This window comes from Rhinoraja longicauda, chromosome 14, assembly GCF_053455715.1.
Source record: "Rhinoraja longicauda isolate Sanriku21f chromosome 14, sRhiLon1.1, whole genome shotgun sequence".
Classification (NCBI taxonomy): domain Eukaryota; kingdom Metazoa; phylum Chordata; class Chondrichthyes; order Rajiformes; family Arhynchobatidae; genus Rhinoraja; species Rhinoraja longicauda.
The window spans coordinates 42,930,745-42,991,692 of record NC_135966.1 but is presented as its reverse complement, the minus strand read 5'-3'; the positions used below and the strand labels follow the sequence as shown (position 1 = coordinate 42,991,692).

The 60,948-nt window shown below is 47.5% G+C and overlaps 1 protein-coding gene across 1 annotated transcript; it reads left to right on the top strand.

The window, feature by feature from the left end:
* Positions 1–2,137: 2,137 nt before the first annotated feature.
* On the top strand, positions 2,138–38,194 carry LOC144599944 (E3 ubiquitin-protein ligase TRIM21-like). The gene is made up of 6 exons (XM_078411216.1): positions 2,138–2,403; positions 9,597–9,686; positions 18,162–18,392; positions 20,486–20,508; positions 34,387–34,487; positions 36,904–38,194. Exons 1-6 carry the CDS (start codon positions 2,248–2,250, stop codon positions 37,422–37,424), a joined length of 1,122 nt encoding a protein of 373 aa, XP_078267342.1. The 5' UTR covers positions 2,138–2,247; the 3' UTR covers positions 37,425–38,194.
* Positions 38,195–60,948: the final 22,754 nt, after the last annotated feature.

The window sequence follows — 60,948 nt, the reverse complement described above, 5'->3', positions numbered from 1 at the left end:
TGCAAAACCTTCCTCGGAGAGAGGAGAAGAACTTCAAAGTAGACGTACCTTGGGGAGATTTTGCAGGGGAGCAGACAAGATGTGTAGGAAGGAACTGCAGATGCTGGTTTAAACCGAAGGTAGGCACAAAAAGCTGGAGTAACTCAGCGGGTCAGAACCAGAGATCTCTTTTTTAGTTTAGTTTGGAGATACAGCGCGGAAATAAGCCCTTTGGCCCACCGAGTCTATGCTGACCAGTAATCCCCGCACACTAGCATTATCCTGCACACTAGGGACTATTTACAAACCTATACGTTTTTGGAATGTCGGAGGAAACCTGAGAACCCAGCGAAAGCCCAGGCAGAACGTACAAAGTTCGTAGACAGATAGGATCGAACCCGGGTTCCTAGCGCTATAAGGCAGCAACTCTACCGCTGCACCACCATGCCACCCTTGTAGAAACAAGGGCAGGTAGAAACAACGCCCTGTAGAGAAACAAAATTAAAATTGCCAGATCTAGAAGCTCCTATTTTCCAGTTCACTGGGGAAAATATCCAAGATGCTTCACGTGGAGCAGGCAGCGCGGGTCTTAAATGAAGAGGTTATTCAGCCTTTTGTCCCTGTTTCATCACTCAATGATTGCAAGGACTGGCGTGTGACCTCATTCTATAACCCTGCATCTGTCTCATCCTTTAATCCTGTCAATATCAATTTTAGTTGTTTATATTCATTAATAGGTTTTGCAAAATCACAAGGCTTAAGGTCATCTGACAGAAAGGATTGAATGGTACAGAGGTCAAAAAACAGTTTCCAAACGAAGGCCGACACGTATAAAATTGGCATAAATATAAAATGAATGTATTACGAATTCAGGAAGAGTATCAAGAATATAAAACTGGCTGTCACAAGGAATAGAAGAGGTGTTTGAAACAGGTAAAAGGAAAAGATGTGTAAGGGGGAAGGAACAGAAGGATGTGCAGACCGAGTTTGATACAGACAATGAATTTTGAGTGGAGCATTAATTCAACATTAACATGTTGGCCCAAATGTCTGATTTGCGTGCTGTAAATATTAATATTCTATCCTGCAGCGACGGACTCATTTTATACGTTTCAGTGCTTTGGCCAAAGGTCTTTTCATTTCATTTTCAGTCCTGGCAACAACCTCGTAAAGCCACAAAGGGTGATGGGTATCTGGAATGAGCTGCCAGAGGAGGTAGTTGAGGCAGCTACAACATTTAAAAGACATTTAAACTGGTACATGGATAGGAAAGGTTTAGAGGGATATGGGCCAAACGCAGGCAAGTAGGACTAGTGTCGATAGGGTACCTTGGTTGGCAGGCTGGGCTGAAGGGCCTATTTCTGTGCTGTATGACTCAATGACTACTTATTAAATCTTTCTCCTCTCACATTAAACGTACATCCTAAATGCAGGCAGGTAGGACGAGTGTAGATGGGGCATTTTGATCAGCATGAGCAAGTAGGGTAGAAGGGCTTGTTTCCATGCTGTATGAATATTCCGTCGATATTATAAAATTGCAAACTTGGTTTTCCTCTTTTTGTCTGAGAGTTGTCACCTGGCCTCAGCCCGGTAGAGGTCAGCGCGCCAGACGACCACGGCACCTCCCTTGTCGGTGGGTTTGATTATAATGTCAGGGTTGCTGCAGAGTGAGCGGAGGGGTGTACGTTCAGAGGGGGTGAGGTTCGAGTAGGTAAGGGGAGTGGAAAAGTTTACAGGGGAGATTTGTCAGGTAGATACAGGTAACTCCCGTAGACATAAACAAGGATCAAAGATTACAAAGAAAAGTGGTTTGTGATGAATTATTGTGAAAATGTAGAATCCACCTATAACTATTGTAACACAAGTATTATAAGATGCTGGAGGAACTTAGGGTCAGAGCAGTATCTTTGAGGCCTCTCTTGAAGTGCTTCCCAGATTGTACTCCAACAAGCCCTGATTAAACCAATTTGTTCGAGGCTCACGACTGAGATGTTTCTTGTATTCTCTCCCGTTCCAAGCAGAAAGAGGTGAACTGCTAAGGCATGCCAAGAGCTGCTTGACCGAGTTATAAAGTGGTGACAACATTGCCACGCACTCTGTTAAATATTTATAAGAATTGGACTTCCTACTTCCTGTGTAGTGCTGTGTGATCGTCGTCTCAAGAATATAATCCGAACTGCGAGGACATGTCTGAAATGTGAAACAGCTGTTTGTTCCCGGAACGTAAAACAAAACCTAATTGGAGAAGTTTACGACGATCACACCCTAATGGAATCTCTGACAGAAAGGCATTGCCTTGAGCATAAGAGACCCCTACTGTTCTACTGTAAAAACGATGCCGAGTGTGTGTGTGACTCCTGCAAAACAGAGAAACATAAATCCCACACACTTCTGAGTCTGGATCAGGCGCAAGCGACAATTAAGGTAAGTGACAAATACACTGAGGGAGCATTTTACAGTTAGATATCACCATTAATTTGAGAGTTTAGTTTAGAGATAAAGCGCGTTCGAGTCCGCACCGACCAGCAACCCCCACACACTGGGAACAATTTACATTATCCTGGAGCCAATTAATTTGCTAGGAGAACTTCCTCTGGGAGAAAGCCCACGCAGGTCACGGGTAGAACGTCCAAACTCCATGGAGACAGTACCCGTGGTCGGGATCGAACCGGTAACCCAGATCCCTGGCGCTGTGAGGCAGCAACTCTACTGCTGCGCCACGGAATAGTCGCCCTAATACCGTGCCGAGTCAAAGCAAATAGTGCAGATTAAACTTTGTCGCCCGCCCTGTTCTGTGTTTGTAGCTATGTGCTTTGCGTTATTTAGATTTGTTCACTATTAGACTCATAGAGTCATACAACATGGAAATAAGGCTTTCGGCCCAACTTGATCATGCTGACCAAGTTGACATTCTGGACTAGTCAAATCTACCTGCACTGAGCCCACATCTCTCTGAAACTGTGCTATCCATGCATCTGTCCAAAAATCTTAAAAACGCCAGATGCTTCCTGACGTTGAGTGTTTCCAACATTTTCTGTTTGTCTTTAGCATTTTTTTTAACCCTGTTTGGAACTTAAAGCTCTGCCCTCTGACGGCAGCCCCAGCACTGGAAGTGGAGGGAGGGATGCCCCCAGTGGGAGACAGAAAAGTGAAAGATCACTTTTGAATGCATCCATATCCCTCCATACCTATACCATATGCCCATCCAAAGTCCTTTTAAATGCCACCATTTCTGCAACACCTACCAGGTTAAAATAAATGCTTTACAAATCACCCCCATATACTTTGGCCCTTTCAGCTTGTAGCTTGTGGCCCTCTCGGCTTTGACATTTCGACCCTGGGGATAAAAGATCTGTCTATACTCTAAAAGGTTTCTGATTAGCTACTCTTACAGGATATACCTTTATAGAACTATAGGTAGAATCTTAATTGTTGGAGGGAATTTGTGTTTGACCTGCATCCTGGATCTGGTTTTCACATTGGGTGCAGTCACCTCTTTCTGCTTGGAACGGGAGAGAATACAAGAAACATCTCAGTTGTGAGTCTCGAACAAATTGGTTTAATCAGGGCTTGTTGGAGTGCAATCTGGGAAGCACTTCAAGAGAGGCCTCAAAGATACTCCTCTGATCCAAAGTTCCTCCAGCATCTTATAATACTTGTGTTACAATAGTTATAGGTGGATTCTACATTTTCACAATGATTCTTCACAAACCACATTTCTTTGTAATCTTTGATCCTTGTTTATGTTACGGGAGTTACCTGTATCTACCTCACAAATCTCCTCTGTAAACTTTTCCACTCCCCTTACCTACTCCAACCTCACCCCCTCTGAACGTACAGCCCTCCGCTCACTCTGCAGCAACCCTGACATTATAATCAAACCCACCGACAAGGGAGGTGCTGTGGTCGTCTGGCGCGCTGACCTCTATCGGGCTGAGGCCAGGTGACAACTCTCAGACACCTCCTCCTACTTATCCTTGGACCATGATCCCACAGATGAGCATCAGGTCATAATCTCAAAAACCATTACTCATTTCATCACTTCTGGCTGTCTGCCTTCCACAGCCTCCAACCTTATTGTTTCCCAGCCCCACACAGCCTGTTTTTACCTTCACCCCAAAATCCCCAAACACAACTGCCCTGGCAGACCCGTTGTTTCAGCCTGCTCCTGTCCCATGGAAATGATTTCCACGTACCTCGATTCCATCCTATCCCCCCTGGTCCAATCTCTCCCGACCTATATCCAAGATACCTCACATGCCCTTTGTCTCTTTAATGACTTCCGCTTTCCAAGCCCCCTCTCCCTATTCTTTACCATTGATTGTTCAGTCACTCTACTCCTCCATCCCCCACCAGGAAGGCCTTTAAAGCCCTCCTTTTCTTCCTCGACTGCAGAACCATCCAATTTCCCTCTACTAACACTCTACTCTGCCTAGCGGAGATGGTCCTCACCCTCAACAACTTCTCCTTTGACTCCTCCCACTTCCTCCAAGTCCATGGCATAGCTATGGGCACCCACATGGGCTCCAGCTATGCCTGCCTCTTTGTAGGGTTCGTTGAACAATCCCTGTACCAGGCGTCATTGGCCCTGTCCCCAAACTCAATCTCCATTACATTGATGACTGCATTGGTGCTACCTCCTGCACCCATGCAGAAATCGTGGACTTCATCAACTTCACCGCCAATTTTCATCCTGCACTCAAATTTACCTGGACCATCTCCGGCACCTCCTTCCCCTTTCTTGATCTCACAGTCTCCATCACAGGAAATAGACTATTGACTGATGTCTATTACAAACCCACTGACTCCCACAAATATCCCGACTACCCTTCTTTCCACCCTGCTTCCTGCTTCTCCTACTCCCAATTCCTCCATCTACTCTGCATCTGCGCCCAAGATGAGGTGTTCCATACTAGGACATCCGAGATGACATTCTTCCCCTCACTCGTATCTCCTCAGACCCACGCAGCTCCACTCTTGCTCCCGCTCCCCCTAGTCGCAACAGAGACAGAGTCCCCCTAGTCCTTATCTTCCACCCCATCAGCCATCGCATACAACATATAATCCTCCGAAATTTCGGCCACCTCCAATGGGATCCCACCTTTAGCCACATTTTCCCATCTCCACCCCTGCAGAGACTGTTCCCCTCGCAACTCTCTGGTTAACTCATCCCTTCCCACCCAAACCACCCCCTCCCAGGCATCTTCCCCTACAACTGCAGAAGATGCAACACCTGTTGCTATACCTCCACCTTCGACTCTGTCCAGGGACCCCAATAGTCCTTTCAGGTTAGGCAGAACTTCACTTGCACCTCCTCCAATCTCATCGACTGTATCCATTGTTTAAGTTGTGGACTCTTATACATCGTCAAGACCAAACGCAGACTGGGCAATCGTTTCACGGAACACCTTCGCTCAGCCCGCCTGAACCAACCTGATCTCCCAGTTGCTGGACACTTTAATTCTCCTTCCCATTCCGACACAAACCTTTCTGTGTAAGAAGGAACTGCAGATGCTGGTTTAAACTGAAGATAGACACAAAAAGCTGGAGTAACTCAGTGGGACAAGCAGCATCTCTGGAGAGAAGGAATGGGTGACGTTTCGGGTCAAGACCCTTCTTGGTCTCCTCCATTGTCAGAGTGAGGCTAAACGCAAATTGGAGGAACAGCATCTCATATTTCGCTTGGGCAGCTTCTCATTTTCACCCTACAAACAGCTTACAATGGCTTGTTTCCTTTATCATCGTTACTTTTTTGCATATCTTTCAATCACATCACCGTCTATATCTCTCGTTTCCCTTACCCCTAACCAGTCTGAAGAAGGGTCTTGACTCGAAACATCACCCATTTCTTCCCTCTAGACATGCTGCCTGTCCCGTTGAGTTACTCCAGCTTTTGTGTCTGTTTTCGGTTTAAACTAGCATCTGCAATTCCTTCTTACACAAATCTCCTCTGTGAATTAATTATGGCCTTTTGTGCGTCATGATTCCTCTTGTCTTAAGACCAATGCTCTTGGACTCAGCCTGGTTTACAAACACGCTATGTTTATCTTTGCTCGGGCAATTGTTGATATTGCAAGGCGTGGCTCAAGAGGCTAAGTGCTCTGTTTTGAGGGAAAGTGTTGAGGTTTTGACTCGGGGTTTCAGTGAAGAGGCTGAGCACAACAAGATAAGGTAAGATAGAGACAAAATGCTGGAGCAACTCAGTGGGACAGGTAAGCATCTCTGGAGAGAAGGAATGGGTGATGTTTCGGGTCAAGACCCTTCTTCAGACTTTCTTCTTCAGTCTATCTTTGGTGTAAACCAGCATCTGCAATTCCTTCCTATACAAGATAAGGTAAGGTCTTGCTATTATGACTTTCTTCTTGAGTGTAAGTGTAATTGGGATGGCAGTTGGGCCTGTGTTATGGTCCTCCTGCAGAAAATGGTAAGTCAGGGAAATCTCCAGTGTCCAGAGGACTCCATCTGTGAAAAGTGCATCCAGCCGCTGCTCCTGGATGATCTCGTGAGGGAACTGGAACTGCAGCTGGTCAACGTCAGGGTCGCCTGGGAGACAAAGTGCTTCGTAGACAGGAGTTAAAGTGAATTAATCACACCTAGGTTGCAGACAGAAAGTAGATGGGTAACCACCAGGAAGGATAAAGGAAGTAGGCGGAAGTGCCGGAATCCCCTCAAACAAGTATACCCTTTTGAATACAATCAGGAGGGATGACTGTACAGGTGAAAGCAGTCCTGTCTGTGGTTACACATCTGGCTCTGAGGCACAGCAGGTAGAGTTAGGTTGGACAAGGCTATCATGATTGGTATCTCATTAGTATAGGACAGGCAGGAGGTTCTGTGGCCACAATCGGGACCCTAGATCGATGCACTGCCTCCCTGGTGCCATGGTCCAGGCTGTCTTGGAGCGGCTGCAAAACTTTCTCAATGAGGCGGTGCAGCTAGAGGTTGCTGTGCACATACGTTCCATTGACATAGGTAGTACAAGGGATATGGTCCTGAGGTGTGAATACAGGGAGCTAGGTAAGACGTTAATTAACAGGACGCTAGCGATGTTAATCTCTGGATAACTCACAATGCCTCGTGCTAGTGAGGGCATTAATAGAATGATAGGCCAGTGGCTGTGGTGTCAGTGCTGGGATAAGCATTCACCGTCTCCTGTTCCCATCCACCTATATCCCCACCTCTAGCTTCACATTTTGTGCCTCTTTTCTCCATATGTCACAGCCTTTTGTCATCATTTGGTCTTTTGTCCCATCTCAGGCCGAGCGAGGTCCACCCATCTGCCAACCAAAATCCTCCCCTCCTTTTTTAGTTTAGTTCAGTTTAGAGATACAGTGCGGAAACAGGCTCCGGCCCAGCGATCCCCGCACATTCATGCTATCCTACACACAGTAGGGACAATTTACACTTGTGCCAACCAATTAACCTACAAACCTGTATGTCTTTGGAGTGTGGGAGGAAGCCGAAGATCTCGGAGAAAACCCGCGCAGGTCATGGGGGAACGTACAAACTCCGTACCTGTAACTACCTGTCAGTTGCCTGGCTTTGTGTTCCTCCCCCCCCCCCCCCCCCCTCTCTCTCTTCCAGCTTTCTCCCTCCTGCTCCCTCCTCAGTTAGAAGAAGGTTGATCTGGAAGATTAAGAATTCAGGGTAACTTGGTTGTGTGGATTCAGAAATGGCTTATTCATAAAACTCAGAGGGTTGTGGTGGAAGGTGAACATTCTGGCTGGAGATCTGTGACCAGTGGCTTTCTGCAGGGATCTGTGCTGGGACCCCTGCTGTTTGTGATATATATAAATGACTTGCACGTAAATGTAGATGGGTCGGTAAGCAAGTTTACCGCCCACACCAAAGTTGGAAGAATTACTGAGTGAGGAAGGCTGTCAGGAGATAAAAAGGGATATGGATCAGCTGCAGAAATGGACTGAGAAATGGCAGATGACACAGGTGGAAGCACAAGTAGTTAGGGCGGTAAACAAGGTGGTAAACAAGTAGATAGGGTGGTAAGCAAACTCTTATACATCGGCAAGACCAAACGTAGACTGGACGATTGTTTCGCTGAATACCTTCGCTCTGACTGCCTGGACCCACCTGATCTCTCCATTGCTAAACACTTTAATTCTCCTTCCCATTCCTACACTGACCTTTCTGGCCTAAACCACCTCCATTGTCAGAGTGAGGCCAAACGCCAATTGGAGGAACAGCATCTCATATTTCGCTTGGGCAGCTTTGATATGAATATTGATTTCTCTAACTTCAAGTGATCCCTCCCCCACCCAAGTCACACCAGCTTCAATGTCATCTTGTTGAGTCTCATTGTCCGTACTTGTTCTCACCTGGGCCACAGCAAACAATGGCCTGATTCCTTTATTATCGTTACTTTTTGTGCATATCTTTCATTCATTTGTTCTATATCTCTCCACATCACCGTCTATATCTCCCGTTTCCCTTTCCCCTGACTCCGTCTGAAGAGGGGTCTCGACCCAAAACGTCAACTATTCCTTTTCTCCAGAGATGCTGTCTGACACACTGAGTTACTCCAGCTTTCTGTGTCTTTATCTTCGGTTTAAACCAGCATCGGCAGTTCCTACACAGGGCATGTGGTATACTTCTTCATTGCTCGGGGCATTGAGTATAAGACTTAGGTAGGCCGTGTTTGGAGTATGGCATGCAGTTCTGGTGGCCCCATTACAGGAAGGATGTGGAGACTTTGGAAGGGTGCAGAGGTGGTTTACCAGAATGCTGCCTGGATTAGAGCATTTCAGCTGCAAGGAGAGGGTGGATAAACTTGGATTGTTTTCTCTGGAACGTCGGAGATTGAGGAAAGACTTGGTAGAAGTAAATAAAATGAAGATAGCCATAGATAGGGTAGATGGTCAGAATCTTATTCCTGGGGTGGAAATGTCCAACACTTGAGGATTTAGTTATATGATGAGAGGGGAAATGTTTAATGGAGATAGGTGGGGCAGGATTTTTACACAAAGAGTGGTGAGGGCCTGGAAGGATAAGCATATCGAAGCACATGGTGAAGCACATGTACCAATTCCCCCTGTAAGTGGATCGATTGTAATCATGTATTGTCTTTCCACTAACTGGTTGGCATGCAACAAAAGATTTTCACTGTATCTCGGTACACGTGACAATAAACTGAACTGAGTTTAGAGATAAGTTGTTGAGAGAAAAAGGCATGTTGTCTCCACCTTTGATCAGGTGTTATCTTCTAAATCGATCTGACGAAATACACAGCTGCAGAGTCCTATGACTTTGCATGATGTTAAGCATCCTATATAGATACATGTAACTATTTTAAATGCTTCTTCTTTATTTTATTTTTTTTAAATATTTTTATTTTTGAAAAGCATATGTACAAATAGAAATAAAAGACAAATTTGTTACAAAGTTCTTACATAGCTTCAATTTTTACATTTTTAAAGAGAGAAAATAAAAAATAAAGCAGAAAGAAAAAAAAAAACTATAAACTATTAGAAAGAGAGAATAAGAAAATTTTAAAAAAGGTATAACTATAAAAATTAATGGGGGTAGATCTGGGAGACAATAACCACAGTTGTACATCCAACCCTAAACTCAAGTTTCAACTTTTTTCTTCTTTATTTTTATAGGAAGATTTGAAGACAGATATTGAAAGACTTCAGGAAGAGATCTGCTCCATCAAACAGGATGATTTGCAAAGATCAGAAGCTGATTTAAAGGTGGAGTAAAATAGAATAGTATTCAGAAAGGGGTTCTCTCCCTGCTGAGTCATACCTTCAGCAACGTGATGTGTAGTGTGATCTGAATCACACTAGCGGTTCCCATGTGACTGATGGGGCAGCTTAGATCTAATTATAACCACCATTTGAAACACTCACAGCCAGAGACAATGGATTTACTTATATGCCTGTATCATGTGAGCATAGGAAGGAAAAGGAGGGACTTTAGCCCCACAGAACATAGAAGAGTACAGCTCAAGAACAGGCCCTTCGGCCCATAGTGTCTGTGCTGAATATGATGGCAAGACCATCTCGTATCTACCTACACATAATCCAAATCCCTAAATTCCCTGCATATCCATATGCCTATCCAAAAGCCTCTTAAATGCCACTAATGTGTCTACCTCATTTACCACCCCCGGCAGTGCATTCCAGGCATTCACCACCCTCTGTGTAAAATGGTCGCCACACGTCTCTTTTAACTTTGCCCCTTTCACTTTAAAGCTAAGCCCTCTCGAATTTGATTTATCCATTCTGGGATAAAGGTTCTGTCTATTCTTCTCATAATTTTATATACCTGTCAGGTCTCCCGCAGATTCCAGCATTTCAGAGAAAACAATCCAAGTCCATCCAACCTCACACTGTAGCTAATGTGCTGTAATTCCAGCCATTATTCTGGGAAACCTCCTCTGCACCCTTTACAAAACCTCCACAACCTTCCTGTAATGGGCTGATCAGAGCTGCATGCAATACTCCAAATGCAGCTGAACCAAAGTCCTATAAAACTACATCGTGATTTCCTGATCTTTATGCCGAACTAGGAAAATAAGCATAACGTGTGCCTTCTTTACCACGTTATCCACCTGTATATTAATTCTGTTAAGGTTCTAGCCATTAATTGTATATTTTCCTCTTACATTTGACCTCCCAAAGGGCAACACCTCATATTTGCTCGGATTAAACTCCATTGGCCATTTTGCCACTTATTTCTGATCAATATCCCACTGCATAACTTGACAGCCTACCTCACAGTCTGCAACCACAGCAATCTTGATGTCATCTGCAAATGTACTAACCAACCTGTCTACGTTTACATCCAAGTTACTTATATACATTGCAAACAGCAGAGGTCCCCGCACATATCCCTGCAGAACTCCACTGGCCACAGACATCCAGCCTGAATATTATCCTCCCAACACAATCCACTTCTCCATCCTCATCATCATCTTCCTCAACTCCTCAAAAGACTCGATCAAGTTAGTAGGACATGACCTGCCGTGTACAAAGCTATGCTGACTATCCCTAATCAACCCATTCTCTTCCAAATGGAAGTAAATCCTACCCCGTAGAATCCTCTCCAAGAGCTCCTACCACTGACTCGAGCTTCACTGGTCTGTAATTCGCTGGATTCTCTCTACTTGCCTTCTTAAATAATGGAACAACATTAGCATTTGTATATGAAGGTTGACAAATCTCCCAGGGCTGATCAGATATATCCGAGAACCCCAGAAGCTAGAGAGGTGCCCTGGCTGAGATTTATGAGACACCATTAAATATGGGTGAGTTGCCGGAAGACTGGAGGGTGGCAAATGTGGTGCCTTCATTTCAGAAGGGCTGCAGGGTAAAGCTTAGGAACTACAGGCCAGTGAGCCTAACATCTGCGGTCAGAAAGTTACCAGAGATATACAGTGCCTCCATAATGTTTCGGACAAAGACCCATCATTTATTTATTTGCCTCTGTACTCCACAATTTGAGATTTGTAATAGACAAAAATCACATGTGGTTAAAGTACACATTGTCAGATTTTATTAAAGGCTATTTTTATACATTTTGGTTTCACCCTGCAGAAATTACATGTTCCAAACATTATGGGGGGCACTGTACATGCATTTAGATGGACAAGTGTTGATTAGGGTATCGCCAGCACGGTTTTGTACGTGGGAGGTCATGTCTCTCAAATCTGATTTTTGCATTTATGACCAAAAAGGTCGATGAGGGCAGTGCTGTAGACGTATACATGGACTTCAGTCAAGCATTTGACAAGGTTCCACTATGTCTTCTGGCTGCTTGTCCCTCCTTCCCCCGACCCCCCCTCCTCTTGACAATGTTGTGCATCCACTCAGTGACACCCTGGACCCTGGCACCAGGAAGGCAACAAACCATCTGGCGTCTTGTTTGCCACTACCGTGGCCCTACCTAACGCATCTCCTGTCACGATAGCTATGTCTGGTCTTTCCCTTGATGGCTGTGCCTCAGAACCAGGCTCAACACCCAGTGGCCAAGCCGAGAGAATTCCTAATCAAAATTATTTACTCTTATGGGAAAGGCAAATGTAAGTGAAAATGAACACCTCCAGAGAACAAAATTCCATCCCCGTTGCCATCCGAGGTATGATGGTAGACATCATATATTTCGGATGTCCATGGGATTCCTGGATCATAATTATACTTTTTTATATATGGGACTTCTTGTGCTGCGACCTCAGTTGATCCCACCTGAGAGTCCAGTAATCTCTCAGATATTTCAATTATGCCACTGTTGGCCTGCTTTCCTCTAACTCACTCTGTGCTTAAAAACAAAATCCATCAAAAACTTGTCATTCTGATCAATGTCCCAGTTGGACTGCAAATAGCAACACACATGAGAAAGTGGTTTGAAACAAAATCAAAGGCTCTTTAGTTGATTCCATGAGGTTTTGTGGATGGTGGAATAGATGATTTTGTGGCACAAATAGAGATAAATGAGTATTATCTAACTGCCACAATATTGTCCAAGGGATATGTTGTATGGTCTCGGGTTCTTCAGCCCACCGAACCTGCCCTGATCATCATCCACCCATTTGCACTGATCCTACATTAATCCAGTTTTTAATTCTCTTCTCATCATCATCAACACCCCCCAAATTCTCACCCTCATCTCCAGACTGGGAGCAAATTTCAGCAGCCAATGAATCCACTAATCTGCATGTCCTTGCAACGTGAGCACGTGAGCAAACCGACGTGTTTCAAGGAAAACAGGAAAACCATACAGACAGCACCCAAGTTTACGATTGTGAGGCAGCAGCTTTACCAGCAGGTGTCGCTGTTCCACCTATCACCAAGGGTTCAGGATTTGGCTTCAAGATGACAATCACATGCACACTCCACACAGGGCTGCAATGCAATGAAATCCCATTCCAACCTGCTGGTAAACCAGCATCCCCACCATGATGTGCAGCTCGCATGATGCAGCTGTTTCAGGGCAACAGCTGGAAGGGTCTCTTCCTTCTAACTGCGTGAGTAACCCAGCACCTCAAATCTGAATAGGAAACTACATCAAAAGGCCTGACAGTAATAATAATAATAATAATAATAATAATAATAATAATAATAATAATAATAATAATAATAATATTCATTTATTGTCATTGCAACGAGTACAACGAAATTAAAAAATAGCCAATCCTGACGGTGCGTACAAACATATATGCAATAAATGCAAAAACAAATAAATACATAAATACAATTAAATACAATTATATTAAGTACAAGATTTTTTAACGGTGTTGCCTAGTGCAAAGGTAGTGTTCAGTTCTCGTATGGCCCTGGGGTAAAAACTGTTCTTAAGTCTGTTTGTTCGGGATTTGATCGACCTGAAACGTCGACCAGAGGGCAGATGAACAAACAGACGGTGGCCGGGGTGGGATGGATCTTTTATTATTTTGCCTGCTCTACTGAGGCAGCGTAGTCTGAACAGGTGCTCCAGGGAGGGCAGTGAGCAGCCGATGATCTTCTGGGCCGTCGTGATGACCCTCTGAAGGGCCAAGAGTAAACCAAGAGTGGCTAACTTTTAAAGAAATAATACACAGAGTCATAGAGTCATACAGCTTGGAAACAGACCACTCAGCCCAACTTTGATGACTCTCGGACTATCCTTGATTGGACTTTGCTGGCTTTAAAAGTGCAGATATTGGTTTCCCCTTATCTATTTACTCAAATAATTCCAACAAATTTGTCAAATATGATTTCCCTTTCATTTATCCATTCACTAAATGTTATTACCTTATCATATATCTATACATTGTAAATGGATCAATTGTAATCATATATTGTCTTTCTACTGACTGGTTAGCATGCAACAAAAGCTTTTCACTGTACCTTGGTACACGTAACAATAAACTAAACTGAACTGAACTTGCCCAACATGTCCCAGCTATACGAGTCCCACCTGCGTGCTTTTTGGCCCATATCCCTCTAAACCTGTCCTATCCATGAGCCTGTTTAATTGTTTCTTAAACATTGCGACAGTCCCTGCCTCAACTATCTCCTCTGGCAGCTCTTTCCATTCACCCACCACCCTTTGAGTGAAAAAGTTACCCCTCAGATTAGTCTAGTTTAGAGATACAGTGCGGAAACAGGCCCTTCAGCCCACCGGGTCCGCGCCGACCAGCGATCCCCGCACATTAACACCATCTTACACACACTAGGGACAATTTACACATACACAAAGCCAATTAACCTACTCTTTGGAGTGTGTAAGGAAACCGAAGATCTCGGTGAAAACCCACGCAGGTCACGGGAAGAACGTTCAAACTCTGTACAGACAGCACCCGTAATCAGGGTCGAACCCGGATCTCCGGCGCTGTAAGCGCTGTAAGGCAGCAATTCTACCGCTGCGTCACCATGCGCCTATTAAATCCTATTAAATCTTTTCCCCTTCACCATAAATCTATGTCCTCTGGTCCTCGATTTCCCCTACTCTTGGCAAGAGACATTGTGCGCCTACCCAATCTATTCCTCTTGGTTTTCAAAATAATGTTTTCATTTAAAACAAAAAATAAACAGGAAATTGATCCAGTGCTTGGTCTCAAGAGAATTAATAACAGTATCCGATCAGAGTTAAAAATAAAAGTGAGGCAAGGATCGAGATAATTTCAGAATTTAGCAGAGGAAGACCAAGGTATTGGTAGGAATGGGAAACTAGAATGTTACTAAGAATGAAACTAGGCTACTAAGAAACATAAAATTAGTTGATCTTTCATGGCCACATAGAAAGAATGAGATTAATAAAAGGTTCCCAGCAAACTAAGAAATGAGAACATGTATTGGAAAATAAGGATATGGCAGAGGTATTAAACAAATATTTGTCAGTGTCTTTCGTGAAATATCGCAGAAATAGCGGAGAAGTGCGGGGTGAGAGTAAATGCGAAGCTGGAAGATGTGAGCAATGATGAAAAACTAGTTCAGACATAATTAATGCAAGAGAAAAAGATAAATTCCCTGCAGCTGGTGATTTATATTCTACCGGTTATGGAGATAGTGGATACATTGGTGGTCATTTTTCAAACTTCCTAAGATTGTAAAATTATTCCCACAGACCGGATAGACATAATCCCCTTCTTCCTAAGAGAGAGAGAGAGAAATCAAGGAACTACAGACCAGTTAGCCTGACATTGGTAGCTGAAAATGATATGGAACGTGAAATGCAATTATGAAGGAAATTATATCAGGCCACTTGAAAAATATTGTTAGGATGGGGGAAGGGAAATCATATTTGACAAGACTGTTGGAATTGTTTGAGCTTAATAGATAAGGGCAAACCAATATCTGCACTTTTAAAATACCTTTCATTTGGTGGCACACAGTACACAATAATTCGATAAGGAAATCAAATGTAACTGAGCAAAGGTGTTCAGCAAAACCTGCGCTTGGTCTCGCCGACATTCAGCAAAACGATCGCCGAGCCTGTCCACCTCCGCTCAGTCTGCCTAAACCAACCTGATCTCTCAGTTACTAAAAACTTTAACTCCCCTTCCCATTCCCACACTGACCTTTCTGTCCTGGGCCTCCTCCATTGTCAGAGTGAGGCCCAGCGCAAATTGGAGGAACAGCACCTCATATTTTGCTTGGGCAGCTTACACCCCAGCGGCAATGAACATTGACTTCAAGTAGCCTTTGCTTTCTCTCTCTCTCCATCCCCTCCCCCTTCCCAGTTGTCTGACCAGTCTTACTGCCTCCGACTATATTTTATCTCTGTTTGATTTGTTGTTACCATCTCCCAACTAACAATGATCTATTCTACATTTTCCTTGATCTCCATTCCCTTTGTTCTGTTTTCACACCTTACTTTCCTTATCTCTACACTTCCTTATCTATGTACCTCCCACTCCCCTGACATCAGTCTGAAGAAGGGTCTCGACCCGAAACATCACCCATTCCTTCTTACTTACTTTCCCTCTCCATCCCCTCCTCCTTCCCAGTTCTCCCACCAGTCTTACTGTCTCCGACTACATTCTATCTCTGTCCCACCCACTCCCCTGACATCAGTCTGAAGAAGGGTCTCGACCTGAAACGTCACCCATTCTCTCCAGAGAAGCTGCCTGTCCCGCTGAGTTACTCCAGCATTTTGCGTCTACCCATTCCTTCTCTCCAGAGATGCTGCCTGGCCCGCTACGTTACTCCAGCATTTTGTGTCTATCTTCGATTTAAACCAGCATCTGCAGTTCCTTCCTTCACCTTAAACCTATATCCTCTGGTTCTCGATTTCCCTACTCTGAGTAAAAGACTGTGCATTCACCCTATCGATGCCCCTTCATGATTTAATATACCTCTACAAGATCACCCCTTAGCCATATGCGTTCCAAGGAATAAAGTCCAAGCTTTCCAAATCTCTCCCTATCGCTCAGGCCCTCCAGTCTTGGCAGCATCCTCGGTATATCTTCTCTGCTCTCATTGCAGCTTCACGACATCCTTACCATAGCAGGGTGACCAAACCCTGAACTCATTACTCTAAATGTGGCCTCACCATCCTATATAACTGTGACATAACATCCCAACTTTTGTAGTTCTAACCCTGAATGATGTTCAAGGTAGCAAAAGCCTTTTTTACTTCCCTGTCTACCAGTGACTCCACTTTCGGGGAACAATGCACCTGTACTCCTGCATGTCTCTGCTCTACAACACTCCCGAGCCCTACCATTCACTGTGAAGATCCTCCCCTGGTTTGACTTTCCAAAATGCATCACCTCACACGTATCTGCATTAAATTCCAGTAGCCATTCTTCTGCCCACTTGCCCAGCTGATTAAGACCTCCTGTAATTTTTGATAACCATCTTCACGGGACACCATTCTGCTTTAGTTAAACATTTTGTTCAAGATGGCCGCGCCGTTGTGTTTGGCTGCCTGCCACCACTGTATGTTGTTTCTTTTTTTTTTTTCCTAATCAGATGTGCAGCACTTTGGTCAACGTGGGTTGTTTTTAAATGTGCTATACAAATAAAATTGACTTGACTTGACTTGACCATCTACGATATCACCTACTTTAATGTCTTCTGAAAACTTACTAATGCTGCCTTCTATATTCTCATCCAAATCGTTGTAATAAACCACAAGCAGCAATGGGGCCAGCACAGATCACAGAGGCACGCCACTGGTCACAGGCCTCCAGACTGACAAACAACCTTCCACCTTCACCCTCTGCTTCCTTCCACAAAGCCAATTTTCTATCCAAAATCTGCTATAAGTCAAACCAGGGTAGGACCTTCACAGTGACCGTAGTTGACGCTTTGCTGCAAATCTTGCCAGTTCTGTAGAACTACCCAGGGTGGATGACGAGGACGTAAAGCAGCTCCCACCCCCACCTTCTGCATGACATCCTTTATGAGGAGGCCCCATTCTGGTTGTGCTCGCGGAAGCCTCTGCGCCCATATATGGAGAGTCTGGATGCATTGAGCAATGCAGCACGAGCTGTTCCAGAAGGACTCCAGCCATACTTTGAGACGTGGTCACCGCACCCTCCAGGCAACAACCTCCGCAGGAAGGCCTGCGTTCCACTGAACAGGCTACGAACTGGTGCTGGTCGCTTCACAGCCAACATGAAAAGATGGGGCATTGCAGACACCGACCTCTGTCCTTGTGGTCAAGTACAGACCAACAAACATGTCCTTTGGGAATGTGCTGTGACAGAACCTCCCTGCCCACAATCCCAACTTGATAACCCCCAATTAGAGACTTACCTCACCAATTGCCACTTTTGATTGTTGTAGTTGACATACAAATAAATAAATAACATTCACAGTGAATGGCAGGGCCATGGAGAGTGTTCTAGAGCAGAGGCACCTCAGAATCCAGATACATCGTTCCCTGAAAAATAGGGTAATCAACAAGGCTTTCAGTACATTGGCCTTCATCAGTCAGGGTATTGAGTATAGAAGTTGTTATGTTATGTTATGTTACTGTGGTACAAAATGCTGAAAGCTCTGTAAGGCAGCAACTCCAGCGCTTCGCCACCTTGAATTCCCCTCATGATCTTATACACCTCTATAAGATCACCTCTCAGCCTCCTATGCTCCAAGGAATAAAGGCCCTATTTCCCAACTACTGCTTGTTCATTTAAATAGAAAGCATCTGAAGTTACTTTTTCAAGTGATCATTCGTACTTGGGTTTAGAGCTGCATGGAAAGGTAGTTTGTAATGTGAACTGGTTTGGGTTTCAGGCACAAGTCATTGAACTGAAAGGAAGACTATCCAAGAGATACTATGAAAGAAAAAAACAACTGGAAGAAGATGAAGAATACATCCTGAGATTAGTTGATGCTGAAGATCTTCGAACTCTCTCGCGGATTAAGAGCTATTCCGAAACATTAAGCAAGGAACAGGAACGGCTTATACTAATAGATCAAGAAGTACAGAGTCTGGACCAGGGAGACACCCTCTCCTATATTCAGGTACATCTTCAATATCACTAATATCATGGCTCGGGAATTGGAAGGTGTACGTAATGTAATGGTTGTTCACTGGTGCTAGTGTTTCACTCTTCCCACACTGTTTTTTTTACACTTTTTTTTATAGACAATGGACAATAGACAATAGGTGCAGGAGTAGGCCATTCGGCCCTTCGAGCCAGCACCGCCCGCCATTCAATGTGATCATGGCTGATCATCCATTTTATTACAATGCCAATGGAGACTATTTGAACTGTTGAGTCACTCCAGATTCTTCAAGTTCAATCTATTCGGGTTCTCTTATCCAATTTTTTTTTTTACTTTGCCCTATCAAACCCATTCCTTTTGCCACGAGGGATGAGTCGAATTGGTAGTAAAGAAGGCAAACGCTTTGCCAGCATTTATTTTAAGCGGGCTAGAATACAAAACAAGGATATAATGCTGAGGCTCTATAAGGCCTCATTTCCAGTATTGTGAGCAATTTTGGGCACCATGTCTGAGGAAGGATGTGCTGGCTCTGGAGAGGGTCCCAAGGACGTTTAAGAGAATGATAGACACAAAATGCTGGAGTAACTCAGCGGGACAGGCAGCAGCTCTGGAGAGAAGGAATGGGTGACGTTTTAGGTCGAGACCCTTCTTCAGACTGACGTCAGGGGGGAGGGAGATAGATAGTGAAGGAAGTGAAGGTGTGAAAACAGGGGAAAAGGAATGGAGATCAAGGAAAATGTAGAATATATCATTGTTAGCTGGGAAAAGGTACCAACAAAGCAAACGGAGATAAAATGTAGTCGGAGACAGTAAGACTGGTCGGAGAACTGGGAAGGGGGAGGGATGGAGAGAAAGGGAAAACAAGGGTTACTTGAAGTTAGAGAAGTCAATGTTCATACCGCTGGGGCGTAAGCTGCCCGTGAAATATGAGGTGCTATTCCTCCAATTTGCATTGGGCCTCACTCTGACAATGGAGGCGGCCCAGGACAGAAAGGTCAGTGTGAGAATGGGAGGGGGAGTTAAAGTATCCAGCAATCGGGAGATCAGGTAGGTTCTGGTGGACTGAGTGGAGTTGTTCAGTGAAATGATTGCCGAGCCTGCGCTTGGTCTCGCCGATATATAGAAGTCCACACCTGGAACAGCGGATACTGTAGATGAGGTTGGAGGTGTAAGTGACCCTCTGCCTCACCTGAAAAGACTGATGGGGTCCCTGGACAAAGTTGAGGGAGGAGGTATAGGGACAGATGTTGCATCTCCTGCGGTTGCAGGAGAAAGTACCTGGGGAGGGGGTGGTTTGGGTGGGAAGGGACGAGTTGACCATGGAGTTGCGGAGGGAATGGTCTCTGGAAAGTGGAAAGGAGTGGAGATGGGAAGATGTGGCTAGTGGTGGGATCCCGTTGGAGGTGGTGAAAATGTTGGAGGATTATGTGTTGTATGCAATGGTTGATGGGGTGGAAGGTGAGGACTAGGAGGACTCTGTCCCTGTTACGACCAATAGAACTATTCCAAGTACCTTCTCAACCCAACTGTTGGATTGTTGGTTCCCCTCAACCCAAAAATGTGAGACTGCTGCCCTTCGGCCCTTTTCAGTGGTGCAACCTTGGACCAACAATAGGCATGCAGGGACTTTCTCACACCAGCGATAAGGGTGATGGAGGCCCCTTGGTCCCGCAGTGCGTGCTGCTCCCCCACCCTCACTGAGAAAGTTGGTGGCCCTCATTACTGCCCTCCGTACAGTATTGATGCCACCTCAACCAAGCTCAGCAAGTGTCCGTGGCTGCCCCTTCAATTCTGTCCCACAAATATTGGTGCTGCAAACCCCTTCTAAAGAGGGTTTTCATGCTCTGTTCTGGGAATGGGTGGTGCCGTGCCCTCCTCTGAGAATGTTTGTGTCCATTAAATTTTAGTACTTCCTCAAACCTTCCTCTGGCGTATCCCTGCTTTTGCAGTATAATGGTCAGTAGAATGTGGGATTATAAGGTCTTCCTGTGCTGAGCACCGCCAGTTTTACACTCTGACCCTCCGCACTCTCCAGCCTGTGATTGTTGTCTGTTGACATGGGGCATGAGATGTTTGCTGATTGATCTTATTTCTCTTTTTATTTGCAGAACTCTAAGCCGCTCCTTTCCAGGTGAGAACATTTCATTCGTCTGGTGTCTGCTGCTGGTTGTGAGCATTCCTGTGACTGGGAGAGTGAGAGTGGGATGTTGTGTGGAAAGGTTCTCAAAGTGGAGCCTGCGGATGGTTGATCCTCGAGTAATAATGACCATGGCTTGCAATGTTACTGGTGGCGACTAGCAAATGGGAGAGGCATGGGCTATGTCATTTAGAGGTACTCGGACATCTGTTAGACAGGAGGAATGAAATGAAGAGGGAACTATGAACGCATCTATATTAGGCTGAGAAATGAACTTTAAAGCAACAGACTATTCATGCAAAAAATGCATTGATCAACTTGTGCAATGTGAAAAGTATTGCATTGTATCCCACCTTGGAATGCTTTGTGTGGTGTTTTGCAGGGATGTAGCCTTCTGATAGAGTGTGCAACAATGATAGTGGCACAGGCTGTTAGATATGTGGAGTGAAATGATCACCTCGTCTCCTGATATTCTGCTGGGAGAGACGACTTCACTCTTACTGAAGTTAATGAGATAGTCGGTGGGTGTCTACTCATGGCAGACATCACATGATGGAACAGTCTGCTCTGTCAATTCAATCTGTATTCCAGCCTCTGCAGAACGAGTAGCTGGTCTTTCAGCAGCACTCATCACAATAGACAATAGACAATAGGTGCAGGAGTAGGCCATTCAGCCCTTCGAGCCAACACCGCCATTCAATGCGATCATGGCTGATCACTCTCAATCAGTACCCCGTTCCTGCCTTCTCGCCATACCCCCCCACTCCGCTATCCTTAAGAGCTCTATCCAGCTCTCTCTTGAAAGCATCCAACGAACTGGCCTCCACTGCCTTCTGAGGCAGAGAATTCCACACCTTCACCACTCTCTGACTCACTGCTGGAGACACCCCAGCAGGTTGCTTTGGTTGGTGACTTCAACTGCATTGTCAATGCAGCTGGACAATCCTGCAAAACCTAAAGCAGATTGGATAGCACCAGCTTCCTGATGAAAACGGTAATAACACTTGGCTGCGAGATATCTTCAATAAATCACAGCAATTTACATAGTCAGGACCAAACAGTACAGTCTGCTCCTCGATAGACTTCTTCTTCCTCTTCATGTCCAAATCACTGTAAATTGCGCAGACTCAGTGGGCTGAAGGACCTGTTTCCATACAGTATCTCTAAACTAAACTAAGCTAAACTAAATTTGCCGAATCATCCTGATATTCTTCTCGGAACACTGCCTCTTTCAAGCAAATTGAACACCAAGCCACTGGCACCAGAAAACACTGAGGAAAGAAAAGAGATTTTGCAGATTGGAGAACTGTGAATCCCCTCTTTAGCTGCCCGATGCAATGGTGGGAAGTAATCGAATAGTACATCAAAATATACTTCATGCCCAAAGGGGTTGCAAAAGCTAGACAGAGAGAAATGTGACGATGTCAGAAAAGTGCGCAGAATCTGCACCTGTGTAAGATTTGAGAAGTTTTCCCTCATTCTGAAAGCAACACCAAACCAAAGAGCTGCAGTTTGGACATTTTAAACGGGAGACTGGGGCTGATAGCGGAGAAAGGCTGCGGTCAGTTTACCAAGGGATGTCACAATCCGTGGGTCCTAAGATGGCCGCAGGACCTCGTGACCAGCCACAAAAGTAAAAACCTTACAGCCCGGTCTCTAGGTTTCTGCAAAGCCACGGCCAGAACAATGGATGGGTATTGGCCATGCAGAAACCTGCGAAACCAGGTCGAAGTCCAGACACTGGGGCGCTGACATCAGCATACTCACAATGCCCCAAGCCGACCTACACAGTTAATCTCGTTAAGGGGGCACAATAGCCCATAGAAAACTACCTGGTAGGTGATGGGAAACCAGTTAAACCCATCACCTCGCAACGAAATACCAATTAACACCGTCTGGCCATCCCCGGTACCCCCCCCCCCCCCCCCCCGGACATAAGTGCAGATCAGAGAGAAAACTCAATACATATCTTTTAAACAAAGAGATCCCGAGATCTGGCGGGAGATAGGACGGGCCAGAATTAGTATAACTGCCCACGACTTTTGGGTTTTAAACTCATGCAAGAAACTCAAGTCAAACGGATGCAGGAGGAAGAAAAGACAGGCAAGAAGAACGGATGCAAGAGAGAGGAACAGGCACGCAACTCGAGAAGAAATACTGCAAGAAAACCTGCAAGGAACGCAAGAAACGGAAGGAAGAAACTCACGGGACAAGCACGACCCTCACGGAAAGCAGCGGAGAAGCAGCACGAACAGCCAGTAACCCCAGTAATAGCCCCATGGTGAGCATGTACCCCGATCCTGCATATCCTGGACATAGTTTAGTGTAGAGGGGAGGGTGGTTTGAATAAACGTGGGTGTGTAAAGGAATATGTGTTGGTCAATTTTGCGATGTGTCGTACGTTCCCCATCTTACAGTCGTGTATATGTCTTGTAGAACTGTGCGTTTTATGATTCATAGTCAAAAGTATTCATGTAATTCGGTATGTGTCTTATAGATATGTCTTATAGAACTGTATAAGTATTCATGGACAATAGTCCCAAGCGCTCAATAAAAGCCTTTTCCATTTAAACCCTGGTCTTCAAATCTGGTCTGGTTGAGTTTTTTTCTGCACTATAAACGCTCCTGCATCTAAGTCCAGTGTCTAGAACCGTAGGGGGTGAGTGGGTCGAACCACTCACGGGGAACCAGTGTGCGCGGCCTGGTCAAGGGATCAGAGCAAGGCACGGGGACCTTAGGTCGGGCGAAAGCTCGGCGCAGAAACCCCTTACAGATAATGGCGACCACGAAGGGACACTGGCAGCAGGATGATAGTGTACCAGAAAAAAGATTTTAAAACTAGGGATGTAATGGACGAGCGCATTGCGGACTATGTTTTTAGCAAGGTGAATATCACCAAACAATGGATGTGTGGTTTGTTAGAGGACAAGCGCCCACTGGATGCAGCGATCCGGTGGACGGCCAGTAAAGCCCACAAGAAATCTGTAGAAAAGGCGGTCTGGCTGACCTGCTATAAAAAGCAGGTCCAGCTTTTGGACCGCGTGGTTGTGGCACAGGCAGCCCAGATCAGGGACCTTCAGGAGGAGGTAGAGGAGAAGGCCGCGGGTGGGAACCAATTGATTGAGGCTCTGGACTCTTTAAACAAGGAGCACCGGGTCGTGACCAACCGCCACAAAGCCAGGGTAGAGCTGATGGAGTGCCAGATCACTGAGGCTATGCGCAGTAAGGGCAAGCTCAGGGAGCAGTGCGCTTCCCTGAGCCGCCAGCTGGAGACCCAGGAAGAGAACCTCAAGGGGGTTAGGGCAGCCTACAAAATGGTTTTGGAGGACAGGTCGGAAGGGGCCGACCACGGGGCCTGCCTGCAGGAGATAGAGGGTCTGCGGAGTGCTTTAAATAAAGTAAAAGGGCTGGTCTATCTAATGAACCCCCCAGCGAGTCAGTCGCTGGCGGTTGCGAAGGTCCCGGTTCCGGTCCCCAGAAAGACCGTGGTGGCTTCGGCCCCCAGACTCCACAATTCCCCTAGCTACGAGGCATCCTGGGAAAGGGGTAGTGTAGGGGAGAGAGAGAGAGAGGAGCTCCCGGTCGAGGACTCGGCACCGGCGCCCATGTGCCCGGTCCTGGAAACCAGACGGGGACCCACCACGCTGAATGGGGACGCCGGACCCATTCAAAGCGAGATCGTGGTGCCCCACAGCTCCCAGCAGTTAAGAGCCATGATTGGGCATGTAATGAAATTGTCCGAATCAGGGGACCCTTCGCTGCATTTTAGGGAGGTCGAGCAAACCGCCACAATCAACAGTTGCGACGAGGGAGAACGGGCAAAAATGTTGCTGTTCTCCCTGGACAGCTCGATCCTCCAATGCCTCTCAGATGAGAGTAAAAGAGGGACCAGGACCTACGATCTCCTACGGGACGAGGTCCTGGAAGTTTTGGGGATGGGCGATGAGGGTCCATTTACCCGATTGGGGAGGACCCTCCAGATGGAGGGAGAACCCCCAAAGGTTTTTGCGGCGCGACTGTGGACAGTGTATCAGAGCAGCTGCCCGCACGTCCCCGCGCGGGATGTCCTGGTCGGGAATGGGAGAGCCCAGTGGCTCCGATGTTTGGTGTCAAACAGCCTGGCGGCCGTCAGGGAGCAGGCGAAAGCCTGGTTTGATCCCACAAATAGCACGGAGGAGACTGTTTTGGACCGTCTCACGGTAGGGTATAGTAACACCCGGGGCACGTCTACCCGACTCGTAAAAGGGAAGGTGCACGTGGCGGAGGCTACTGCACCGGCCCAAAAGGAGTGGCGACAGGAGGGTAACCCTACCGCACAGTCCAAGTGTTTCAGGTGCGGTAAGGTGGGGCACTGGCGGAAGGATTGCAGGGCCCACACCAAGGAAGATAGGGTTGGCACCACCCTGCGCGCCGATGTCCCAGTTAAGCCCGAGATTATCGAATCGATGATCGAGGTGATGCGGTCCCTCATGGCCGCACAGGGGAAGGTGGCAGTCGCTACCGGCTCCCCGGGTGCGGGGGGGGCACTGGACATTCCCCAATGACATCAGCCCGCCTATCTGTGTCCTCTCCGCTACGATGCGTGGAAGAGGCCGCTTGTGGAGATGGTAGTGGAGAGGCAACGGGGCAATTACCTGTTGGACATGGGGGCTTCATGCACCGTGGTCCACACAGAGGAACCCTTTGACTCTCCCCTGTCCACGGGGGTCCCTTTCGCACTGGCGGGGTTCACAGGGAAGGAACAGGCTGGCGCGCGTTCCATCCCGCTGTCCATTCACTTGGGAGCACTCCGCACCACATGGGAGTGTATCCTGATGAAATGGACAGCAGGGGGTGGGAAGGCGATTAGGGGAAAAGAGGGGAAAGGGATTCTGTGCACCATGAAGCCGCCCAAGGGTTACGACCTCGAGCGCATGGTGGCGGAGGTCCCGGCCGAACTGCAAGAGTGTGTGGGGAACAACCTGAACGCGTTTGTGACCCACAAACACGATTGTTGTAGGGTAGGTAGTTATAAGCCTGGAGCACAGGGGTCTACCACAGGGGCCAGCCCTGTGAGTGGGGTCTCACAGCCAAGGATGAGGCAGGTCACGCAGACAGGCAAGGTTGCCTGCGTGAGGGGGAAGGACATTCTCCAGGAATGGAGAGTCTCGCGTTTTGGGTGGGATTCAGACGAGGAAGAGCCTGATCAGCTCGACCAGGGGCTGGATCCCATTACGGAGGAAGAGGAGTCGGAGGGGGACGACAGTAACGTCCCCGACTCAAGCACCAGGAAGGCGGGGGTAGCGGGCGGAGGCTCACCACCTGTAGGTACAGGCAGGGTGAGGCCGGATGCCGCGGGTATATCCAGCACCAAGGGGGCAGAGCTGGATGAGGAGGGGCCAGGGTCGGCAGCTGCGGGGGGTACCCGAGCTGCGGCACGGCAGGAACCGGTCCTCAGCCAGGCTGTCCAGGGGGCAGTGCCTAAGGTGACTCTCCATAGGTCTAGCAGGGAACCCCAACCTAGAAAGTTTTGGCCAGAGGTCAATCACGCCCCGAGGTACGGGAGCCAAGTGAGGAGGAGGGAGCTAACGTTTCAGAGGAGGTTTAGCCCCCGACAGGCAGCGACAGGCTGCGGAGGATCAAAGGTGGGAGACAGCGTGGTGCAGCCGCAGGAGATGAACCGTTGCAGCCCTGACAGGGATTAGCTGAGCCGCCCTGGGAAGGCGGCACTGTATTATATTTTAGATAGATAAGGATTAGGTAATAAAGATACGGATAAATATTTTAGATAAGGATAAGCAATTTAGATAAGTTTGTGGGGATAGTTTAGAGTTTAGATAAAGTTGGTGCGTCCAGGATGTGTGGGTGTGGGGTGCAGGCTGGGGGTCAAGAGACCCGCCCGCAGAGGCGTTAACAAAGCCAAGCGCTCCCCAAGAGGCTGGCTATACCATATTTCTTTATCTGTTTTTTCTGGAGTGGAAGGAGGCACTCGTATGGTGGATCGTTGCCACGGTGATCGGATGTGGGTGGGCCTATCGGGGCCACACCAAGGACATCATCATTTACGGCTGCTCCGGGGACACGGCTCCCATCGCGACCGATGGGACTGGAAGGAGAGAAGCGGAGGAGACCGCAGTTCACTTCCATGAAGGCCGGTGGCCGGGGTGGCTGGGATCGAACTCTTCAGAGTATTCCAGCGCCTCAGGCTTTGCTTATCGGGACACTTCGTTATTGTGCCCGAGAGTCAAGATCATCGCCCAAAGGGTAAGCGCCACCGTTGGCAAAAGGATCTGCCTGGTATGCACGGGGAAGGTCCCCACGAGCAGGCGGTGGTGGCTGAGGAAAACAAGCCGGACAATGGCCAACTCCACTGTTGAGTGGGAGAGACTTGACAACAACACTCACAGAACTATTTCTGGGACTAAAGAACAGTTGAGTGTGTGTTGGGACAAATGGTGGGAACCGGATGAGGGGATTTATATGTGTATGTGGGGTTCGAGGTATCGCTGCCCCACGGGCAACAGCGTATTTTTCCAGAGACAGTGGCAGGATGACGGTAAGGGGATGAGGTGGGATGTTAGCTTGCGGGCTTGTGGGGTCCCCCTTTTTCCCGATCCCGGTAAACGCCACTGAACTCATCACACGGCCACGCACGACACCTCCCACAGTTCCGCTGGCAGTAGCACAGGAGGGTGTAATGTCCCAACTTCTATATTCAATACCTTGACTGATGAAGGCCAATTTACCACCCTACCTACCAGCACCACTTTCAAGGAGACTATACCAGTACTCCAAATCCCTCTGTTCTACAACATTCCCCAGGACTCTAGCATTCACTGTGAATGCCCTGTCCAGGTTTGACTTCCCAAAATTGAACACCTCACGCTTATCTGCATTAAACTCCAGTATCTATTATATCACTCTAGTCATAAGCCTTCAGTCCGAATAACAACCTTCCACCATTACCCTCTGCTTCCTACCATGAAGCCAGGTCAATCCCTCAAGTCCAGGCAACATACTTGTGAATCTGTTCTGCGATCTTTCTAGCTCAATCTCATCCTTCCTATAGTATGGCAGCCAGAACAGTACATATTACTCTAGTTGCATTCCAACCAATTTCCCACATTTATACTGTATAACATGATGTCCCAACTCTAGGATGTTCCGTCCAATGAAGTTAAGCATGCCATACGCCATCTTCACCACTTTGTCTACTGTGTTGCCACTTTCAGGGAAATATGTACTTGTACCTCTAGGTGTCGCTGTCTACAACACTCCACAGTGGCCTGTCATTTACTGTTTAAGTTCAGCCCTGGTTTCACTTATCAAAATACATAGATTTTCAGTTATCTTCAATTTGCCACTCTTTGGCTCACTTTTTCTGTTTTAATCATAGATAACAATCACTATCCATCACACCACCAATTTTGGTGTCATCCACAAACTTACTAATTATGCCTCCTACATTCTCATCCAAATTGTTAATATATATGAAAACAACTGCTAACCCAGCTAACCCTGTGGCACATCTCTGGTAACAGTCTCCCATCTGAAAAACTACCCATCACCACTTCTCCCAAGCCAATTTTTTATCTAATTGGCTAGCACGCCCTGGCACCCATGTAATCTAACATTATAGACCAGTTTATGGTGTGGAACTCTGTCAAATACTTTGCTTAAGTCCACATTGACAACATCCACTGCCCTACCCTTGAGAATCCTTGCCTGTTAACACTGACCCAACTTAATTTTCCAAGAAAAGGACAAATACACTTTTGTCACTAATTGGACTATTATGGCGAGTCCGAAACTTGTTGGTTGTAAGAGGAGTTTATTGCAGCCGCAATATTCGGATACAGAGTTAAACAACAAGGTAAAGGACAACCAATACAAACTTACTGTCTTCCTTGAAGACTTCGCCGAACTGACTCAATCGGGCGCCAAACGCGCACATGACATCGCTGGCCAATCAGCGATGTCGCTCTCTGGACCAATCCCTATGGTCGCGTTCCCACGTGACCTCGCTGGCCAATCCGAGGGTTCGACGACCTGGACCATTCTCTATGGTCGCTACATGACCCCCCCCAGAACCCGAGGTGCGGAACCTAGCAGGGAGCCGGATTTCGCGACCATAACGAGTACGGAGAGGGACAGCCTGAACCACAGGAGCCGGAGGTTCCGGACTTGGCGGAACAGCCGGAACGAGAGGTTCTGGAGGAACTACCGGAACGGGGGGTCCTGGAGGGACTGCCGGAACGGGGGGTCCTGGAGGAACTGTCGGAACGGGGGGTCCCGTACTGAGCGGAACTAACGGAGGTCGGCCTCTCCTAGGGGTTTGACCGACCAGGACTGGTTGATCCGGGTCCAAATGGGCAGGTTTGAGCCGGGACACCGAGACGAGCTCACTCTTGCCGCACATGTCTAAGGTGAAGGTAGCCGTTCCCTTACGTAAAACCCGGAACGGCCCTTGATAGACCCTCTGCAACGGGGCGCGATGGGCATCTTTACGCAGAAAAACAAACTCACAGTCCTTCAGGGAAGACGGTTCATGTACCATGGGACACCCATGACGTGAAGTCGGAACTGGAGCCAGGGAGCCCACCCGTTCCCGGAGAGATGCTAACACTGATGGGACTGTAGGCAGCAGGTCTGAAGGGTCCGGAAACAGATCTCCGGGTACTCGAAGTGTCGAGCCATATACTAGCTCTGCGGACGACGCACCGAGACCGGGTGAACCGATCCACCACCGTGAGGAGGTGGGTGTAGCCCCGGGAGGAAGGCAAAGGCCCGACCAAATCCACGTGGATGTGGAAAAAACGAACAGCCGGGACCTCGAAATCCTGTACGGGGGGCTGGACGTGGCGCTGGACTTTAGCGGTCTGACAGGGCACGCAGGAACGTGCCCACCCCGCTACCTGTTTCCGCAGGCCATGCCAGACAAACCTCGCTGCTACCAAGGCAGAGGTGGAGCGGATGGACGGGTGCGCCAGCCCATGAATGGCATCGAAAACCCGGCGTTGAAGGGAGGGCGGTACTACCGGCCTGGGACGGGGAAGAGAAACATCGCACCAGACTTTCGTGCCCTCCGACCCACAAGCTACCTGGGCCAACTTCAATCCCGAAGTGGTGGACCGGTAAGCCGAAACGGTATCCGCTAGGAGCTGTGCCTCCGCAAGCTCCTTGGGATCCACTTCGCAGTCCACCGCCGAAATAGGGGGAAAAGCAGGTCTAGACAGGGCGTCAGCAACGGCATTAAGCTTACCCGCGACATGACGGACATCGGTGGTAAATTCGGAGATAGCGGTCAGGTGCCGCTGCTGGCGGGCCGACCATGGGTCAGACAATTTCAAAAAAGCAAATGTTAATGGCTTGTGGTCCGTAAATGCCACAAATGGGCGGCCCTCGAGGAAGTACCTGAAATGACGAACAGCTAAATAGAGAGCCAGAAGCTCTCGGTCAAATGCGCTATACTTCAGCTCGGCCGAATTTAGTTGCCGGCTGAAAAACGCTAAAGGCTGCCAACGGCCACCGACCTGCTGCTCCAGAACCCCGCCCACCGCCACGTCAGAGGCGTCAACCGTCAGGGCCGTGGGGGCGGAGGGGCTCGGATGGACCAACATGGTGGCGTCTGCCAAAGCTGCCTTAGCTGCTGTAAAAGCCGACTCAGCGGTCGGGGACCACAACAACTCTACCGGATTCCCTGCAAGGCATTGGAAGAGTGGGCGCATGACTCGCGCAGCTGCCGGAACGAACCTATGGTAGAAATTAACCATGCCTACGAACTCCTGTAGCCCTTTTACTGTGGTGGGCCTAGGAAATGCCCGGATAGCCTCCACCTTTTCGGGCAAAGGGGAGGCGCCGGCAGGGGTAATTCTGTGCCCTAGAAAATCAAGAGCAGGAAGGCCGAATTGACATTTGGAGGGTTGGATTATGAGCCCGTGGTCTTGGAGCCGCTGGAACACGGTCCGCAAATGGGCCTGGTGTTCCTGCACGGAGGGGCTGGCTACCAGGATGTCGTCTAAATAAATAAACAAAAACGGTAAACCCCGGCCCACGCGGTCCATCAGTCGCTGGAAAGCCTGTGCCGCGTTCTTTAAACCGAAAGGCATACGCAACCATTCAAACAACCCGAACGGAGTAATTGTTGCAGTTTTCTGTATGTCCTCCGGTCGCACCGGAATCTGATGGTATCCTCGCACCAAATCGATTTTGGAAAACACCACCGCTCCTTCCAGCCCAGATGAAAAATCCTGTAGGTGCGGTATGGGGTAGCGATCAGCCGTGGTGACAGCATTGAGACGCCGATAATCGCCACATGGTCTCCACCCCCCAGATGCTTTGGAGACCATGTGTAACGGCGAGGCCCACGGGCTGTCAGACTGACGGACAATTCCCATTTCCTCCATTTTCCTGAACTCCGCCCTTGCCACCACCAGTTTGTCTGCCGGTAGTCTCCTGGCCCGAGCGAAAACGGGAGGGCCTTCGGTGCGGATGTGATGGACCACACCGTGCTTAGCCGAAGGCGTGTCAAAACGTTGGACGAGCAGCTCCGGAAACTCTGCCAGAATCGCAGCATACGAGTCGGGGGCCGCGACGACGGCCTGGACAGTAGGGCTGGGCGAGGAGACGATTGTCGGAGCGATGTGCTCATCTTCGGCGGAGGGTCGGAGGTCGTTACCGCGGACATCAGGAACCAGTGAAAAAGCCCAGAGAAAATCTGCGCCCAGGATCGCTTGTTTGACGTCGGCTATGATGAATGGCCATTCGTACGTGCGGAGGCCTAACACAAGGGACATCTTCCGTGTACCGAAAGTGCGAATTGGGCTGCCATTAACCGCGATGAGGGTGGGACCTGTCTTACCCGATCTGGTTTCGAGGTCGGTCGGCGGCACTATGCTGACGATGGCTCCCGTGTCTACCAAAAATTCTGTGTCCGTGAATCGATCATGGACATAGAGGCGCCGGTTCTGGCCAATCGTAACTGCCCCTATGTACGATCGGCCGAGGCATTTCCCGCGAAGGTACAAGGCAAACGACAGTTGCGGGATTCGTTACCCCATCGTAGGTGATAATAGCACCAGCCGCGCTTGTGCGGATCTTTTTGGCGGGCTTTCTGAGAATTGGCGGGAGACATGGCGCCATCTTGCCGTCGCTGTGGCGTGGTCACTGATGTCGAGACTTTGTTGATCGAACCACTCGCCTTGTTTTTTGCCGCTATGAGCGCGTCCGCTTTCGCTGCATATGCTTCGGGGTCCTTAAAAGAACAATCCGTGAGCAGCAGTCGGACATCCTCGGGAAGTTTCTCGCGGAATGCCTGCTCGAACATAGGGCAATCCGTATGCTCACCGGCTAGCATCATCATTTCGGCCATGAGGATGGAAGGCAGTTGGTCTCCAAGATCCGGTAGGTGCAGAAGTTTTGCCGCACCACCATGCTTATTAAACCCGAAGGTTCGCAGTAATACTTTATTCATGGCCTCGTACTTGTTTTCCGCAGGTGGATTCACGATGAACCGCATCACGCGCTTGGTTGTGTCCGGCGATAGAGCGCTGACGAGGTAGAAGTACTTCATGGATTCGTCCGACACCTTCTTTATATGAAATTGAGCCTCGGCGTGGATAAACCAAGCTTGCGGTGCGTGCGTCCAAAACAACGGTAGATGAACGCCTGCCGCGCTTGACTCCGGTGTGCCCTGCTCGGTCATCGTCAACGAGGCGTCGGGTTCCTGCTCAGTCGGTGATCGTCCAGATCACGTCGGGGTCACCAATATGGTGAGTCCGAAACTTGTTGGTTGTAAGAGGAGTTTATTGCAGCCGCAATATTCGGATACAGAGTTAAACAACAAGGTAAAGGACAACCAATACAAACTTACTGTCTTCCTTGAAGACTTCGCCGAACTGACTCAATCGGGCGCCAAACGTGCACATGACATCGCTGGCCAATCAGCGATGTCGCTCTCTGGACCAATCCCTATGGTCGCGTTCCCACGTGACCTCGCTGGCCAATCCGAGGGTTCGACGACCTGGACCATTCTCTATGGTCGCTACACTTATCATCCCAAAAGATTCTCCTGGGTGCACTGTACAAATGTTCCCCATCCACCTCCTTGAACAAAGGAGAACTCCAGTCAATATTGGGAAGTTAAAGTCCCACACAACGGTAACATGGTTCTTCCCTCTTATGTGATTTGTCTACATATCTGCTCCCCTGTCTCCTGTTGACATTTGGTGGGCCTGCACATAGTTCCTGATGCATTGAACTCTTTGTCAAATCCATCAGGAAGGACATGGGCATAAGAGGGTGATGACATCCATGGTTGGTCCACAGATTGATCAGTATTTGCAGCCAGTTTCAGCTGGCCTCGGGGGCCAGAGCAAGTCAGAGTGAGTTCTTGTTCTGGCACACTAGCCCCAATCAATCCTCTGTTGTCTTCACTGTCAAGTCTGTCCTCCTGAAAGTGCTGGGAATTTGATTCCGATTAGCTGGAGCACATGGCAAAGATTGTGTAGGAAAGACTGTAGATGCTGGTTTAAACTGAAGATAGACATGAAAAGATGGAGTAACGGGTCAGACAGCATCTCTGCAGAGAGAGTACAGGTGGCATTTCGGGTCGAGAACCTTCTTCAGACTGAGAGTCAGGGGAAAGGGAAACGAGAAATAGACGGTAATGTAGAGAGATATAGAACAAATGAATAATCGATATGCAAAAAAGTAACAATGATAAAGGAAACAGACCATTGTTAGCTGCGGCCTAAGCGAAAATGAGTTACAGACAATGAGACTCAACAGGACGACTTTGAAACTAGTACGACTTGGGTGGGGGAGGAATGGAGAGAGTGGGAATGCAAGGGTTACTTGCGGTTAGAGAAATCAATATTCAATATAGAAATCAATATAGACACAAAATGTTCGAGTAACTCAGCGGGACAGGCAGCATCTCTGGAGGGAAGGAATGGGTGACGTTTCGGGTCGAAACCCTTCTTCACACTGAGAGTCAGGGGAGGTGGAGATACAGAGATAAGGAAGTGTAAGGTGTGAGAACGAAAACATTAAAGGGGGTGGAGATCAAGAAAAATGTAGAATAAATCATTGTTAGCAAGAAGAAGGTAACAACAAAGCAAACAAATAAAATGTAATCATGGATAGTCAGACTGGTCAGAGAACTGGCAAGGGGAGGGATGGAGAGAGAGGGAAAGCAAGGGTTACTTGAAGTTAGAGAAGTCAATGTTCATACCACTGGCGTGTAAGTTGCCCAAGCGAAATATGAGGTGCTTTTCCTCCAATTTGCGCTGGGCCTCACTCTGACAATGGAGGAAGCCCAGGACAGAAAGATCAGTGTGGGAATGGGAGGGGAAGTTAAAGTGTTTAGCAATCGGGAGATCAGGTAGGTTTAGACGGACTGAGCAGAGGTGTTCAGCGAAACAATCGCTGAGCCTGCGCTTGGTCTTGCCAATGTACAGGAGTCCACACCTGGAGGTGCAAGTGAACCTCCGTCTCACCTGAAAAGACTGTCGGGGTCCTTGGACGGAGTCGAGGGCGGAAGTATAGGGATAGGTGTTGCATCTCCTGCAGTTGCAAGGGAAGGTACCTGGGGAGAGGGTGGTTTGGGTGGGAAAGGAGGAGTTAACCAGGGAGAGTTAATGCCTTTATCTAACTCACCAGGAATCAGTCTGAGAATGAGTCTGAAGAAGGGTATCGACCTGAAACGTCACCCATTCCTTCTCTCCAGAGATGTTGCCTGTTCCGCTGAATTACTCCAGCATTTTGTGTCTATCACCAGGAATTAATTTGTAGTGCAGAGGAGGTTTATAAAAATTGGCAGATAGGTTTGCATTACTGCCAGGTTTAATTTCCATTATAAATGTTGAAATATTCCATCACCCTTCATTACAGAGTGATTGAGGCACAGGATGTTACTGATGTGGACAAATCAGCATTCACCCTGAACCTCTCTGCCGAATCCCATCTTATCCAGAAGAGGCTGAATAGATCGGGTAAAGTATTACTCAGACATACTTCACGTGGTATATTGACGATCTGGACGAGGGGATTGAAGGTTTTGTGGCCAAGTGTGCGGATGATACGAAAATAGGTGGAAGAGCAGGTAGTGTAGAGAAAGCAGGGACACTGCAGAAGGACTTGGACAGCTTGGGAGCGTGGGCAGGGATGTGGCAGATGGAATATAGTGTGGTAAAGTGTGGAGTCATGCATTTTGGTAGTAGGAATAAAGGAGTAAACTATTTTCTAAATGGGGAGAAAATCCAGAAATTAGAGGTGCAAAGGGTCTTGGGAGTGCAGGTGCAGGATTCCCAAAAAGTTAATCTGCAAGGAATCGGTAGTAAAGAAAGCCAACTCAATGGTAGCATTTATTTTAAGAGGGCCTGTATAGAAAAACAGGGATGTAATGCTGAGGCTCGATAGGGCGCTGGTTAGACCTCATTTGAGTAATTTTGGGCATCATATATGAGGATGGATGTGCTGGCTCTGGAGAGGGTCCAGAGGAGGTTTACAAGAATGATCCCAGGAATGAGTAGGTTAACCTATGAAGAACGTTTGTCAGCACTGGGCCTATACTCGCTGGAGTTTAGAAGAATGAGGGGGGACCTCATTGAAACATACAGAATAGTGAAAGGCTTGGATAGAGTGGATGTGGAGAGAATGTTTCCACTAGTGGGAGAGTCTAGGACCAGAGGTTGTAGCCTCAAAATTAAAGGATGTTCTTTTGGGGAGGAGATGCGAAATTCCTTTAGCCAGAGGGTGGTGAATCTGGAATTCTTTAACACTGAAGGGTGTGGAGGCCAAGTCAGTGTTTTTTTAAAAGGCAGAAATAGATAGATTCTTGATTAGTACAGGTATCAGAGGTTTGGGAGAAGGCAGGAGGGAGAGATAGATCAGCCATGATTGAATGGCGGAGTAGACTTGATGGGCTAATTTTACCCCTATCACTTATGACCTTACGACCTTATGACATGTTGGCAGCATCAGTAAGAAAAGGCTGCTTTTGTCCAATATAAGAGTAGTTAGGTGTATAACAAAGATAGTTGGTTTTATGGGGTTCAAACAGCAGGGAGAGTGTTATCAACTGCGGCACTGCAGTGTTTGTACTGTGTGTCCTACACTCTCATATTTACATGCATTCTTATTGGTAATATGGGCCCTGACTCTCCAGGAAATATTGACAATTCTATCTTGAATCTATCAGTAAATTATATAAGATACAAGAATTTATTAGCCAAGTATGGAAGAACATACAAGGAATTTGATTTGTCATACCAAAAAAGCAGCAAGACACACAAGTACATAAAAATTAACATAAACATCCACCACAGCACACTGTGATGGAAGGCAATAAAGTCTTATCTTCTTCGCTCCTTTTCTCCCGCGGTCGGGGCAGTCGAACCATCCGCAGTCAGGGCGATCGGAGCTCCTGCAGCTGGCAATCGAAGCTCCCGTGTCGGGGCGATCAAAGCTCCCGTGATCAGGGCGGTCGAAACTCCTGCGGTTTGGAGCTCCCGAAGTCAGTCCCTAACCAAGGGACCGTGAGCTGCATGATGTTAAGTCCGCAGGCTCCCACGGTTGGTGCTTCCAAAGTCGGTCCCCAGCAAGAGGCCGCCTGCTCCTCGATGTTAGGCCGCAGCACGGAGGGGGATACGACACGGAAAAAGTTGCATCTCCGTCGAGGAAAGAGATTTTAAAAAGTTTCCCCCAACCCCCCCCCCCCCCCCCCCGCCCCCCCTCACCCCCCACATAATACAAAACTAAAGATCAGCAGTGTAGGTTCACAAGATTGATCCCTGGGATGGCGGGACTGTCATATGAGGAAAGATTGAAAAGACTAGGCTTGTATTCACTGGAGTTTAGAAGGCTGAAAGGGGATCTTATAGAGACATATAAAATTATAAAAAGACTGGACAAGCTAGATGCAGGAAAAATGTTCCCAATGTTGGGGGAGTCCAGAACCAAGGGCCACGGGCTTAGAATAAAGGGGAGGCCATTTAAAACTGAGGTGAGAAGGAACTTTTTCACCCAGAGAGTTATGAATTTGTGGAATTCTCTGCCACAGAGGGCAGTGGAGGCCAAATCACTGGATGAATTTAAGAGAGAGTTAGATAGAGCTCTGGGGGCCAGTGGAATCAAGGGATATGGGGGAAGGCAGGCACAGGTTACTGATTGTGGATGATCAGCCATGATCACAATGAATGGTGGTGCTGGCTCGAAGGGCCGAATGGACTCCTCCTGCACCTATTTTCTATGTTTCTATGTAACATATATTTAACAACAGACTAAAAACAACAAAAGAAGAAAAGGACAAGACAGACTGTTGGCGAGGCTGCCATCGTATGGCGCCACCCAGTGGAAATTATCGGAGCGAAATAAACTTGACTGACTAAACTCATTTCTCCCCTCTAGGGAAAAGGCCACTGATGTTCCTGGATCCAAAGACAGCAAATTACTACTTGATTCTGTCTGATGACCATAGAGCAGTAACTCTGGCTGAGCAAGAACAGACCTACCCGAAAAACCCAGAGCGCTTCACCGATTATTACCAAGTGTTCTCTTGTGAAGCCATTTCCTCGGGATCCCACTGTTGGGATGCGGAGAGCGATGGGAAACAATGGGGCATGGGGATTGTGTATGGCAGTATAAAGAGAGAGGGGCAGTACTCTTGGTTTGGGGAAACCAGTCACTCATGGTGTTTATATTTGAATACTGATTCGCTTGTTTTCTGGCATGACAATGAACGCACTGATATCCCAATTATCCCATCTCAGAGCAGGATTCGGGTTCAATTGGATTATGAGTCTGGGATTGTGTCATTTCACCACGTCACTGATTCTGTGACACTTCTACACTCATTTCATAGCACCTTCACTGAACCTGTATTTCCAGCATTTTGTTGTTATAGCAACTCACTCAAACTGTTAAATTAATCCTGGCTGTTGAGATTATTACCTTGTTAATTTGTGCTCTATGTATGGAAACAATTATCAATTCTAATATTCCAGCATTAAAATTTAAAGTGCTGACTGATTGAGCAAATGTGAGCAAATCAGAGAGAGTTAGTATACATTTGTTAAGGTAGGTTATATTTGGGAAGGTCATTGATTTCAACAAATTCAATAGTCAATTCCAATCTAGTTGAGTTTATTGTCACATACACAAGTATGGTGAGGTACAGGTACAATGAAAATCTTGCTCGCAGCAGCATCGCAGGCACATAGACATGTAACACACCAACATAAATTATATGTAAATTACAACTACATTTTACAAGACTGAAGAAAGATGCCTAAAAAAGACCATTGTGCAAAATGCAATTCCAAAACAAGTCATAGTGCCAGAGTGGTCCATAGTGTTCCATCGCTGAGGTAAGCTGTATCTGAATCTAGTGGTGTGGGACTATGACTATTTGTACTTTCTGCCTGGTGATAGCAGTGAGAAGAGGGCATAGCCCAGATGGTAGAGATCTTTGATGTTGATGCCTCATGTAGATGCTTTCAGTGGTGGGGAAGGCTGTGTCCATCATGGATTGGGCTGGGTCCAACACTCTGTAGCCTCTTGTGTTTCTATGTGTTAGAACTGCCATATCAGGCCATGTGAAACCAGTCAGAATACTTTCTATAGTGCATCCACCAGCACAATGGCTGCCTCGCCAACGGTCTATCTTCGTCTTTTTCATTCTTTGTGTTTTTAGTTTGTGGTAAAATGTATGTTTTAGTTTATCTTTAATTTTTGTATTTGTGGAGGGGGGGTGGGGGAAACTTTTTAAAATCTCTTTCCTCGATGGAGATGCGACTTTTTCTGTGTGATATCTCCATCTGCACTGCGGCCTAACATCGTGGAGTTGGCAGCCTCTTGTTTGGGGCTTCTAGAGCTCCAAAACCGCGGAGCCTGCGGACTTTAACATCTCAGAGCGGGCGATCCCTTTGCCAGGGGTCGGCCTTTGGTGCTCCAACCTGCGGGAGCTGGGGGCTTTAGGGACCGATTTTGGGAACTCCAAGCCACAGGAGTTTCAACCGCCAGCTGTGGATGGTTCGACTCCCCCGACCACGGGAGGAAAGGAGGAAAGAAGATAAGACTTTATTGCCTTCCATCACAGTGGGGAATGTGGAGGAGCCGCTGTGGTGGATGTTTATGTCAAATTTTTATGTAGTTGTGTCTTGTTGCTTTTTTTGTTATGACTGGCGAACCAAATTCCTCGTATGTTGCAAAACATACTTGGCTAATAAATTACGATTATGATTATGATCTTTAGAAGTTTGTTAGAGTTCTCCATGATATGCCGAATCTCTTTAAACTTTGAAGAAAGTAGAGGCACAGGTGAGCCTTCTTCATGGTTGCATCTATGCGCTGGGCCCCGGATAGTTCACCCAAGATGTTAACACACAGGAATTTGAGGCTTCTGCCTTTGTGTGTGTTGTTGGAGTAGCCCGGTTGAGTGACTGCAGTGTAATTTGTAGATGGCTCATTCAATAAAGCAACAGTGGGGGAAACAGTGAATGGGGTTTGGGGTGAAGGATGGGGTGCTAATGAAGCAGGCTACTTTGTCCAGGGTAACGTCATGCTTCTTAGATTGGTAAGAGCTGCTCTCATGCAGACAAGTAGTCCATGATTTGCAGATGGTGCAAAGGGAGTGAGAAAGTGAATCATTCACCTTAACCCGGAATCCAACCTGAAGTTGAGGCCATGAAATTGTTTAATCCAATTTCTGATCAAACCAAATGTGATGAGTTTAATGACCAGCTGTTTCTTCCCAGCTGTTATCAGGCAACTGAATCATCCTACCACAACCAGAGAGTAATCCTGAACTGCTATCTACCTCATTGGTGACCCTCAGGCTATCTTTAATCGGACCTTACTGGCTTTACCTTGCACTAAACGGTATTCCCTTATCATGTATCTACACACTGCAAATGGTTCGATTGTAATCATGTATTGGCTTTCCGTTGACTGGATAGCACGCAACAAAAGCTTTTCACTGTACCTTGGTACATGTGACAATAAACTAAAGTGAACTGAGCTGACCAGGACTCCAAACACAACCGAGCAGAGAGTGATCGGCCTGATTTATATCTCCAAGTGGCAAATGGCCATCCAATGTCCTGGTCACTATACAATAGACCCATGGAGTCACATAGCACAGAAGCAGCCATTCAAAACAGCCAACTTTCCCATGCCTACAAAGATACCCCATCTACACTAGTCCCACCAGCCCGCATTTGGCCCATATCCCTCAACCTTTCCTATCATTATACCTGTCCAAATGCCTTTTAAATGTCATTTAAAACAATGAAACAACAGAAGTATAAGAAAATAACTGCAGATGCTGGTACAAATCGATTTATTCACAAAATGCTGGAGTAACTCAGCAGGTCAGGCAGCATCTCAGGGGAGAAGGAATGGGTGACATTTCAGTCTGAAGAAGGGTCTCGACCCGAAACGTCATGCATTCCTTCTCTCCCGAGATGCTGCCTGACCTGCTGAGTTACTCCAGCATTTTGTGAATAAATCGAATTAAACAACAGAATATGGTTGAGTCTATACCTCAATTTTTCCACTGGCAACTTGCTCCATATAACAACCATGTGCTGTGTGAAAAAAGGCTGCCCACCTCCTCCCCTTTATCCCCCCTCATCTTAAACCTATGTCCTCGGTTCTTGATTCCCCTACTCAGGATAAAATACTGTGCATTTATCCTATCTATGCCTAATCTTATACATCTCTATAAGATCACCCCCTCATACTGCGCTCCAATGGATAAAGTCCTAGCCCTTGAGTCCTGGCAACATCTTAGTCTTGCAGCTGTCTGCAATCTCCTGGCATTTTCCTCTTCTAATTCTCAGTGACTATTTGGGACCCTATAGTACAGTCACAACAAGGTAATCATCCCCTTATTATTTCTCAGCTCCACCCATATAGCCTCTCTGGACAAACCAACCGTAATGTCATCTCCTTAATCAATATAGCAACAGCCCCTCCTTTTTATTACCCCCACAACTATCTCTTCCGTAGCACCTGTATCCTGGAACATTGAGCTGCCAGTCCTGTCCCTTTGCCAGGTTTCTGTCAAGGCTATAACGTCCCTGTCGCACGTATCTATCCACGCCCTGGGTTCATCCGCCTTACCCGTCAGGCTCCCCACATTGAAATAAATGCAATTCAATCCAAAAGCCCTTCCTCAATCCCTGCCATGCTCCTGCCTATTCTGTCCACTGAAGTTTCTTTCATCACCTTTCATACTGACTTCCAGGCTCACACCTGCCTCAGTCTTGCATTGAATCCTGCCCCCCTCCCCCGCCAATCTAGTTTAAACCCTCCTGTGTAGCACCAGCATACCTGCCTGCCAGGATGTTGGTTCCCCTCCAGTTCAGGTGGAACCCATCCCTCTTGTACCGGGTCATTTCTGCCCCAGAGGAGATCCCAATAGTCCAAATATATGAATCCCATGCACCAACTGTTCAGCCATGCATTCATCTGTCCTATCTTTCTGTTCCTACCCTTACTAGCACATGACACCAGGGATAGAGATCACTACCCTGGAGGTCCTGCTTTTTAACCTTATGCCCAACTCCATATAATCTTTTATAGACACAAAATGCTGGAGTAACTCAGCGGGACAGGCAGCATCTCCAGATAGAAGGCATGGGTGATGTTTTGAGTCTTCAGTCTGAAGAAGGGTCTCGGCCCAAAACGTCACCCACAGCATGATGCTTTCCAGAAATGCTGCCTGTTCCGCTGAGTTACTCCAGCATTTTGTGTCTATCTTTGGTTTAAACCTTCCTACCCGTATAATTTTTTTGTAGGACCTCACTTTTCCTACCTACAGTGCATTCAGAAAGTATTCAGACCCCTTCACTTTTTCCACATTTTACTACGTTACAGCCTTATTTTTAAATGGATTAAATTCTTTTTTTAAAATCATCTGCACACAAGACCCCATAATAAAAAAGCAAAAACATGTGTTTAGAAATTTTTGCAAAGTAATTAAAAAGAAATAACTGAAATATCACATTTACATAAGTGTTCAGACCCTTTGCTATGACACTCAAAATTGAGCTTATGTTCATCCTGTTTCCATTGATTATCCTTGAGATGTTTCTACAACTTGATTGTTGGAGTCTACCATTGGTAAACTAAATTGAATGGACAAGATTTGGAAAGGCACACACCTGTCTATATAAGGTCCCACAGTTGACAGTGCATGTCAGAGCAAAAACCAAGCCATGAAGACGAAGGAATTGTCCTTAGACCTCCGAGACAGGATTGTGTCGAGACACAGATCTGGGGAAGGGTATAAAACAATTTCTGCAGCATTGCAGGTCCCTAAGAGCACAGTGGCCTCCGTCATTCTTAAATGAAAGAAGTTTGGAACCATCAGGACTCTTCATAGAGCTGGCCGACTGGCCAAACAGAGCAATCGGGGGAGAAGGGCCTTGGTCAGGAGGTGACCAAGAATCCGATGGTCACTCTGACAGAGCTCCAGAGATCCTCTGTGAAGATGGCAGAAACTTCCAGAAGGACAACTATATCTGCAGCACTCCACCAACCAGGCCTTATGGTAGAATGGCCAGACAGAAGCCACTCCTCAGTAAAAGGCACATGACAGCCCGCTTGGAGTTTGCCAGAAGGCACCTAAAGGACTCTCAGACCATGAGAAACAAAATTCTCTGGTCTGATGAAACCAAGAATGAATTCTTTGGCCTGAATGCCAAGCGGCACTGCTCATCACCTGGTCAATACCATACCTACGGTGAAGCATGGTGGTGGCAGCATCATGCTGTGGGGATGTTTTTCAGCGGCAGGAACTAGGAGACTTGTCAGGATTGAGGGAAAGATGAACGAAGCAAAGTACCGAGAGATCCTTGATGAAAACCTGCTCCAGAGTGTTCTGGACGTCAGACTGAGGCGGAGGTTCACCTTCTAACAGGACAATGACCCGAAACACACAGCCAAGACAACGCAGGAGTGGCTTCATGACAAGTCTGTGAATGTCCTTGAGTGGCCCAGCCAGAGCCCGGACTTGAACCAGATCGAACATCTCTGGAGGGATCTGAAAATAGCTGTGGATCGACACTCCCCTTCCAACCTGATAGAGCATGAGGATTTGCAGAGAAGAATGAGAGAAATTACCCAAATACAGGTGTGCCAAGTTTGTAGCGTCTTACCCAAGAAGACTTGAGACTGTAATCATTGCCAAAGGTGCCTCAACAAAGTACTGAGTAAAGGGTCTGAATATTTATGTAAATGTGATATTTCAGTATTTCCTTTTAATTACTTTGCAAACATTTCTAAACACCTGTTTTCGCATTTTTATTATGGAGTATTGCATGTAGATTGATGATATAAAAAATGAATTTAATCCATTTTAAAATAAGGCTGTAACGTAGCAAAATGTGGAAAAAGTGAAGGAGTCTGAATACTTTCTGAATGCACTGTATGTCAGTTGTGCCAGCATGCACAATGACCTCTGACTGCTCACTCTTCCAATCAAAATGATTGTGTGGTTTGATCAGGCAATTCACCATTCTGAAGTGGGAAGCTGATAGACAAAGGCTGACAGAAGCTTAAAGACAAAGGCTTACAGTGTGGGTCAATAGGTAATAGTTACCACTAAAAATGAAAAATAAAATACTCTATCACAGGACGCAACAGGATTTGAGGAACATTCATCTTGGTTTCACAAGAACACAAGAACACAAGAAAATAGGAGCAGGAGTAGGCCAACCGGCCCCTCGAGCCCGCTCCGCCATTCAATACGATCATGGCTGATCCTACCCCAACCCCTTTCCCACTATCGCCCTTCTTCCCACCCAAAAGAACCGTGTGATCTCCTGGGAGAGGCGAAAAACCAGATAAAAACCCAGGCCAATTTGGGGAAAAAATCCGGGAAATTCCTCTCCGACCCCAAGCTAGGCGATCAAAACATGTCCAGGAGATTACTCAGGTCTTACTATACTAACAATAGCTCATGTCCACTTCCCTGCCCGCTCCCCGTAACCCCTAATTCCCTTGCCTATTAAAAAACAATCTATTTCCGTTTTAAATTTATTTAACGTTCCTGCTTCCACAGCTCCCTGAGGCAGCGAATTCCACAGACTAACCACCCTCTGAGTGAAGAAGTTTCTCCTCATCTCAGTTTCATAATCAAACGCTCATCCAAGTTTCACCTGATAGCACCAAAAGTCCCTTTTGCATTTCTTGAACATGTTTGGTTCATTGGACAGTAGCTTGGTAAGATGATGTGACAAATGGATGAATAGAGGTGATTGTTCATCGTGGATCACCAAATTCTTTCAGAAACAATTCTTTCTCTCCCCCCCCCAATAGGTGTTGTTCAGCTTACTGGGTTTCTGCAGTAGCTTGTTTTTTGTTCAACATACTTACAATGGATTCTATGCATATAAAGGTATGTGTTATGGAAAGACAGGAGTTACTGTGCCCTGCACAAGATGTGCTGAGTTATGGATGAGGCACTCGTATGTGGACTCACTGCTGGAAATGTGGACTTACTGCTGGAATATTGCTGCAACTGGATTGTGTAGAAGGAACTGCAGATGCTGGTTTACACCGAAGATAGACACAAAATGCTGGAGTAACTCAGTGGGACAGGCAGCATCTCTGGATAGAAGGAATGGGTGACGTTTCGGGTCGAGACAACTGGATTGCTTCTTACTCCCTTCCTGCTTCCATGCAATAAGACAAGATTCAGCGAGGCATGATTTGGTTAAGGCAGCACAATGGCACAGAGAGTGGCACAATGGTACATAGAAACATAGAAAATAGGTGCAGGAATAGGCCATTCGGCCCTTTGAGTCAGCACCACCATTCAATATGGTGATCATCCAAAATCAGTACCCCATTCCTGCTTTTTCCCCATATCCCTTGATTCCGTAAGCCCTAAGAGCTAAATCTAACTCTTGGAAACATCCAATGAATTGGCCTCCTCTGCCTTCTGTAGCAGAGAATTCCACAGATTAACAACTCCCTAGGTGGAAACATTTTTCCTCATCTCAATGGCCTACCCCTTATTCTTAAACTGTGACCCCTGGTTCTGGATTCCCCCAACATGGGGAACATTTTTCCTGCATCAATCCTGTCCAATCCCTTAAGAATCTAGTATGTTTCTATAAGATCCTCTCTCATCCTAAACGCCAGTGAATACAAGCTCAGTCGACCCATTTCTTTCATCAGCGGCACAGTTGCTGTCCACTAAATAATACTCTCAATTTCTCTCCATTATTCAGTCTTTAATACCCTTTGAGCTGCTCTGTGAAATCATTGGTCTGCAATTGAGTGCATAGTCTATGAAGGTATAAAAAGAAAAATAGTCACCTGAATATTCATCAGTTCTAATATCCCAGTATTCTTTCAGCTTTGGGCTGAAATTCATGTTGGTTAAAGTACCTGGTTAATGATTTTAGCGATGCACAGATAAAGCAGCTGACATGATGATCTATGTGAAAACCCTGCAAAGCACTGAATGTATTGACGTGTCAAGTTAAAGCACTCAAGAACTCATTTTACATTGAGGGTCTAAATTGAAATATTTTGTTAGTTCTGCCAGCAATCAATAATTTTTCTTTAGTAGATGCTAAGCTAAATACGTGCTTTGTGCTGATTAAGATGTAGAACCTTGAAAACTTTCAGAAGTGGAAGTCAGATATAAAAATAGAGAAAATCCTTTTGCCTTATCCATCTCTCCCCAATCCTCTCTGCAACTGTTTTCTGACTTTCTCAGTATGAGGGAAGAGTCTATGACTTGAAATGTGTGCCTTGTTTAGCTTTTGACAGATGATGCCTAACCTGCTGAGTTTTCCCAGCATGTTTTGCTTTTATCACAGGGCTGTTTACCAAAATGTATTGAACACAGTTACTGATGGGACAACAATTGGAGCAGTGGGCAACATTTAAAATGGTGATCAGTTGTCAGTTTGCAGCAGTACCAACTTGAAGCAAACAAGTCAGTAATGGAGAAATAAGGAACTGCAGATGCTGATTTACAAAAAAAGACACAAAGTGCTGTGATAACATTGGGACAAGCAGTATCCCAAGAGAACATGGATAGGTGCTGTTTCAGATCTGGACCACTCTTTGGACTGATTGTGGGGGGTGGAAGAAAGCAGGAAGAGAGGAAGGGAATCATCGACACATTGGAGAACGAGTTGGGGGATGGTGCTGTTCAAACCTAAGCTCAGGGTTCAAACCTAAGCTCAGGTGCTGTCTGAGTGGAGTTTGCACGTACTCCCTGTGACTATGTGGGTTTCCACTGGGTGCTGTGTTTCCTCCCACATCCAAAAGACATCCGGCTTATAATTAATTGGCCTCTGTAAATTGCCCAGAATGTGTGGAGAGTGGATGAGAAAGCAGGATAACATAGAACTAGTGTGAATGGGTGATGTTTGGCGTGGGTTCAGTGGGCCATAGGTCCTGTTTCCATGGGGAATCTTTCAACTAATCAACCCTGGGAGGTCTTGACTGGGGTGTGTGGTGAGGATGTCTCCCCTTGTTAAAAAATCTAGAACAGGGAGTTATTGTAAAAAATCAGGGGTCACCCATTTAAAACAGGCATAAGGCATATTTTTTTTCTCAGAGGGAGTGGTATATCTTTGCAACTCTTCCTTCAAGGGCAGTGAAAGCAGTCTTTGAATATGTTTAAGGCAGAGGTACATAGATCCTTGATAAGCAAGAGAGTGCAAGACAACTTGGGATAGGTGAAAATGCAGAGCTGAAGTAACAATGACATGAACCAGGACCTTATTATCAAGGGGACGTGGTGCAAGTGACCAACACTTGCTCCCCATTCATTTGCTTGTACTGTATGTTTGCGAGAGAATACAATGTTAAGAAGATCAAAAGGTAATTAGGAAGAACTCACCATATCAGTAAATTCAATTAATTTACTATTAAACAATAGATCATTCTATGGGAGACAAACACAATAAACTCAAAGATAATGGCAGGCAAAAATACAGATAAAAATAATTTGATCTTAGTATTTACCAGAGGGTCTAGTGCACAGATTTACCAGAGGGTCTAGTCTAGTGTGTTTGACCTGAATCCTGGTGCCCTGGCCACTCCCTCTTCTCCCCTCTCCCATCAGGCAAAAGGTATAGAAGTGCGAAAACGTGCACCTCCAGATTCAGGGACAGTTTTTTCCCAGTTTGTTATCGGGCAACAGAATCATCCAACCGCAACCAGCGAGCAGTGTCGAACTACTATCTACCTCTATGATGACCCTCGGACTATCCTTGATCTGACTTTGCTGGCTTTACCTTGCACTAAACATCATTCCCTTATCATGTATCTGCACTGTAAATGTCTCGATTGTAATCATGGTGACTGGTTAGCAGGCCACAACAGCTTTTCACTCAACCTCTGTACACATGACAATAAAAACTAAACTGAAACTGAATCTGTCTTTTATCTGGGGCTCAGTGGCCCTCTTAATTATGGTGCAAATGAGGACAGCACTCAGAGAAAGTCTCATACTCCGGGTCATACACTTACTCCGCTGCTTCGATGGGCCAAATAGCCTAATTCTGCTCCGATGTCTTATAAACATAGTGAGTTTCTCAAACAATTCCGTTTATTCAGGCCTTGACACAGTAAATGCCAAGGAAACACTTCAAAAGAGGGAACAAAGAACTCCACTGGCTCAAAGCACCTCCAGCAATTTATAATAATTGCATATCAATAGTTGCATGTGGATTTTACCTTTTTATAATAATCCACCAGTAGTCCACCTTTCTTTATAGTTTCTGATTCGTGTTTGATCACAATGGGAGTTGCTTCTATCTGATCTGGGACAGCTTCCTTTTCCTTTCCATCTGACTGGTTAGCACGCAACAAAAGCATTTCACTGTACCTCGGTACATGTGACAATAAACTAAACTAAACTAACTGCCAATTTCCCATTTGCACTGTAAATGAGTGTCATAAATTATGGCCAAGTCTTGATTCATCAATTATATCTAATATAAACGTACTGAGTCCCACAGCTATCAGGACTACACTTCTTCCCACCCTGCTTCCTGCAAAGACTATCCCCTACTCCCAGTTCCTCCGCCTACGCTGCATCTGCGCCCAAGATGAGGTGTTCCATACCAGGACATCTGAGATGTCCTCATTCTTTAGGGAACTGGGGTTCCCCTCTTCCATCTTAGATGAGCCCCTCATTAGTGTCTCCTCGATGTCCCGCAGCTCCACTCTTGCTCCCCCTCCTAGTCACAACAGGGACAGTCCCCCTTGTCCTCACCTTTCACCCCATCAACCGTCGCATACAGCACATAATCCTCCGACACTTTCGCCACCTCCAACAAGATCCCACCACAAACCACATTTTCCCATCTCCACCCCTTTCCGCTCTCCACAGAGACCGTTCCCTCCGCAACTCCCTGGTTAATTCATCCCTTCTCACCCAAACCACCCCCTCCCCAGGTACCTTCCCCTGCAACCGCAGGTTATGCAACACCTGTCCCTATACGACTCTGTCCAGGGACCTTTCAGGTGAGGCAGAGTTTCACTTGCACCTCCTCCAACCTTATCTACAGTACCCACTATTCCAGGTGTGGACCCTTAGATATCGATGGGACCAAGCGCAGGCTTGGCGATCATTTCGATGAACACCTCCGCTCAGTCCGCCTAGGCCTAGTGATCTCCTGGTTGCCAAACACTTTAACTCCCCCTCCCATTCCCACACTGACCTTTCTGCCCTGGGCCACCTCCATTGTTAGAGTGAGGCCAAATGTAAATTGGAGGAACAGCACCTCATATTTCCCTTGGGCAGCTTACAACCCAGTGGTATGAATGTTGGGTTCTCTAACTTCAAGTAACCCCTGCTTTCCCTCTCTCTCCGACCCTCCCCCATCCTAGTTCTCCGACTAGTTTCGGTGTCCTCTTGATTAAGTTTTACTGATTATATGCCTCGTTGTCACCTCCCTTCAGCTAACAATGAACCATTCTACATTTCCATATTATTATGTGCTTTCATCTGTCATTTTCACACCTTGCCCTTCTATATCTCTAGACTCACTCTTCCCTGACTCTGTCTGAAGAAGGGTGTCGACCCAAAACACCATCTATTCCTTTTCTCCAGAGATGCTAGCTGACCCGCTGAGTTATTCCAGCTTTTTGTGTCTACGGTATCTTTGGTTTAAACCAGCATCTGCAGTTCCTTACTACACATTACAAACTTGCCCAATTCTCTTATACTTCCCAGAAAAACTTTCATCAATGCCCATTGAAAAATATGGTAGTGAGCATGAATACTGGAAATGAAATGAAAATCAGAGTTGATGAACTTTACTGAACTCCAAGATGACAAAAATGGTGGATGATGGTAATGCAGCAGAAATAGCTGTCAAGATTAATTTGTCTTTTTCCTGTTCGGAAGAAATTCCGTGACCTCTCGAGCCTGTCACGGAATCAGCAGGAGCATTCATCTCACAGCTTACCGGCCCTTTCTTACTGTCAGTTCTGCTCTCAGCATTCACTGAATAAACCAACAGATGTATCTTTGAAACATCTGCACATCTGCACCTAACAGCATCTCTTTGTGTATGTGTACATACATCTGCACCACTATGGCAGTCTTTCTTCAATTGTTCTCTCACACCCCTGATTTGTTTAAACCAGCCCAGCAACTTAGACAACGCAAGGCACAAATCACACAGTTGCTCATAACTGAAGCATGTTATTTCAGCTCTTTGTCTCGCAAATTATTATCATCAGTTCTCAGGCACGGAATTCAACAGGATCCCACCACAAACTGGAAGTGAGTAATTTCTCCCTCTTCACCTTTGGAGTAACGCAAGCTATAAACTGTGCTGAAGTTAGAGGACGATGCTGGAATTGAAGATATACAGTATAAAGGACATGAACTAAAATGTAGATGTGCAAAAAGGAACTGCAGATGCTGGTTTAAACCAAAGAAAGACACAAAAAGCTGGGTAGGAAAATGCTGGAGTAACTCAGGCAGCATCTCTGGAGAGAAGGAATAGGTGATGTTTTGGGTTGAGACCCTTCATCAGACTGGTTAGGGATAAGGGAAACATATCATCGTTACTTTTTTGCATATCTTTCAAAATGTAGATGGGTTGGTGAGTAAGTTTGCAGATGACACCAAGATTGCTGGGGTCACGGATTGTGAGGAAGGCTGTCAAAGTATACAGCGGAATATAGATCAGCTGCAGAAATGGGTGAGGAAATGGCAGATGGAGTTTAATGATTAAACTTTAATCCGAGCAAGTGTGTGATGTGGCACTATGGAAGGTCACAGGTGTAAAAGGATGCCACTCGTAGGCAGAGTCTTTTACTATATATTAGTTTATTCATAACACTGCACATACATTATGCCCTAGCTGTCCGTGGTCATCACTGGCACTAGAGAGCGAGCTGGAGGTGGGGAAGTTACAATTATACCAAAGACAATGGGGAGTGGTTAGTAGTGGTGAGGTCACTATGTTAAAGGAACATGCACTGATCTACATCCTTCCTCTTGGAAACAAAGTGACCACGGCTCATGCGCTAGGCTCAAACTACAAACAGACTACTCGTACACACCGTACCGGACAGGCGGCCTGACCACTCTCCCAGAGCGGGTGCGCAACCCACCATCCCCGCCGGTCGAAGGAGCAGCATGAACGGGTGCGGGTACAGAGGCCGGGGAACCAGGGGAAGGAGGAGGACTGGGAAGCGATGCACGCACAGGCGAGGGAGGGGTAGGTAGGTGGGGCGACTGCGGATGTACCGGAGCAGGAGGCACATCAGGCACCTTGTAGTGGACGGGAGGCGAATACGGGATCGCGGGGGGCGGTGCAGGTTCGTTTACCAGCATCAGGTGCTGGCGGGTACGACGGTACACGGTACCCTCGTAGTTGACCAGGTACGACCGTGGAGAGTCAGCATTGCCGACGACCACGGCCAGCCGGTGGTGGCCGGAGGACGACTCCATCCGGACAACCTGGCCAGCGAACAAAGGTGGAAGGGGACGGGACGATTTGTCAAAGGAGCGCTTCCGAATGAGCTGCTTCTCAGTGATGCGCTCCCTGACAGCGGCAGGGCTCCGAGCCGTGGGTTTCAGGGATTGCTGGGAGACGGGGATGGGGGGTCTAGTGGTGCGGGACAGGAGGCGCTGCGCAGGGGAACCGAGCGCGGGGTCCCGGGAGATGTTGCGGAGGTTGAGGAGGGCAAGGTACAAGTCCGAACTGTCAAGCCGGCAACGTTCCATCAGCTCCTTAGCGCTGCGGACAGCGCGCTCTGCAAGTCCATTGCTTTGCGGGTACTCGGGGCTGCTGGTGATGTGGCGGAAGTTCCAGCGATTTGCAAAAACAGCAAACTCCGCGCTGGTAAACTGGCTGCCGTTGTCGGACTGGAGAGATGCCGGGGAACCAAAGGTCGAGAAGTGGCGGCGAAGCTTCCCGATGACGGCAGCAGACGTGAGGGACGGCAGCAGGTCCACCTCGAACCAGCTTGAGTAGGAGTCCACCAGGACCAGGTAGTGTTTGCCACGCCACTCGAAAATATCGGCGGCAACAGCCGTCCACGGCAACTCGGGAGCCGGCTGCTGCAGGAGAGGCTGACGCTGCTGATGAGGTAATAGGCTGTTGCAGGCAGCGCAGGCGGAGACCCTGTCCCGGATCTCCTTGACCATGCCAGGCCAGTAAAACTGTGCTTGGGCCTGGGATAACGTGGCCTCCACCCCTGGGTGTCCGTTGTGGGCGGTGTGGAAGTAGTGATCGCGCAGCGCAGCCGGCACCACAACCTTGTGACCCTTCACCACCACACCCGCGTGCAGCACCAGTTCATCCCGAACCAGGAAGTAGGGCACGGCACCAGCCGGCAGGGAAGACCGTCGTTCAGGCCAGCCACGGCGGATGACGCCCGCAAGCTGTTGGAGGTCCGGATCCGCGGCAGTGTGTGTGACCAGGGACTGCAGCTGCCAAGATGGAACAATGTTGACGTTCAACACCATCAGGTCCGCCGATTCGTACGGATGGCGGGAAATGGAAGGTAGTGGGGCGCGGGACAGAGTGTCTGCCACGAACATCTCCTTGCCTTTGCGGTACACGATTTCGAATTGAAAACGCTGCAGCTGCAGCATCATTCGCTGCAGGCGGGACGATGCTGCGTGGATGGGCTTGTTTAAAATCGAGACCAGCGGCTGGTGGTCAGTTTCGATGGTGAAAGTTTTTCCCAGAACGTAGTCTCTGAACTTGGAGCAAGCGAACACCACGGCAAGGAGCTCCTTCTCAATCTGCGCGTAGCGCTGTTCAGCAGGGGTCATTGTTCGAGAGGCATAGGAGACGGGCAGCTGTCGGTCGTCGTAGAGCTGCAGGCAGGCAGCACCCAGGCCGAACCGAGATGCATCGCAGGTGAGGACAATTGGCCTGTTTAAGTCGAAAAACCGCAAAGTCGGGGTCCGCGCGAGTCTGGACCTCAGGGCTACGAAGGCCGATTGGTGGTGAGGGAGCCAGACCCAGGCATTGTCCTTCTTGGTCAGCTCTCTCAGGGGGGCACTTAGTTCGCTGAGGTCGGGTATGAACTTACCCAGGTAGTTGACCATGCCCAGGAAGCGCTGCAGGCCGGGCACGTCAGTGGGAGCGGGCATTTCGGTGATCGCCGCCGTCTTCTCGGGGTCTGGCTTCAGGCCCCCCGCCGTGAAAACGTGGCCTACGTAGGTGACTTCCGCAACGCGGAACCGACACTTCCTTCGATTAAGCTTGAGGTTTATCTCACGAGCCTTGTCCAGGACCTGGCGGAGGTGTCGGTCATGCTCAGCAATGTCCCTCCCGTACACCAGGATGTCATCCACGATGATGGCGCACGGCAACCCAGCAAACAGCTGCTCCATCGTACGCTGAAAAACCTCGCTTGCCGAGTTGATACCAAAAGGCATGCGGAGGAAACGGAACCTGCCGAACGGTGTGCTGAAGGTGGTCAGGAAGGAGGAACGTGCGTCCAGCGGGATCTGCCAAAAGGAGCTCTTGGCATCCAGGACCGAGAAAACTGTGGCTGGACCGACCTGTGCCGCGACGTCCTCCACCGTCCGCATGGGGTAGTGCGGGCGTTTAATAGCCAGGTTCAGGTCCTTGGGGTTGATACAGATCCTGATCTCGCTCGCGTCCTTCTTGGCAGCGACCACCATGGTGGAGACCCACTGGGTGGGGGCACTCACCTCCTTGAGGATGCCCAAGTCCACCATGCCACGTAGTGTGGACTCCACGCGGCCCTTCATGGCAAAAGACACACGGTGGGCCGGTCTGACCACTGGGTCGACCCCCGGGTCCACAACGATCTTGTAGGCACAGGGCAGCTTCCCCAGGACGTCATCGAATCGGTCAGGGTACTCGACCAGGGGGTCCATGGGGGCCTGCACCAGGTGGATGTCGCGGTGAAATGAGACCAAACCAAAGTCCTGGCATGCACGGGCGCCCAGCAGGGTGACGTTTTCAGATGCTAGCAGGAGGAACGTGAGGGGCCGAGAGGTATCCAGAACAGTACAGACAACCGTTGCCTTTCCCACGGCAATCAGAACGCCTCCCCCATAGGCATGGAGGCGGGAGTTGTCAGGAGTAACCCTCTCCCCCGAATTTATCTGCTCGAAGAGGCCCACAGACATAACATTGGCAAACGCCCCAGTGTCGACCTTGGCAGGGAAGGAGTGTCCATTGACTGTAACTTGCACGGATGGATCCGTTATCAATGCAGGTGCTCCCAAGAGCGAAAACAGCAGAGAGTCTCCATGGGAGGAAGTCGTATCTGAGCCATCGAGGACCTCATGTTGGTACCGGGAACCGGTTGCGTTATCGCTTGCAAGGTTGTTTAGACTCCCTCTAGGAGCAGGGACAGGTCTCCCACGAGAACGACAGGCTGCAGAAAAATGGTTCTGCTTCCCACATGAATTACAAGTTTTGCCCTGCGCTGGGCAAATGTTATACCTGTGTGACGAGAAGTTGCAGTTTGGGCATCTGCGAGGGGTGGCCATAGTGGGCGCGGAGGGGGCGACCCTGGGCTGTGGGTCATTCAATCGCCGGCGGCTGGTGAAATTTATGTCCTGGGGGGCCGGCCGGGATACTGAGCCAACAGCAGAGGCCATTCGTGCGGCATGTATTGCGTCCGTAAGCGACAGGTCAGGCTTCATTAGGAGCTCATCCCGCAGCCTAGAGTTTAGGAGACCGTTGACCAGGACGTCCCTGATCATCTCGTCGGGTGTAATCGTTTGAAGGCGGCACCGCCGAGCCATATGTCTTAAAGACGCAATAAAGGCGTCAACGTGCTCCCCTGGAGTCTGACGCCGCGAGAAAAATTTAAAACGTTCGATGATATTGTTGGTGGGTATGTCGCACAGGGCAGTGAACTTAGCAATGAGACATACCGGGTCGTTGCGGTCCTCTGGAGGGACGAATTGGAACGACGCATAGCGTTCCATTGCCTCCGGACCAGCCAGGTTGAGGAGCAGGTGGGCTTTTATCGCAGCAGTCGCATCAGGATGGGCAATGGCTATATAGTGTTCGTAGTCCCGCTGGAAGACAGTCCAGCGGTGCACGATGTCCTCATCGAAAACGAGCGTGTCCGGACGACGACACGAGGAAGACATGGCAAAGTGGAAGGAGGGGACACAATTGGGAGAAACAAATAATAAAATAAAAATAAAAAAAACCGATAAACAGGAGGCGCAAGTCTACCGATCTGACACCATGTAAAAGGATGCCACTCGTAGGCAGAGTCTTTTACTATATATTAGTTTATTCATAACACTGCACATACATTATGCCCTAGCTGTCCGTGGTCATCACTGGCACTAGAGAGCGAGCTGGAGGTGGGGAAGTTACAATTATACCAAAGACAATGGGGAGTGGTTAGTAGTGGTGAGGTCACTATGTTAAAGGAACATGCACTGATCTACAACAGGAAAAGGGAACGTGTACATGGCAAGACCCGAAACAACATTGATGTACAGAGGGATCTTGGGGTCCAAGTCCATAACTCTCTGAAAGTGGCAACACCAATAGACAGAGTGGTAAAGAAGGCACATAGTGTGCATGCCTTCATCAGTCGGGGCTTTGTGTAAGAGTCAGGTAGTCATGTGCAGCATTTTTGATCTTTGGTTTGACTGCATTGGGAGTATTGTGTGAGATTGTTAGTTTCATTACAGTCATAAATTCATGTAAAGGTATTTTCAGAATTTATTTCATGGTCTAATATCTAAAGATAATTTAGAGAGCTCATTTTTTTTCGAATAGCCCCGGTTCTTTTCTCCACCGTGATTTAGGATTTCAATAAACCAGAGTAAATCCAGAGGCCACTACAATCTTCCTGCATTCACAAGAAGGAAGCTGTCAGACACAGAAGCTGTGACCAAAGGTGATGTGGATAAATGACCAGTGCAGCTTAATACTATAAATCAAATAGCTGGAAAGATTACAGTGCAATTTCAAATATGTCATTACTATAAATCAAGAAGTTTTCACAAGGAATAAAGTGAAAGTAAAATAAGATTTGTGTTTGGTTTATGTATAATACGGTAGCATTCCCCATTTTAACAGCCGCTATTTGCCACACCCACTTTCAACTCAGACTCCAGAGTTAATTTAGTTTGTTTGTACATGTGAGCCCATAATTGAGGATGACCTGCAACCCCAAAAGGTGTCGCACTAGCAGTACTGAAGGGACGTTCCACCTTCAGAAGGTGAGTATTGAAGTCGTGCTTCATTCTCAGAGGAGTGTATGGTATGATGGAACACTAGGGCTGTAAGAGGCAGAAGGGCGAGCAGGGAGGGAACACTAAGCTGAATGGAGCTCAGACTCAGTACAGAGGGAGCGCCACACTGTTAGAGACGCAAATCTCAGAGAGCACTGCATTGTCTGGATGGTATATTGTTGAGGGTGTGCTACATTGTTGAAGGAGCATTTTTGGGGAAGAAATGGAGCAATAATGAATGAATACTACATTCTTAGAAGAGCAACATGAAGAGAGCTTGATGCTGTTGGAGAAAGAGCATTCAGTAATTGATTGAAGGAATTGTTGTTGGACAGTAATGATTGAGAGAGTTAAATTCAGGAGGAGGCTGCATGTCCCCTCAAGTAAGATACTATCTGCTGCATACAATGCTATGCTGACTGTCGTTAATTAACCCAACAGAGTAAATCCCACCCGAAGAATCCTCTCCAATAGTTTTCTTACCAATGATGTGAGGCTCATTGGCCTATAATTTCCTGGATTCTCTCTACTACCTTCTTAAACAACATTAGCTACTCTCCAGTCCTCCAGGGACTCGCCTGTGGCTGCAAAGATCTTTGTCAAGGCTCCCACAATCTCTTCTCTTGCCTCAGATTCCTATTGCATTTTTCAACCCTCACCTTAAACCTATGTCCTCTGGTTCTCGATTCTCCTACTCCGGGCAAAAGACTCTGTGCATCTACCCAATCTATTCCTCTCACGATTTTGTCCACCTCTATAAGATCACCCCACATCCTCCTGCACTCCAGCGAATAGAGTCCCAGCCTAATCAACCTTTCCCTGCAGCTCAAGCCCTCTAGTCCTTGCAATATCCTCATAAAACTTCTCTGCACCCTTTCCAGCTTGACAACATCTTTCGTATGACATGGTGCCCAAAACTGAACACAGTACTTTAAATGTGGCCTCACCAATATCTTGTACAACTGCAACATAACCTCGATGCGCTCTGTTAGGTGATTGCACGTGAGGTCGTGAGGTCAAAGTGCGTGATGCACGGAGTCGCTCAGGCCATCTGGAGGACATGGCAGCCTCCAGCATCAACTACCAACACATACAACACAGACATTCTTACCTTTTAAAAAGCCGCCAAAAGGCCAATTTTTGTGCTGTAAAGAATGAGGAGGAATCTGGAGGATCCGGCGGAGGAAGAGGAACCAGGTGAAGGGCTAGAGGCAGCTGGGAAGACGTCTGGCCAGCCGGCGGGAGATGGGGAAACGCGGCCGCGAAGGGAGGCAGGAGAGCATGGCCGAGAAGCAGAGAGCCACCGACCGGGGGAGGAGGAAAGGACGGTTTGAGCGAGCTGGGAGAGGAGCAGCGGGAAGAACCCGAGCCGAGGGGCCTGGAGGGTCTGCAGGGGCAGAAGCAGCAGGTGCTGGAGGTCAGCGACCCGCCGGGGCCTGAGGGCGAAGGGTCCAGGCCGTGCTCGACGGCCTTGGAAGAGGAAGCGGTGGAAGGCGAGGAGCGGAGTGTCGAGCCCGGAGGAGGAGGAGGAAGAGGACCGGGGAGAGGCCGATTGGCGGCGGTGGCCGAGCAGCAGCGAGAGCTGGGCGCTGGGAGCCGAGGCGGAGGACCAGGCCACAGATCTGCTCGGCGGCCCCAGCCACGAGGTGTTAAGCGGCCAAGTGGAAGCGGACCCCGGCTGACGGAGAGGGCGAGCAGGGAGAAGGGCTGGAGGGCCAGAAGGAACGGCGAGGGGCCGAAGAGCCATAGGAAGCGAGGCACGGAGCAGGGGCGCCGGGCCTGGAGGAGCGCAGGAAGGGGGAGAGGTGTCGGGGCACTCGGAGTGCCAGGAGGGAGCCGGAGACAGGCCGATGGGAGAAGACCGGCCGGGCCCGCTGCACTGAAAGCCCTTTTTGTTATTTGAACTTAAAATAATGTTAAAAACAGTATTTTAAAAATTCCCCTTTGTCAGTTGCTTTATTATGGTAGAAGCATAAACGCAAATTACTGAACAAAACAGGGTAGGGGTAAACTTACTTTTGAAAAGTTGTCTGGTGTAAACGGGACGAAGAAGGTTGGGAGCCCCTGCCCTTGTGAGCGCATGTCTGCCCTCCAGACAGCGTTGCATGGCAACAGTGCGGGTCAGAGGGCGTGACCTCGCCTGCCGTGCAACCACTACTCTGACTGATGAAGGCCAATGTGTCAAAAGCCTTTTTGATCACCCTATCTACCTGTGATGCCACTTTCAACGAACTACTTACCTGCACTCCTAGATCCCTCTGCTCGACAACACTCCCCAGAGTCCCACCATTCAGCATGTAGGTTCTGCCCATGTGAGTCTTCCCAAAATGCAACACCTCACACTTTTCGGTATTAAATTCCATCAACCATTCCTCAGCCCACCTGGCCAATTGATCAAGATCCTGTTGCAATTTTTGACAACCATCTTCACTATCTGCAATACCACACACACTTTTGTATCATCTGCCAACTTGCTAACCATGCCACATATGTTTTCATCGAAATCATTGATATAGATGACAAACAGTGATGAACCCTGAGGCACACCACTAGTCACAGGCCTCCAATCCAAAAGGCCAACGTCCACCACCACCCTCTGCTTCCTTCCATGAAGCCAATGTTCTATCCATTGAGCTATCTCTCCTTGGATCCCATGCGAACTAACCTTCCAGAGCAGTCTATCATGCGGAACCTTGTTGAATGCTTTGCTGAAATTCATATATACAACATCTACTGCTCTGCCTTTATCAACCTTTTTGGTCACATTTTCCAAAAAAAAACAATCAGATTCGTGAGACACGACCTCCCACATACAAAACCAAGCTGACAATCTCTAATCAGCCCTTGTTCATTTAAATCCCTGTAAATCCTTCACCTCGGAATAACTTTTAATAACTTCAGTGCTTTCACCTTATTTCTAAGCTCTACCCATATTGCCTCAGTGGATGAACTTTCCAAGACGTCCTCTCTGAGTGTGTAGGAAGGAACTGCAGATGCTGGTTTACACCGAAGATAGACACAAAATGCTGGAGTAACTCAGCGGGACAAGCAGCATCTCTGGATAGAAGGAAAGGGTGACGTTTTTCGGATCGAGACCCTTCTTCAGACCAAAGATACTAGAGGAGCAAGATAGACCACTCGACCCTAAAAACCATAGTACGTCACGTCACCATTTTAGTAGGCAGAAATTTGCAGAAACATTTAAAAAGAAAAATAACAAAAATCTGTGAATTGATAGGTAAGATATATTCTGCATTTTATTGGTATCATCACACATACTGTTCCCCCAAAACACTGATTACACTGCGAGAGGCATAGCGAACGGCGGGTTTTGCCTCCTAAAATGGCGGACGTTACACTCCTTTGCGTACTACACTTCAGTATAGGCGATTTCAACGGAGTGGTCCATCTTATTCCTCTAGTATCTTTGCTTCAGACTGAGAGTCAGGGGAGAGGGTGATATAGAGGATATGGAAGGGTAAGTTGTGAAAATGAGAGATCAAAGGGGACAAAGATCAAGAAAAATGTAGAAGAGATGATTGTTAGCTTGGAAATGTTGCTGTCACCTTCGTTGACACCTTCCCCAAGCTAACAATGATCTACATTTTCCTTGATCTTCGTCCCTTTTGATCTCTCATTGTCTGTACGGAGTTTGTACATTCTTTCGTGACTGCGGTTTCCTCCGTGATCATCGGATTCCTCCCACACTCCAAAGATGTACAGGTTTGCAGGTTAATTGGCATGGTATGAATGTAAATTGTCCCTAGTGCGTGTAAGATAGTGTTAATGTGTGGGGATCGCTGGTTGGTTGCAGACTCGGTGGGCCAAAGGGCCTGTTTCCGTACTGTATTTCTAAATTAATCTAAACTAAACTAAAACTTATAGATAAAATTATGAGAGGCACAGATAGGGTGGACTGTCAGAACCTTTTTCCCAAGGTGGAAATGTCCAACACTAGAGGATATAGCTATAGATGAGAGGGGAAAAGTTTAATGGAGATGTGCGAGGCAAGTTTTGTGCACAAATTGTGGGGACTGGAACGCATTGCCAGGGATGGTGATTGAGGCAGATGCGATAGTGGTGTTTAAGAGGCTTTGTAGATTGACATATGGAAGTGCAGGGAATAAAGGGAAATGGATTGTGTACAGGCAGATGAGATCAGTTTAACTTGGTATCATGTTTGGCACAAACATGGGCTGTCTATGCTGGCCTGTTCTATGTTCCATAAGTTTGTTTTACCACCGTTGTTCCCTCTGATATTTCCAGTTGTCTATCTTTCTCTCCGCTTGGGCATTATTTTGCGTTGGGCATGAGGAGGAAATTACCTTGGCATCACTGTGAATAAAGCTCATGGTGCTCCAGTTCCAATTACAGTTCAGTAGGTTCCTTGTGTAATTAACCTCATCAGCTATTTAGACTCCTGCTGTGTCCCGATTGGGGATAGACTTCTATTATTGCAACATACCTGATACCAATCACGGGGTGATGGCATTTTTAACTGACTGAGCCTGTGGGACACTTCTCTGAGTGGTTCCAAGGGAACTCTGACCAGCCTGGCCCCCGGTCATCTGTCTCTGCTTTGCTGCTCAGTTCACTTCCTTCTGCATGAACTGATCCAATTTTGTTTATCACGGTTGCTGAGTACAAGGCACCATGAGGAGCTTGTGTTCGAGCTACATCCTGGTTGACATTAAATACTGCTCAGCAGGCCCCCTATTCCTCAATGATGTAGGGGACTGCTCTATGAGTCATTTACTAACAGACGGCAGCATCTCACTCCACAAACAGTCCGATCGTAGACACGGGTAATGAGCTGGTCCCATTTTTACAGTTGTTCTTAAGTCGTTTCAGTTCATAAGTTAGAAGATACACATAAGCACCCGATATGGTAACCATGCCTTCACATTATCATCATGAATGGCTTCATAAGCACTGACTTGAGAGATTGCTTATTAAAAGTGGAGAGAGAATGGAAACTGCCATTCATAGGAACTAATATATGTATATACCTCGAACTTTTACAGCTACTGTTTAGTTTAAGCTCCCTAATCAAGTCTGGTTCATTACACAACCAAATACAGAGTTGCCTTTTCCCTAATGTGCTCAGCCACGAGCTGCTTGAAGAAGCAATCCTGTAGGCATTCGTGCATGGGTGAGTGGGCTGCACTGAGAGAATGGCATGTCATCTGATATCCAGTGTCTAATCATGCCCCCCCTATTGCCATTGGTCATCCAACACATTCACCCTTATAGACACAAAATGCTGGAATAACTCAGCGGGGCAGGCAGCATCTCTGGAGAGAAGGAATGGATGACGTTTCGGGTCGAGACCCTTCTTCAGATTGAGAGTCAGGGGAGGGGGAGATGCAGAGATAAGGAAGTGTCAGGTATTAGAACATACATCAAAGGGGTGGAGATCAAGGAAAATGTTGAATAGACCACTGTTAACTAGGAGAAGGTGACAACAAAGTAAACATAAAATGTAATCAGGGACAGTCAGACTGGCTGGAAAACTGGGAAGGTGGAGGGATGAGGAGAAAGGGAAGGCAAGGGTTACTTGAAGTTAGAGAACTCAATGTTCATACCGCTGGGGTGTAAGCTGCCCAAGCGAAATATGAGGTGTTGTTCCTCCAATTTGCGCTGGGCCTCACTGACAATGGAGGCCCAGATGCTTGGCTTTCCATCCCACTGAGAACATGAAGATACTTCTCCTTACCAACCTGTCAATCCTACACATTCACCTCCTCCATCTC

Bases quoted from the DNA above. Each gene is read 5' to 3' on its own strand.
- LOC144599944 (XM_078411216.1), top strand. From the start codon at position 2,248: ATGGAATCTCTGACAGAAAGGCATTGCCTTGAGCATAAGAGACCCCTA. The intron at 9,687-18,161 runs GTGGAGTAAAAT...TTTGGGTTTCAG, and splicing joins GATCAGAAGCTGATTTAAAG to GCACAAGTCATTGAACTGAA. The intron at 20,509-34,386 runs GTGAGAACATTT...CCTTCATTACAG, and splicing joins TCTAAGCCGCTCCTTTCCAG to AGTGATTGAGGCACAGGATG.